The following is a 69142-nucleotide window of genomic DNA, read 5'->3' as shown; positions in this document are numbered from 1 at the left end:
AGATGCAGCCCGCTGCTCTGGAGAAGAGAAGGAGTTGTTGGCCTTATTGTCGGGAAACGGTGTCACGAAGTAGGAGAGCTGGCGCTGTCAGTAAGAGCTGGCCGGTGGCAAGACAAGTGTTCCCTGCTCCCTGTGCAGAGAGACGGAAGCCTGGCTGCTAAGGAGACACGAGGGGACGACTACGGCAAAGGCGCGTGCTCCACTCTGAGGAAGGAGGCTGGGCAGAAGGCAGGCCTGTCCTGAGCCTCTGGGCCCAAGGGGACAGCTGCTCTTTGACCCCCTGTCCATAGGGCAGACGTGGGCTTGCCACGAGGCTCCCGGCCCTGAACTCACAGAAACAGCTCCTAGAGGAATGGGCAGTCAGATGCCCTCTTCCTCCAGGATGTGGCAGTGTTGGCGGAGGCAGGGAGTGTCCCGGGGATGGAGGAACAGTTACCCCTTATTCCCCATCCCAGGGTGCGGGCGGTGAGCAGTGATCCTGTTGCATCTCCTCTCGGCTGGGGAAGGCACGAGCCTACTCCCCTGTCCACCTGAACTCCAGAGCAAAAGGGCAGGCCTTGCCTACGCCGGGAGATGGCATTGTAAGCAGAGTGCCTTCCTAGGCCACGCACGCTGCAGGAGGGTCGAGGCTGTGTCTGCTCATTTCGGCATGGCAGGGTGAACCCAGGACGTGAACATGGAGCCCGGAAAGCAAGGTCCAAGAGGTCCCAGCTCTCCCACAGATCTTCTTCCCTGACGCGACTGAAGCCATGTTGAGGAAGAAGTGGCGTGTGCTGTTCACTCCAAACCCAAAGCCTCTGCAAAAGCACAGCATTTGCTGAGAAATCAGAGTCGGTTCTGCGGGCTACTGCTGCTGCTTGCGTGAGCCGAGGCTCACGGTGGGAGAAACCCAGAAACAGCGAAAGCCTCTTTGCCCGGGCATCCCATCTGGGAAAGCACAGCATTCTTTGGGAAATTAGAGTCCGGTACTTGGGATGCTGCTGCTGCTTGCCTGAGCTAGTCTCCACATCACGGAGTAATAAACCCGCATAGAAGGAAATCCGCTTTAGCCCGGGCATCCCCTCTGGGAAAGCACAGCCTTCTTTGGAAAATCATTGTCGGGTCTGTGGGCTGCTGCTGCTGCTTGCCTGAGCTAGTCTCCACCGCCGGGTGTCATAGACCCGCATGGAGCGAAATCCTTTTTGCCCGGGCATCTCTGCCTGAGAGAGATGCTTGGTTGCGTCTGTGGAAACAGCCTTAAGGAAAGGGACACGTCTGTCTCTGCCCTCCCCAGGAGCATGTCTGGGGAAGGCGCAGCACGCTGCCCAGGGAGAGGAGAAGAAGCATTTAGCCTTGTTGTCGTGAAAGGGTCGCAAAGCAGGAGAAGCGGCCCTGTCAGGAACAGCCGGCCGGTGTCAAGACAAGTGTCACCCACTCCCTGTGCAGAGAGACGGAAGCCTGGCTGCTCAGGAGACAGAAGGGGACCACTAGGGCAGGCGCGCATGCTCCACTCTGAGGAAGGAGTCTGGGCTGAAGGCAGGCCTGTCTTGGGCCCCTGGGCCCAAGGGGACAGCAGCTCCTTGGCCAGCTGTCCCTGGTGCAGACATGTGCTTGCCACCAGGTTCCTAACTTGAGCTCGCAGATGTAAGTCCCTGAAAGAAGGGGCAGTAAGATGCCATCTTCCTCCAGTATGTGGAAGCGTTTGCGGAGGCACGGGGTGTCCGGGGAAGGAGTTGGAACAGTCACTCTCCATCCCAGTGCACGGGCGGTGTGCAGGGAACAGGTCCCCTCTACTCTCCTGTGGAGAAGGCACTGGCCTAGTCTCCGAGTCTGCGGAGTGCCAGAGGAAAAGGCCAAGCGTTGCCTACACCGGGAGATGGTAGTGTGCATAGAGAGCAAACCTAGGCCACGCACTCTGCTGCAGGCTTGTGGCTGTGTCTGCTTAGTTCGGCCTGGCAGGATGAACTCAGGGTGCGAACATGGAACCTGGGAAAGCAAGGCCCAAGAAGCACCAGCTCTCCCGCAGCTCTTCTTCCCTGAAACGACAGAGTGAACACCCAAAGCCTTGCTGAGGAAGCTGCAGCGAAGTGCGGTTCGCGCCAAGCTGAAAACCTCTGCGAAAGCATAGGGATATCAGAGTCGGTTCTGTGGACTGCTTTTGCTGCTTGCCTTAGCCTAGTATTCGCAGCACGGTGGGAGAAACCTGCATAGAGCGAAAGCCTCTTTGCCCGGGCATCCCGTCTCAGAAAGCACACCATTCTTTGGGAAATCAGAGTCGGGTCTGTGGGATGCTGCTGTTGGTTGCCTGCGCTGGTATCCCAGGACGGAGTAATAAACCCGCATGGAGTGAAATCCTCCAGCATCCCCTCTGGGAAAGCACAGCATTTTTGGGAAATCAGAGTCGGGACTGTGGGATGCTGCTGCTGCTTGCCTGAGCTAGTCTCCACAGCATGGAATAATACACCCACATGGAGCAAAATCCTCCGCCATCCCTCTGGGAAAGCACAGCATTTTTGGAAAGTCAGTGTCGGGTCTGTGGTATTATGCTGCTGCTTGCCTGAGCTGGTCTCCACAGCATGGTGTAATAAACCAGCATGGAGCAAAATCCTCTTCGCCCAGGCATCCCCTCTGCCTTAGAGAGAATTGTGGTTGCGCCTGTGAAAATAGCCTTAAGGAAAGGGACACGTCTGTCACTGTGCTCCCCAGGAGCATGTCTGGGGAAGGTGCAGCACTTTGTCCCGGGAGAAGAGAAGGAGCCGTTAGCCTTGTTGTCGTGAAACGGTCGCGAAGCAGGAGAGGCGGCCCTGTCAGCAACCGCGGGCCAGTGGCAGGACAAGTGTCACCCGCTCCCTGTGCGGAGAGATGGACGCCTGGCTGCTAAGGAGACACGAGGGGACGACTAGGGCAGGGGCGCGTTCTCCACTCTGAGGAAGGAGTCTTGGCAGAAGGCATGCCTTTCCTGGGCCCCTGGACCCAGGGGGACAGCAGCTCCAGGGCCACAGTGCACGGGTGGTGTGCCGGGATCCTGTCGCCTCTCCTCTCCTGTGGGGAAGGCACTGGCCTAGTCCCTAGTCCGCCTGAGCCCCAGAGCAAAATGTCAAGCATTGCCTCTGCGGGGAGATGGTAGTGTGCATAGAGTGCCATCCTAGGCCACGCACGCAGCTGCAGGGTTGTGACTTTATCTGCTGAGTTCGGCCTGGCAGGTTGAACCCTGGGCGCGAACATGGAGTCCCGGAAAGCAAGGCCCAAGAGGCACCAGCTTTCCCGCAGCTCTTCTTCCCTGACAATACTGAAGCGTTGCTGAGGAAGCAGCGGCTAAGTGCGGTTCGCTCCAAGCCTAAAACCTCTGCGAAAGCACAGCATTCGCTGAGAAATCGGAGTCGTTCTGCGGGATGCGGTTGCTGCTTGCCGGAGCCCAGTCTCACGGTTGGAGAAACTCGCAAACAGCGAGAGCCTCTTCGCCCGGGCATCTCCTCTGGGAAAGCACAGCATTCTTTGGGAAATCAGGGTCGGGTTTGTGGGATGCTGCTACTGCTTGCCTGAGCTAGTCTCCCCAGCACGGTGGAAGAAACCCGCATGGAGCAAAATTGTCTTTGCCCCAGCATCCCGTCTGCCTGAGCGAGAAGCGTGGTTGCACATCTGCAAAGGGCCTTAAGGAAAGGGACATGTCTGTCACCGTGCTCCCCACGAGCAAGTCTGGGAAAGGTGCAGCACACCGCCACGGGAGGAGAGAAGGAGCCCTTGGTCTTGTTGTTGGGAAACAGTCGCGAAGCAGGAGAGACTGCCCTGGTAGGAACAGCAGGCAGATGGCAAGAAAAGTGTCACCCGCTCCCTGTGAGGAGAGACAGAAGTCTGGCGCTATGGAGACACGAGGGGATGACTAGGGCAGGCGCGCGTGCTCCACTCTTAGGAAGGAGTCTGGGCAGAAGGCAGGCCTATCCTGTACCTCTGGTGCCAAGGGGACAGCATCTCTTTGGCCACCTGTCCCTGGTCTGACTTGGGCTTGCCACGAGGTGCCATACCCAGAACTCGCAGAAACAGCTCCCTGGAAGAACGGGCAGTCAGATGCGTCTTCCTCCAAGATGTGGCAGCATTGTCAATGGCAGGGGGTGTGCCGGGGAAGGAGTGGAGACAGTCCCCCACAGTTCCCCATCCCAGTGCACGGGCCGTGTGCAGGGATCCTGTCGCCTCCTCTCTCCTGTGGTGAAGGCACTGTCCTAGACCCCGAGTCTGCCTGAGCGCCAGAGCAAAAGGCAAAGCCTTACCTACCCCAGGAGATGGTAATAGGCATAGAGTGCCATGCTAAGACACACACGCTGCTGCTGGGTTGTGACTGAGTCTGCTTAGGTCGGCATAGCAAGGTGAACCCCGGGCGTGAACTTGGAGCCCGGGAATTGCAAGTCCCAAGAGACACCAGCTCTCCCGTGGCTCTTCTTCCCTGCCGCGACAGAGTGAACACCCAAAGCCTTTCTCAGGAAGCAGCAGCGACGTGCGGTTCGTGCCAAGCTGAAAACCTCTGCGAAAGCATATCCGTCCCTGGGAAATCAGAGTCGGTTCTGTGGGCTGCTTTTGTTGCTTGCCTTAGCCTCGTATTCGCAGCACTATGGGTGAATCCCGCATAGAGCGAAAGCCTCTTTGCCCTGGCATCCCCTCTGGGAAAGCACAGCATTCTTTGGGAATTTAGATCCGGTCTGAGGGACGCTCCTGTTGCCTGACTGGTCTCCTCAGCACTGTGTAATAAACCCGCTTGGAGCGAAATCCTCGATGCCTGGGCGTCCCCTCTGCCTGAGAGAGAAGCGCGCTTGCGCCTGTGGAAAGAGCCTTAAGGAATGGGACACGTTTTTCACGGCGGTCCCCAGGAGCACGTCTGTGGAAGGGGCAGCACGCTGCCAGGGGAGAAGAGCAGGAGCCGTTGGCCTTCTGGTCTGAAAACGGTTGCGAAGCAGGGGAGCCGGCCCTGACAGGCACAGCGGCCGGTGGTAATACAAGTGTCACCGCTCCCAGTGCAGAGAGACAGAAGCCTGGCTGCTAAGGAGACAGGAGGGGATGAGTATGGCAGGGCGCGTGCTCCCCTCTTAGGAAGGAGTCTGGGTAGAAAGCATGCCTGTCCTGAGCCTCTGGGCCAAAGAGAGAGCAGCTCCTGGGCCACCTGTCCCTGGGGCAGACATGCTCTAGCCACCAGGGGCCAATGCTGAACTCGCAGAAACAGCTCCCTGAAATAACGGGGAGTCAGATGCAGACTTCCTCCAGGATGTGGAGGCCTCGAGGAGGCACGGGGTTTAAGGGGGAAGGATTGGGCACAGTCCCCAAAGCTCCCTATAGAGTGCACGGGCCATGTGCACGGATCCTGTCAACTCTCCTTTCCTGTGGGGAAAGCACTGGCCTAATCCGAGAATCCGCCTGAGCGCCAAAGTAAAAGGCCAAGCAACGCCTACACTGAGATATCGTAGTGTGCATAGAGTGCCATCATAGGCTACGCACGCTACTGCAGTGTTGTGGCTGTGTCTGCTTAGTTCGGTCTGGCCGCGTGAACCAAGGACGCGAACATGGAGCCCGGGAAAGCAAGGCCCAAGAGGCACCAGCTCTCCCGCAGCTCTTCTTCCCTGACGCGACAGAGAGAATGACCAAAGCCTTGCTGAGGAAGCAGCAGTGAAGTGCGGTTCATGCCAAGCTGAAAACCTCTATGAAAGCATAGCAGTCGCTGGGAAATCAGAGTCGGTTCTGTAGGCTGCGTTGCTGCTTGCCTTAGCCTAGTATTCGCAGCAGGATGGACGAAACCCGCATAGAGCCAAAGCCTCTTTGCTCGGGCATCCCCTCTGGTAAAGCACAGCATTCTTTGGGAAATCAGAGTCGTGTCTGTGGGATGCTCCTGTTTGGATGAGCTGGTCTCCGCAGCACTGTGCAATAAACCCGCTTGGAGCGAAATCCTCTATGCCTGGGCATCCCCTCTGCCCGAGAGAGAAGCGCGCTTGCGCCTGTGGAAAGAGCCTTAAGGAATGGGACACGTTTTTTCACTGCGGTCCCCGTGAGCATGTCCGGGGAGAAGAGCAGGAGCCGTTGGCCTTCTGGTCTGGAAACGGTTGCGAAGCAGGAGAGCCAGCCCTGGCAGGCTCAGCGGCCGGTGGCAATACAAGTGTCTCCCGCTCCCTGTGCAGAGAGACGGAAGCCTGGCTGCTAAGGAGACAGGAAGAGATGAGAATGGCAGGGCGCGTGCTCCACTCTTAGGAAAGAGTCTGGGTAGAAAGCCTGCCTGTCCTGAGCCTGTGGGCCAAGGAGACAACAGCTCCTTGGCCACCTGTCCCTGGGGCAGACATGCTCTAGCCACCAGGCGCCTACGCTGAGCTCGGAGAAACAGCTCCCTGAAATAACGGGGAGTCAGATGCCGACTTCCTCCAGGATGTGGAAGCTTGGAGGTGGCACGGGGTTTAAGGGGAAGGAGTGGGGACAGTCCCCCAAAGCTCCCTATTCAGTGTACGGGCGGTATGCAGGGATACTGTCACCTCTTCTTTCCTGTGGGGAAAGCACTGGCCTAGTCCGCGAGTCCGCCTGAGCGCCAGAGTAAAAGGCCAAGCGATGCTTACACTGGGAGATGGTAGTGTGCATAGAGTGCCATCCTAGGCTTCGCACGCTACTGCACCGTTGTGGCTGTGACTGCTTAGGTCGGCCTGGCAGGGTGAACCCAGGACGCGAACATGGAGCCCGGGAAAGCAAGGCCCAAGAGGCACCAGCTCTCCCGCAGCTCTTCTTCCCTGACGCGACTGAAGCCTTGCTGAGGAAGCAGCAGCGAAGTGCTGTTCGCTCCAAGCCAAAGCCTCTGCGAAAGCACAGCATTCGCTGAGAAATGTTCTGCGGGCTGCTGCTGCTGCTTGCCCGAGCCCAGTCTCGCGGTGGGAGAAACCCGCATACAGCGAAAGCATTTTTGCCTGGGCATCTCCCCTGGGAAAGCAAAACGTTCTTTGGGAAATCAGAGTTGGGTTTGGGACTGCTTCTGCTGCTTGCCTGAGGTAGTCTCCGCATCTCGGTGGAAGACACCCGCATGGAGCGAAATAATCTTTGCCCTAGAATCCCCTCTGCCTGACAGAGAAGCCAAGTGTGGGGAAGGCGCAGGACGCCGCACCCGGAGAAGAGAAGGAGCCGTTGGCCTTGGGGTCGGGTAACGCTCGGGAAGCAGGATAGCTTGCCATGGCACGAACAGCAGGCCGGTGGCAAGACAAGGGTCACCTGCTCCCTGTGCAGAGAGATGGAAGCCTGGCTGCTAAGGAGACATGAGGGGACGACTAGGGAAGAGGCGTGTGCTCCACTCTAGGAAGAAGTCTGGGCAGAAGGCAGGCCTGTCCTGTGCCTCTGGTCCCAAGGGGACAGCATCTCCTTGGCCACCTGTCCCAAGGGCAGATTTAGGCTTGCCAGCAGGTGCCATACCGGGAACTCAAAGAAACAACCCCATGGAGAAACGGGCAGTCAGAAGCCCTCTTCCACCAAGATGTGGCAGCGATGAAGGTGGCAGGGGTGTGCCAGGGAAGGAGTGGAGACAGTCCCCCACAGTTCCCCATCCCAGTGCACGGGCCATGTGCAGGGATCCTGTCGCCTCCTCTCTCCTGTGGTGAAGGCACTGTCCTAGACCCCGAGTCTGCCTGAGCGCCAGAGCAAAAGGCAAAGCCTTACCTACCCCAGGAGATGGTAATAGGCATAGAGTGCCATGCTAAGACACACACGCTGCTGCTGGGTTGTGTCTGAGTCTGCTTAGGTCGGCATAGCAAGGTGAACCCCGGGCGTGAACTCACAGTGGGAGAAACCCGCGTACAGCCAATTCCTCTTTGCCTGGGCATCTCCTCTGGGAAAGCAGAGCATTCGTTAGGAAATCAGAGTCCTGTTTGTGGGATGCTGCTGCTGCTTACTTGAGCTAGTCTCCGCAGCACGTTGGATGAATCCCAAATGGAGCGAAATTCTTCTTTCCCTAGCATCCCCCCTCTGCCTGAGCGAGAAGAGTGGTTGCACATCTACAAAGGTCCTTAAGGAAAGGGACACGTCTGTCACCATGCTCCCCAGGAGCAAGTCTGGGGAAGGCGTAGCACGCCGCCCAGGGAGAAGAGAAGGTGCCATTGGCCTTGCTGTCGGGAAACAGTCACGAAGCAGGAGAGTCTGCCCTGGTAGGAAAAGTGGGCCGGTGGCAAGACAAATGTCACCCGCTCTCTGTGTGGAGAATCGGAAACCTGGCTGAGAAGGAGCCACGAGGGGACGACTAAGGAAGGGGTGAGTGCTCCACTCGGAGGAAGGAGTCTGGGCAGAAGGCATGCTGTCCTGGGCCCCTGGGCCCAGGAGGAAAGCAGGTCCTTGGCCACCTGTCCCAGGTGCAGTCATGTGCTTGCCACCAAACGCCTACCCTGAACTCGCAGAAGTAGCTCCCTGAAAGAACGGGCAGTCAGATGTCGTCTTCCTCCAGGATGTGGAAGCATTCGTGGAGGCACGGGGTGTCCGGAGAAGGAGTGGGGACAGTCCCCCACAGCTCCCCATCCCAGTGCACGGGCGGTGTGCAGGGATCCTGTCGCCTCTCCTCTCCTATGGGGAAGGCACTGGCCTAGTCTCCAAGTCCGCTGGGCGCCACAGCAAAAGGCCAAGCGTTGCCTACACCGGGAGATGGTAGTGTGCATAGTGCAAACCTAGGCCACGCACGCTGCTGCAGGCTTGTGGCTGTGTCTGCTTAGTTGGCCTGGCAGGATGAACTCAGGGCGCGAACATGGAACCCGGGAAAGCAAGGCCCAAGAGGCACCAGCTCTCCCGCAGCTCTTCTACCCTGACGCGACAGAACGAACATCCAAAGCCTTGCTGAGGAAGCAGCAGCGAAGTGCGGTTCGCGCCAAGCTGAAAACCTCTGCGAAAGCATAGCAGTTGCTGGGAAATCAGAGTCAGTTCTGTGGGCTGCTGTTGCTGCTTGCCTGAGCTAGTCTCCACCGCCGGGTGTCATAGACCCGCATGGAGCGAAATCCTTTTTGCCCGGGCATCTCTGCCTGAGTGAGACGCTTGGTTGTGCCTGTGGAGCGAGCCCTAAGGAAACGGACACGTCTGTCACTGCCCTCCCCTGGAGCCTGTCTGGGGAAGATGCAGCCCGCTGCTCTGGAGAAGAGAAGGAGTTGTTGGCCTTATTGTCGGGAAACGGTGTCACGAAGTAGGAGAGCTGGCGCTGTCAGTAAGAGCTGGCCGGTGGCAAGACAAGTGTTCCCTGCTCCCTGTGCAGAGAGACGGAAGCCTGGCTGCTAAGGAGACACGAGGGGACGACTACGGCAAAGGCGCGTGCTCCACTCTGAGGAAGGAGGCTGGGCAGAAGGCAGGCCTGTCCTGAGCCTCTGGGCCCAAGGGGACAGCTGCTCTTTGACCCCCTGTCCATAGGGCAGACGTGGGCTTGCCACGAGGCTCCCGGCCCTGAACTCACAGAAACAGCTCCTAGAGGAATGGGCAGTCAGATGCCCTCTTCCTCCAGGATGTGGCAGTGTTGGCGGAGGCAGGGAGTGTCCCGGGGATGGAGGAACAGTTACCCCTTATTCCCCATCCCAGGGTGCGTGCGGTGAGCAGTGATCCTGTTGCATCTCCTCTCGGCTGGGGAAGGCACGAGCCTACTCCCCTGTCCACCTGAACTCCAGAGCAAAAGGGCAGGCCTTGCCTACGCCGGAAGATGGCATTGTAAGCAGAGTGCCTTCCTAGGCCACGCACGCTGCAGGAGGGTCGAGGCTGTGTCTGCTCATTTCGGCATGGCAGGGTGAACCCAGGACGTGAACATGGAGCCCGGAAAGCAAGGTCCAAGAGGTCCCAGCTCTCCCACAGATCTTCTTCCCTGACGCGACTGAAGCCATGTTGAGGAAGAAGTGGCGTGTGCTGTTCACTCCAAACCCAAAGCCTCTGCAAAAGCACAGCATTTGCTGAGAAATCAGAGTCGGTTCTGCGGGCTACTGCTGCTGCTTGCGTGAGCCGAGGCTCACGGTGGGAGAAACCCAGAAACAGCGAAAGCCTCTTTGCCCGGGCATCCCATCTGGGAAAGCACAGCATTCTTTGGGAAATTAGAGTCCGGTACTTGGGATGCTGCTGCTGCTTGCCTGAGCTAGTCTCCACATCACGGAGTAATAAACCCGCATAGAAGGAAATCCGCTTTAGCCCGGGCATCCCCTCTGGGAAAGCACAGCCTTCTTTGGAAAATCATTGTCGGGTCTGTGGGCTGCTGCTGCTGCTTGCCTGAGCTAGTCTCCACCGCCGGGTGTCATAGACCCGCATGGAGCGAAATCCTTTTTGCCCGGGCATCTCTGCCTGAGAGAGATGCTTGGTTGCGTCTGTGGAAACAGCCTTAAGGAAAGGGACACGTCTGTCTCTGCCCTCCCCAGGAGCATGTCTGGGGAAGGCGCAGCACGCTGCCCAGGGAGAAGAGAAGAAGCATTTAGCCTTGTTGTCGTGAAAGGGTCGCAAAGCAGGAGAAGCGGCCCTGTCAGGAACAGCCGGCCGGTGTCAAGACAAGTGTCACCCACTCCCTGTGCAGAGAGACGGAAGCCTGGCTGCTCAGGAGACAGAAGGGGACCACTAGGGCAGGCGCGCATGCTCCACTCTGAGGAAGGAGTCTGGGCTGAAGGCAGGCCTGTCTTGGGCCCCTGGGCCCAAGGGGACAGCAGCTCCTTGGCCAGCTGTCCCTGGTGCAGACATGTGCTTGCCACCAGGTTCCTAACTTGAGCTCGCAGATGTAAGTCCCTGAAAGAAGGGGCAGTAAGATGCCATCTTCCTCCAGTATGTGGAAGCGTTTGCGGAGGCACGGGGTGTCCGGGGAAGGAGTGGGAACAGTCACTCTCCATCCCAGTGCACGGGCGGTGTGCAGGGAACCGGTCCCCTCTACTCTCCTGTGGAGAAGGCACTGGCCTAGTCTCCGAGTCTGCGGAGTGCCAGAGGAAAAGGCCAAGCGTTGCCTACACCGGGAGATGGTAGTGTGCATAGAGAGCAAACCTAGGCCACGCACTCTGCTGCAGGCTTGTGGCTGTGTCTGCTTAGTTCGGCCTGGCAGGATGAACTCAGGGTGCGAACATGGAACCTGGGAAAGCAAGGCCCAAGAAGCACCAGCTCTCCCGCAGCTCTTCTTCCCTGAAATGACAGAGTGAACACCCAAAGCCTTGCTGAGGAAGCTGCAGCGAAGTGCGGTTCGCGCCAAGCTGAAAACCTCTGCGAAAGCATAGGGATATCAGAGTCGGTTCTGTGGACTGCTTTTGCTGCTTGCCTTAGCCTAGTATTCGCAGCACGGTGGGAGAAACCTGCATAGAGCGAAAGCCTCTTTGCCCGGGCATCCCGTCTCAGAAAGCACACCATTCTTTGGGAAATCAGAGTCGGGTCTGTGGGATGCTGCTGTTGGTTGCCTGCGCTGGTATCCCAGGACGGAGTAATAAACCCGCATGGAGTGAAATCCTCCAGCATCCCCTCTGGGAAAGCACAGCATTTTTGGGAAATCAGAGTCGGGACTGTGGGATGCTGCTGCTGCTTGCCTGAGCTAGTCTCCACAGCATGGAATAATACACCCACATGGAGCAAAATCCTCCGCCATCCCTCTGGGAAAGCACAGCATTTTTGGAAAGTCAGTGTCGGGTCTGTGGTATTATGCTGCTGCTTGCCTGAGCTGGTCTCCACAGCATGGTGTAATAAACCAGCATGGAGCAAAATCCTCTTCGCCCAGGCATCCCCTCTGCCTTAGAGAGAATTGTGGTTGCGCCTGTGAAAATAGCCTTAAGGAAAGGGACACGTCTGTCACTGTGCTCCCCAGGAGCATGTCTGGGGAAGGTGCAGCACTTTGTCCCGGGAGAAGAGAAGGAGCCGTTAGCCTTGTTGTCGTGAAACGGTCGCGAAGCAGGAGAGGCGGCCCTGTCAGCAACCGCGGGCCAGTGGCAGGACAAGTGTCACCCGCTCCCTGTGCGGAGAGATGGACGCCTGGCTGCTAAGGAGACACGAGGGGACGACTAGGGCAGGGGCGCGTTCTCCACTCTGAGGAAGGAGTCTTGGCAGAAGGCATGCCTTTCCTGGGCCCCTGGACCCAGGGGGACAGCAGCTCCAGGGCCACAGTGCACGGGTGGTGTGCCGGGATCCTGTCGCCTCTCCTCTCCTGTGGGGAAGGCACTGGCCTAGTCCCTAGTCCGCCTGAGCCCCAGAGCAAAATGTCAAGCATTGCCTCTGCGGGGAGATGGTAGTGTGCATAGAGTGCCATCCTAGGCCACGCACGCAGCTGCAGGGTTGTGACTTTATCTGCTGAGTTCGGCCTGGCAGGTTGAACCCTGGGCGCGAACATGGAGTCCCGGAAAGCAAGGCCCAAGAGGCACCAGCTTTCCCGCAGCTCTTCTTCCCTGACAATACTGAAGCGTTGCTGAGGAAGCAGCGGCTAAGTGCGGTTCGCTCCAAGCCTAAAACCTCTGCGAAAGCACAGCATTCGCTGAGAAATCAGAGTCGTTCTGCGGGATGCGGTTGCTGCTTGCCAGAGCCCAGTCTCACGGTGAGAGAAACTCGCAAACAGCGAGAGCCTCTTCGCCCGGGCATCTCCTCTGGGAAAGCACAGCATTCTTTGGGAAATCAGGGTCGGGTTTGTGGGATGCTGCTACTGCTTGCCTGAGCTAGTCTCCCCAGCACGGTGGAAGAAACCCGCATGGAGCAAAATTGTCTTTGCCCCAGCATCCCGTCTGCCTGAGCGAGAAGCGTGGTTGCACATCTGCAAAGGGCCTTAAGGAAAGGGACATGTCTGTCACCGTGCTCCCCACGAGCAAGTCTGGGAAAGATGCAGCACACCGCCACGGGAGGAGAGAAGGAGCCCTTGGTCTTGTTGTTGGGAAACAGTCGCGAAGCAGGAGAGACTGCCCTGGTAGGAACAGCAGGCAGATGGCAAGAAAAGTGTCACCCCCTCCCTGTGAGGAGAGACAGAAGTCTGGCGCTATGGAGACACGAGGGGATGACTAGGGCAGGCGCGCGTGCTCCACTCTTAGGAAGGAGTCTGGGCAGAAGGCAGGCCTATCCTGTACCTCTGGTGCCAAGGGGACAGCATCTCTTTGGCCACCTGTCCCTGGTCTGACTTGGGCTTGCCACGAGGTGCCATACCCAGAACTCGCAGAAACAGCTCCCTGGAAGAACGGGCAGTCAGATGCGTCTTCCTCCAAGATGTGGCAGCATTGTCAATGGCAGGGGGTGTGCCGGGGAAGGAGTGGAGACAGTCCCCCACAGTTCCCCATCCCAGTGCACGGGCCGTGTGCAGGGATCCTGTCGCCTCCTCTCTCCTGTGGTGAAGGCACTGTCCTAGACCCCGAGTCTGCCTGAGCGCCAGAGCAAAAGGCAAAGCCTTACCTACCCCAGGAGATGGTAATAGGCATAGAGTGCCATGCTAAGACACACACGCTGCTGCTGGGTTGTGACTGAGTCTGCTTAGGTCGGCATAGCAAGGTGAACCCCGGGCGTGAACTTGGAGCCCGGGAATTGCAAGTCCCAAGAGACACCAGCTCTCCCGTGGCTCTTCTTCCCTGCCGCGACAGAGTGAACACCCAAAGCCTTTCTCAGGAAGCAGCAGCGACGTGCGGTTCGTGCCAAGCTGAAAACCTCTGCGAAAGCATATCCGTCCCTGGGAAATCAGAGTCGGTTCTGTGGGCTGCTTTTGTTGCTTGCCTTAGCCTCGTATTCGCAGCACTATGGGTGAATCCCGCATAGAGCGAAAGCCTCTTTGCCCTGGCATCCCCTCTGGGAAAGCACAGCATTCTTTGGGAATTTAGATCCGGTCTGAGGGACGCTCCTGTTGCCTGACTGGTCTCCTCAGCACTGTGTAATAAACCCGCTTGGAGCGAAATCCTCTATGCCTGGGCGTCCCCTCTGCCTGAGAGAGAAGCGCGCTTGCGCCTGTGGAAAGAGCCTTAAGGAATGGGACACGTTTTTCACGGCGGTCCCCAGGAGCACGTCTGTGGAAGGGGCAGCACGCTGCCAGGGGAGAAGAGCAGGAGCCGTTGGCCTTCTGGTCTGAAAACGGTTGCGAAGCAGGGGAGCCGGCCCTGACAGGCACAGCGGCCGGTGGTAATACAAGTGTCACCGCTCCCAGTGCAGAGAGACAGAAGCCTGGCTGCTAAGGAGACAGGAGGGGATGAGTATGGCAGGGCGCGTGCTCCCCTCTTAGGAAGGAGTCTGGGTAGAAAGCATGCCTGTCCTGAGCCTCTGGGCCAAAGAGAGAGCAGCTCCTGGGCCACCTGTCCCTGGGGCAGACATGCTCTAGCCACCAGGGGCCAATGCTGAACTCGCAGAAACAGCTCCCTGAAATAACGGGGAGTCAGATGCAGACTTCCTCCAGGATGTGGAGGCCTCGAGGAGGCACGGGGTTTAAGGGGGAAGGATTGGGCACAGTCCCCAAAGCTCCCTATAGAGTGCACGGGCCATGTGCACGGATCCTGTCAACTCTCCTTTCCTGTGGGGAAAGCACTGGCCTAATCCGAGAATCCGCCTGAGCGCCAAAGTAAAAGGCCAAGCAACGCCTACACTGAGATATCGTAGTGTGCATAGAGTGCCATCATAGGCTACGCACGCTACTGCAGTGTTGTGGCTGTGTCTGCTTAGTTCGGTCTGGCCGCGTGAACCAAGGACGCGAACATGGAGCCCGGGAAAGCAAGGCCCAAGAGGCACCAGCTCTCCCGCAGCTCTTCTTCCCTGACGCGACAGAGAGAATGACCAAAGCCTTGCTGAGGAAGCAGCAGTGAAGTGCGGTTCATGCCAAGCTGAAAACCTCTATGAAAGCATAGCAGTCGCTGGGAAATCAGAGTCGGTTCTGTAGGCTGCGTTGCTGCTTGCCTTAGCCTAGTATTCGCAGCAGGATGGACGAAACCCGCATAGAGCCAAAGCCTCTTTGCTCGGGCATCCCCTCTGGTAAAGCACAGCATTCTTTGGGAAATCAGAGTCGTGTCTGTGGGATGCTCCTGTTTGGATGAGCTGGTCTCCGCAGCACTGTGCAATAAACCCGCTTGGAGCGAAATCCTCTATGCCTGGGCATCCCCTCTGCCCGAGAGAGAAGCGCGCTTGCGCCTGTGGAAAGAGCCTTAAGGAATGGGACACGTTTTTTCACTGCGGTCCCCGTGAGCATGTCCGGGGAGAAGAGCAGGAGCCGTTGGCCTTCTGGTCTGGAAACGGTTGCGAAGCAGGAGAGCCAGCCCTGGCAGGCTCAGCGGCCGGTGGCAATACAAGTGTCTCCCGCTCCCTGTGCAGAGAGACGGAAGCCTGGCTGCTAAGGAGACAGGAAGAGATGAGAATGGCAGGGCGCGTGCTCCACTCTTAGGAAAGAGTCTGGGTAGAAAGCCTGCCTGTCCTGAGCCTGTGGGCCAAGGAGACAACAGCTCCTTGGCCACCTGTCCCTGGGGCAGACATGCTCTAGCCACCAGGCGCCTACGCTGAGCTCGGAGAAACAGCTCCCTGAAATAACGGGGAGTCAGATGCCGACTTCCTCCAGGATGTGGAAGCTTGGAGGTGGCACGGGGTTTAAGGGGAAGGAGTGGGGACAGTCCCCCAAAGCTCCCTATTCAGTGTACGGGCGGTATGCAGGGATACTGTCACCTCTTCTTTCCTGTGGGGAAAGCACTGGCCTAGTCCGCGAGTCCGCCTGAGCGCCAGAGTAAAAGGCCAAGCGATGCTTACACTGGGAGATGGTAGTGTGCATAGAGTGCCATCCTAGGCTTCGCACGCTACTGCACCGTTGTGGCTGTGACTGCTTAGGTCGGCCTGGCAGGGTGAACCCAGGACGCGAACATGGAGCCCGGGAAAGCAAGGCCCAAGAGGCACCAGCTCTCCCGCAGCTCTTCTTCCCTGACGCGACTGAAGCCTTGCTGAGGAAGCAGCAGCGAAGTGCTGTTCGCTCCAAGCCAAAGCCTCTGCGAAAGCACAGCATTCGCTGAGAAATGTTCTGCGGGCTGCTGCTGCTTGCCCGAGCCCAGTCTCGCGGTGGGAGAAACCCGCATACAGCGAAAGCATTTTTGCCTGGGCATCTCCCCTGGGAAAGCAAAACGTTCTTTGGGAAATCAGAGTTGGGTTTGGGACTGCTTCTGCTGCTTGCCTGAGGTAGTCTCCGCATCTCGGTGGAAGACACCCGCATGGAGCGAAATAATCTTTGCCCTAGAATCCCCTCTGCCTGACAGAGAAGCCAAGTGTGGGGAAGGCGCAGGACGCCGCACCCGGAGAAGAGAAGGAGCCGTTGGCCTTGGGGTCGGGAAACGCTCGGGAAGCAGGATAGCTTGCCATGGCACCAACAGCAGGCCGGTGGCAAGACAAGGGTCACCTGCTCCCTGTGCAGAGAGATGGAAGCCTGGCTGCTAAGGAGACATGAGGGGACGACTAGGGAAGAGGCGTGTGCTCCACTCTAGGAAGAAGTCTGGGCAGAAGGCAGGCCTGTCCTGTGCCTCTGGTCCCAAGGGGACAGCATCTCCTTGGCCACCTGTCCCAAGGGCAGATTTAGGCTTGCCAGCAGGTGCCATACCGGGAACTCAAAGAAACAACCCCATGGAGAAACGGGCAGTCAGAAGCCCTCTTCCACCAAGATGTGGCAGCGATGAAGGTGGCAGGGGTGTGCCAGGGAAGGAGTGGAGACAGTCCCCCACAGTTCCCCATCCCAGTGCACGGGCCATGTGCAGGGATCCTGTCGCCTCCTCTCTCCTGTGGTGAAGGCACTGTCCTAGACCCCGAGTCTGCCTGAGCGCCAGAGCAAAAGGCAAAGCCTTACCTACCCCAGGAGATGGTAATAGGCATAGAGTGCCATGCTAAGACACACACGCTGCTGCTGGGTTGTGTCTGAGTCTGCTTAGGTCGGCATAGCAAGGTGAACCCCGGGCGTGAACTCACAGTGGGAGAAACCCGCGTACAGCCAATTCCTCTTTGCCTGGGCATCTCCTCTGGGAAAGCAGAGCATTCGTTAGGAAATCAGAGTCCTGTTTGTGGGATGCTGCTGCTGCTTACTTGAGCTAGTCTCCGCAGCACGTTGGATGAATCCCAAATGGAGCGAAATTCTTCTTTCCCTAGCATCCCCCCTCTGCCTGAGCGAGAAGAGTGGTTGCACATCTACAAAGGTCCTTAAGGAAAGGGACACGTCTGTCACCATGCTCCCCAGGAGCAAGTCTGGGGAAGGCGTAGCACGCCGCCCAGGGAGAAGAGAAGGTGCCATTGGCCTTGCTGTCGGGAAACAGTCACGAAGCAGGAGAGTCTGCCCTGGTAGGAAAAGTGGGCCGGTGGCAAGACAAATGTCACCCGCTCTCTGTGTGGAGAATCGGAAACCTGGCTGAGAAGGAGCCACGAGGGGACGACTAAGGAAGGGGTGAGTGCTCCACTCGGAGGAAGGAGTCTGGGCAGAAGGCATGCTGTCCTGGGCCCCTGGGCCCAGGAGGAAAGCAGGTCCTTGGCCACCTGTCCCAGGTGCAGTCATGTGCTTGCCACCAAACGCCTACCCTGAACTCGCAGAAGTAGCTCCCTGAAAGAACGGGCAGTCAGATGTCGTCTTCCTCCAGGATGTGGAAGCATTCGTGGAGGCACGGGGTGTCCGGAGAAGGAGTGGGGACAGTCCCCCACAGCTCCCCATCCCAGTGCACGGGCGGTGTGCAGGGATCCTGTCGCCTCTCCTCTCCTATGGGGAAGGCACTGGCCTAGTCTCCAAGTCCGCTGGGCGCCACAGCAAAAGGCCAAGCGTTGCCTACACCGGGAGATGGTAGTGTGCATAGTGCAAACCTAGGCCACGCACGCTGCTGCAGGCTTGTGGCTGTGTCTGCTTAGTTGGCCTGGCAGGATGAACTCAGGGCGAGAACATGGAACCCGGGAAAGCAAGGCCCAAGAGGCACCAGCTCTCCCGCAGCTCTTCTACCCTGACGCGACAGAACGAACATCCAAAGCCTTGCTGAGGAAGCAGCAGCGAAGTGCGGTTCGCGCCAAGCTGAAAACCTCTGCGAAAGCATAGCAGTTGCTGGGAAATCAGAGTCAGTTCTGTGGGCTGCTGTTGCTGCTTGCCTGAGCTAGTCTCCACCGCCGGGTGTCATAGACCCGCATGGAGCGAAATCCTTTTTGCCCGGGCATCTCTGCCTGAGTGAGACGCTTGGTTGTGCCTGTGGAGCGAGCCCTAAGGAAACGGACACGTCTGTCACTGCCCTCCCCTGGAGCCTGTCTGGGGAAGATGCAGCCCGCTGCTCTGGAGAAGAGAAGGAGTTGTTGGCCTTATTGTCGGGAAACGGTGTCACGAAGTAGGAGAGCTGGCGCTGTCAGTAAGAGCTGGCCGGTGGCAAGACAAGTGTTCCCTGCTCCCTGTGCAGAGAGACGGAAGCCTGGCTGCTAAGGAGACACGAGGGGACGACTACGGCAAAGGCGCGTGCTCCACTCTGAGGAAGGAGGCTGGGCAGAAGGCAGGCCTGTCCTGAGCCTCTGGGCCCAAGGGGACAGCTGCTCTTTGACCCCCTGTCCATAGGGCAGACGTGGGCTTGCCACGAGGCTCCCGGCCCTGAACTCACAGAAACAGCTCCTAGAGGAATGGGCAGTCAGATGCCCTCTTCCTCCAGGATGTGGCAGTGTTGGCGGAGGCAGGGAGTGTCCCGGGGATGGAGGAACAGTTACCCCTTATTCCCCATCCCAGGGTGCGGGCGGTGAGCAGTGATCCTGTTGCATCTCCTCTCGGCTGGGGAAGGCACGAGCCTACTCCCCTGTCCACCTGAACTCCAGAGCAAAAGGGCAGGCCTTGCCTACGCCGGGAGATGGCATTGTAAGCAGAGTGCCTTCCTAGGCCACGCACGCTGCAGGAGGGTCGAGGCTGTGTCTGCTCATTTCGGCATGGCAGGGTGAACCCAGGACGTGAACATGGAGCCCGGAAAGCAAGGTCCAAGAGGTCCCAGCTCTCCCACAGATCTTCTTCCCTGACGCGACTGAAGCCATGTTGAGGAAGAAGTGGCGTGTGCTGTTCACTCCAAACCCAAAGCCTCTGCAAAAGCACAGCATTTGCTGAGAAATCAGAGTCGGTTCTGCGGGCTACTGCTGCTGCTTGCGTGAGCCGAGGCTCACGGTGGGAGAAACCCAGAAACAGCGAAAGCCTCTTTGCCCGGGCATCCCATCTGGGAAAGCACAGCATTCTTTGGGAAATTAGAGTCCGGTACTTGGGATGCTGCTGCTGCTTGCCTGAGCTAGTCTCCACATCACGGAGTAATAAACCCGCATAGAAGGAAATCCGCTTTAGCCCGGGCATCCCCTCTGGGAAAGCACAGCCTTCTTTGGAAAATCATTGTCGGGTCTGTGGGCTGCTGCTGCTGCTTGCCTGAGCTAGTCTCCACCGCCGGGTGTCATAGACCCGCATGGAGCGAAATCCTTTTTGCCCGGGCATCTCTGCCTGAGAGAGATGCTTGGTTGCGTCTGTGGAAACAGCCTTAAGGAAAGGGACACGTCTGTCTCTGCCCTCCCCAGGAGCATGTCTGGGGAAGGCGCAGCACGCTGCCCAGGGAGAAGAGAAGAAGCATTTAGCCTTGTTGTCGTGAAAGGGTCGCAAAGCAGGAGAAGCGGCCCTGTCAGGAACAGCCGGCCGGTGTCAAGACAAGTGTCACCCACTCCCTGTGCAGAGAGACGGAAGCCTGGCTGCTCAGGAGACAGAAGGGGACCACTAGGGCAGGCGCGCATGCTCCACTCTGAGGAAGGAGTCTGGGCTGAAGGCAGGCCTGTCTTGGGCCCCTGGGCCCAAGGGGACAGCAGCTCCTTGGCCAGCTGTCCCTGGTGCAGACATGTGCTTGCCACCAGGTTCCTAACTTGAGCTCGCAGATGTAAGTCCCTGAAAGAAGGGGCAGTAAGATGCCATCTTCCTCCAGTATGTGGAAGCGTTTGCGGAGGCACGGGGTGTCCGGGGAAGGAGTGGGAACAGTCACTCTCCATCCCAGTGCACGGGCGGTGTGCAGGGAACCGGTCCCCTCTACTCTCCTGTGGAGAAGGCACTGGCCTAGTCTCCGAGTCTGCGGAGTGCCAGAGGAAAAGGCCAAGCGTTGCCTACACCGGGAGATGGTAGTGTGCATAGAGAGCAAACCTAGGCCACGCACTCTGCTGCAGGCTTGTGGCTGTGTCTGCTTAGTTCGGCCTGGCAGGATGAACTCAGGGTGCGAACATGGAACCTGGGAAAGCAAGGCCCAAGAAGCACCAGCTCTCCCGCAGCTCTTCTTCCCTGAAATGACAGAGTGAACACCCAAAGCCTTGCTGAGGAAGCTGCAGCGAAGTGCGGTTCGCGCCAAGCTGAAAACCTCTGCGAAAGCATAGGGATATCAGAGTCGGTTCTGTGGACTGCTTTTGCTGCTTGCCTTAGCCTAGTATTCGCAGCACGGTGGGAGAAACCTGCATAGAGCGAAAGCCTCTTTGCCCGGGCATCCCGTCTCAGAAAGCACACCATTCTTTGGGAAATCAGAGTCGGGTCTGTGGGATGCTGCTGTTGGTTGCCTGCGCTGGTATCCCAGGACGGAGTAATAAACCCGCATGGAGTGAAATCCTCCAGCATCCCCTCTGGGAAAGCACAGCATTTTTGGGAAATCAGAGTCGGGACTGTGGGATGCTGCTGCTGCTTGCCTGAGCTAGTCTCCACAGCATGGAATAATACACCCACATGGAGCAAAATCCTCCGCCATCCCTCTGGGAAAGCACAGCATTTTTGGAAAGTCAGTGTCGGGTCTGTGGTATTATGCTGCTGCTTGCCTGAGCTGGTCTCCACAGCATGGTGTAATAAACCAGCATGGAGCAAAATCCTCTTCGCCCAGGCATCCCCTCTGCCTTAGAGAGAATTGTGGTTGCGCCTGTGAAAATAGCCTTAAGGAAAGGGACACGTCTGTCACTGTGCTCCCCAGGAGCATGTCTGGGGAAGGTGCAGCACTTTGTCCCGGGAGAAGAGAAGGAGCCGTTAGCCTTGTTGTCGTGAAACGGTCGCGAAGCAGGAGAGGCGGCCCTGTCAGCAACCGCGGGCCAGTGGCAGGACAAGTGTCACCCGCTCCCTGTGCGGAGAGATGGACGCCTGGCTGCTAAGGAGACACGAGGGGACGACTAGGGCAGGGGCGCGTTCTCCACTCTGAGGAAGGAGTCTTGGCAGAAGGCATGCCTTTCCTGGGCCCCTGGACCCAGGGGGACAGCAGCTCCAGGGCCACAGTGCACGGGTGGTGTGCCGGGATCCTGTCGCCTCTCCTCTCCTGTGGGGAAGGCACTGGCCTAGTCCCTAGTCCGCCTGAGCCCCAGAGCAAAATGTCAAGCATTGCCTCTGCGGGGAGATGGTAGTGTGCATAGAGTGCCATCCTAGGCCACGCACGCAGCTGCAGGGTTGTGACTTTATCTGCTGAGTTCGGCCTGGCAGGTTGAACCCTGGGCGCGAACATGGAGTCCCGGAAAGCAAGGCCCAAGAGGCACCAGCTTTCCCGCAGCTCTTCTTCCCTGACAATACTGAAGCGTTGCTGAGGAAGCAGCGGCTAAGTGCGGTTCGCTCCAAGCCTAAAACCTCTGCGAAAGCACAGCATTCGCTGAGAAATCAGAGTCGTTCTGCGGGATGCGGTTGCTGCTTGCCGGAGCCCAGTCTCACGGTGAGAGAAACTCGCAAACAGCGAGAGCCTCTTCGCCCGGGCATCTCCTCTGGGAAAGCACAGCATTCTTTGGGAAATCAGGGTCGGGTTTGTGGGATGCTGCTACTGCTTGCCTGAGCTAGTCTCCCCAGCACGGTGGAAGAAACCCGCATGGAGCAAAATTGTCTTTGCCCCAGCATCCCGTCTGCCTGAGCGAGAAGCGTGGTTGCACATCTGCAAAGGGCCTTAAGGAAAGGGACATGTCTGTCACCGTGCTCCCCACGAGCAAGTCTGGGAAAGGTGCAGCACACCGCCACGGGAGGAGAGAAGGAGCCCTTGGTCTTGTTGTTGGGAAACAGTCGCGAAGCAGGAGAGACTGCCCTGGTAGGAACAGCAGGCAGATGGCAAGAAAAGTGTCACCCCCTCCCTGTGAGGAGAGACAGAAGTCTGGCGCTATGGAGACACGAGGGGATGACTAGGGCAGGCGCGCGTGCTCCACTCTTAGGAAGGAGTCTGGGCAGAAGGCAGGCCTATCCTGTACCTCTGGTGCCAAGGGGACAGCATCTCTTTGGCCACCTGTCCCTGGTCTGACTTGGGCTTGCCACGAGGTGCCATACCCAGAACTCGCAGAAACAGCTCCCTGGAAGAACGGGCAGTCAGATGCGTCTTCCTCCAAGATGTGGCAGCATTGTCAATGGCAGGGGGTGTGCCGGGGAAGGAGTGGAGACAGTCCCCCACAGTTCCCCATCCCAGTGCACGGGCCGTGTGCAGGGATCCTGTCGCCTCCTCTCTCCTGTGGTGAAGGCACTGTCCTAGACCCCGAGTCTGCCTGAGCGCCAGAGCAAAAGGCAAAGCCTTACCTACCCCAGGAGATGGTAATAGGCATAGAGTGCCATGCTAAGACACACACGCTGCTGCTGGGTTGTGACTGAGTCTGCTTAGGTCGGCATAGCAAGGTGAACCCCGGGCGTGAACTTGGAGCCCGGGAATTGCAAGTCCCAAGAGACACCAGCTCTCCCGTGGCTCTTCTTCCCTGCCGCGACAGAGTGAACACCCAAAGCCTTTCTCAGGAAGCAGCAGCGACGTGCGGTTCGTGCCAAGCTGAAAACCTCTGCGAAAGCATATCCGTCCCTGGGAAATCAGAGTCGGTTCTGTGGGCTGCTTTTGTTGCTTGCCTTAGCCTCGTATTCGCAGCACTATGGGTGAATCCCGCATAGAGCGAAAGCCTCTTTGCCCTGGCATCCCCTCTGGGAAAGCACAGCATTCTTTGGGAATTTAGATCCGGTCTGAGGGACGCTCCTGTTGCCTGACTGGTCTCCTCAGCACTGTGTAATAAACCCGCTTGGAGCGAAATCCTCTATGCCTGGGCGTCCCCTCTGCCTGAGAGAGAAGCGCGCTTGCGCCTGTGGAAAGAGCCTTAAGGAATGGGACACGTTTTTCACGGCGGTCCCCAGGAGCACGTCTGTGGAAGGGGCAGCACGCTGCCAGGGGAGAAGAGCAGGAGCCGTTGGCCTTCTGGTCTGAAAACGGTTGCGAAGCAGGGGAGCCGGCCCTGACAGGCACAGCGGCCGGTGGTAATACAAGTGTCACCGCTCCCAGTGCAGAGAGACAGAAGCCTGGCTGCTAAGGAGACAGGAGGGGATGAGTATGGCAGGGCGCGTGCTCCCCTCTTAGGAAGGAGTCTGGGTAGAAAGCATGCCTGTCCTGAGCCTCTGGGCCAAAGAGAGAGCAGCTCCTGGGCCACCTGTCCCTGGGGCAGACATGCTCTAGCCACCAGGGGCCAATGCTGAACTCGCAGAAACAGCTCCCTGAAATAACGGGGAGTCAGATGCAGACTTCCTCCAGGATGTGGAGGCCTCGAGGAGGCACGGGGTTTAAGGGGGAAGGATTGGGCACAGTCCCCAAAGCTCCCTATAGAGTGCACGGGCCATGTGCACGGATCCTGTCAACTCTCCTTTCCTGTGGGGAAAGCACTGGCCTAATCCGAGAATCCGCCTGAGCGCCAAAGTAAAAGGCCAAGCAACGCCTACACTGAGATATCGTAGTGTGCATAGAGTGCCATCATAGGCTACGCACGCTACTGCAGTGTTGTGGCTGTGTCTGCTTAGTTCGGTCTGGCCGCGTGAACCAAGGACGCGAACATGGAGCCCGGGAAAGCAAGGCCCAAGAGGCACCAGCTCTCCCGCAGCTCTTCTTCCCTGACGCGACAGAGAGAATGACCAAAGCCTTGCTGAGGAAGCAGCAGTGAAGTGCGGTTCATGCCAAGCTGAAAACCTCTATGAAAGCATAGCAGTCGCTGGGAAATCAGAGTCGGTTCTGTAGGCTGCGTTGCTGCTTGCCTTAGCCTAGTATTCGCAGCAGGATGGACGAAACCCGCATAGAGCCAAAGCCTCTTTGCTCGGGCATCCCCTCTGGTAAAGCACAGCATTCTTTGGGAAATCAGAGTCGTGTCTGTGGGATGCTCCTGTTTGGATGAGCTGGTCTCCGCAGCACTGTGCAATAAACCCGCTTGGAGCGAAATCCTCTATGCCTGGGCATCCCCTCTGCCCGAGAGAGAAGCGCGCTTGCGCCTGTGGAAAGAGCCTTAAGGAATGGGACACGTTTTTTCACTGCGGTCCCCGTGAGCATGTCCGGGGAGAAGAGCAGGAGCCGTTGGCCTTCTGGTCTGGAAACGGTTGCGAAGCAGGAGAGCCAGCCCTGGCAGGCTCAGCGGCCGGTGGCAATACAAGTGTCTCCCGCTCCCTGTGCAGAGAGACGGAAGCCTGGCTGCTAAGGAGACAGGAAGAGATGAGAATGGCAGGGCGCGTGCTCCACTCTTAGGAAAGAGTCTGGGTAGAAAGCCTGCCTGTCCTGAGCCTGTGGGCCAAGGAGACAACAGCTCCTTGGCCACCTGTCCCTGGGGCAGACATGCTCTAGCCACCAGGCGCCTACGCTGAGCTCGGAGAAACAGCTCCCTGAAATAACGGGGAGTCAGATGCCGACTTCCTCCAGGATGTGGAAGCTTGGAGGTGGCACGGGGTTTAAGGGGAAGGAGTGGGGACAGTCCCCCAAAGCTCCCTATTCAGTGTACGGGCGGTATGCAGGGATACTGTCACCTCTTCTTTCCTGTGGGGAAAGCACTGGCCTAGTCCGCGAGTCCGCCTGAGCGCCAGAGTAAAAGGCCAAGCGATGCTTACACTGGGAGATGGTAGTGTGCATAGAGTGCCATCCTAGGCTTCGCACGCTACTGCACCGTTGTGGCTGTGACTGCTTAGGTCGGCCTGGCAGGGTGAACCCAGGACGCGAACATGGAGCCCGGGAAAGCAAGGCCCAAGAGGCACCAGCTCTCCCGCAGCTCTTCTTCCCTGACGCGACTGAAGCCTTGCTGAGGAAGCAGCAGCGAAGTGCTGTTCGCTCCAAGCCAAAGCCTCTGCGAAAGCACAGCATTCGCTGAGAAATGTTCTGCGGGCTGCTGCTGCTTGCCCGAGCCCAGTCTCGCGGTGGGAGAAACCCGCATACAGCGAAAGCATTTTTGCCTGGGCATCTCCCCTGGGAAAGCAAAACGTTCTTTGGGAAATCAGAGTTGGGTTTGGGACTGCTTCTGCTGCTTGCCTGAGGTAGTCTCCGCATCTCGGTGGAAGACACCCGCATGGAGCGAAATAATCTTTGCCCTAGAATCCCCTCTGCCTGACAGAGAAGCCAAGTGTGGGGAAGGCGCAGGACGCCGCACCCGGAGAAGAGAAGGAGCCGTTGGCCTTGGGGTCGGGAAACGCTCGGGAAGCAGGATAGCTTGCCATGGCACCAACAGCAGGCCGGTGGCAAGACAAGGGTCACCTGCTCCCTGTGCAGAGAGATGGAAGCCTGGCTGCTAAGGAGACATGAGGGGACGACTAGGGAAGAGGCGTGTGCTCCACTCTAGGAAGAAGTCTGGGCAGAAGGCAGGCCTGTCCTGTGCCTCTGGTCCCAAGGGGACAGCATCTCCTTGGCCACCTGTCCCAAGGGCAGATTTAGGCTTGCCAGCAGGTGCCATACCGGGAACTCAAAGAAACAACCCCATGGAGAAACGGGCAGTCAGAAGCCCTCTTCCACCAAGATGTGGCAGCGATGAAGGTGGCAGGGGTGTGCCAGGGAAGGAGTGGAGACAGTCCCCCACAGTTCCCCATCCCAGTGCACGGGCCATGTGCAGGGATCCTGTCGCCTCCTCTCTCCTGTGGTGAAGGCACTGTCCTAGACCCCGAGTCTGCCTGAGCGCCAGAGCAAAAGGCAAAGCCTTACCTACCCCAGGAGATGGTAATAGGCATAGAGTGCCATGCTAAGACACACACGCTGCTGCTGGGTTGTGTCTGAGTCTGCTTAGGTCGGCATAGCAAGGTGAACCCCGGGCGTGAACTCACAGTGGGAGAAACCCGCGTACAGCCAATTCCTCTTTGCCTGGGCATCTCCTCTGGGAAAGCAGAGCATTCGTTAGGAAATCAGAGTCCTGTTTGTGGGATGCTGCTGCTGCTTACTTGAGCTAGTCTCCGCAGCACGTTGGATGAATCCCAAATGGAGCGAAATTCTTCTTTCCCTAGCATCCCCCCTCTGCCTGAGCGAGAAGAGTGGTTGCACATCTACAAAGGTCCTTAAGGAAAGGGACACGTCTGTCACCATGCTCCCCAGGAGCAAGTCTGGGGAAGGCGTAGCACGCCGCCCAGGGAGAAGAGAAGGTGCCATTGGCCTTGCTGTCGGGAAACAGTCACGAAGCAGGAGAGTCTGCCCTGGTAGGAAAAGTGGGCCGGTGGCAAGACAAATGTCACCCGCTCTCTGTGTGGAGAATCGGAAACCTGGCTGAGAAGGAGCCACGAGGGGACGACTAAGGAAGGGGTGAGTGCTCCACTCGGAGGAAGGAGTCTGGGCAGAAGGCATGCTGTCCTGGGCCCCTGGGCCCAGGAGGAAAGCAGGTCCTTGGCCACCTGTCCCAGGTGCAGTCATGTGCTTGCCACCAAACGCCTACCCTGAACTCGCAGAAGTAGCTCCCTGAAAGAACGGGCAGTCAGATGTCGTCTTCCTCCAGGATGTGGAAGCATTCGTGGAGGCACGGGGTGTCCGGAGAAGGAGTGGGGACAGTCCCCCACAGCTCCCCATCCCAGTGCACGGGCGGTGTGCAGGGATCCTGTCGCCTCTCCTCTCCTATGGGGAAGGCACTGGCCTAGTCTCCAAGTCCGCTGGGCGCCACAGCAAAAGGCCAAGCGTTGCCTACACCGGGAGATGGTAGTGTGCATAGTGCAAACCTAGGCCACGCACGCTGCTGCAGGCTTGTGGCTGTGTCTGCTTAGTTGGCCTGGCAGGATGAACTCAGGGCGAGAACATGGAACCCGGGAAAGCAAGGCCCAAGAGGCACCAGCTCTCCCGCAGCTCTTCTACCCTGACGCGACAGAACGAACATCCAAACCCTTGCTGAGGAAGCAGCAGCGAAGTGCGGTTCGCGCCAAGCTGAAAACCTCTGCGAAAGCATAGCAGTTGCTGGGAAATCAGAGTCAGTTCTGTGGGCTGCTGTTGCTGCTTGCCTGAGCTAGTCTCCACCGCCGGGTGTCATAGACCCGCATGGAGCGAAATCCTTTTTGCCCGGGCATCTCTGCCTGAGAGAGACGCTTGGTTGTGCCTGTGGAGCGAGCCCTAAGGAAACGGACACGTCTGTCACTGCCCTCCCCTGGAGCCTGTCTGGGGAAGATGCAGCCCGCTGCTCTGGAGAAGAGAAGGAGTTGTTGGCCTTATTGTCGGGAAACGGTGTCACGAAGTAGGAGAGCTGGCGCTGTCAGTAAGAGCTGGCCGGTGGCAAGACAAGTGTTCCCTGCTCCCTGTGCAGAGAGACGGAAGCCTGGCTGCTAAGGAGACACGAGGGGACGACTACGGCAAAGGCGCGTGCTCCACTCTGAGGAAGGAGGCTGGGCAGAAGGCAGGCCTGTCCTGAGCCTCTGGGCCCAAGGGGACAGCTGCTCTTTGACCCCCTGTCCATAGGGCAGACGTGGGCTTGCCACGAGGCTCCCGGCCCTGAACTCACAGAAACAGCTCCTAGAGGAATGGGCAGTCAGATGCCCTCTTCCTCCAGGATGTGGCAGTGTTGGCGGAGGCAGGGAGTGTCCCGGGGATGGAGGAACAGTTACCCCTTATTCCCCATCCCAGGGTGCGGGCGGTGAGCAGTGATCCTGTTGCATCTCCTCTCGGCTGGGGAAGGCACGAGCCTACTCCCCTGTCCACCTGAACTCCAGAGCAAAAGGGCAGGCCTTGCCTACGCCGGGAGATGGCATTGTAAGCAGAGTGCCTTCCTAGGCCACGCACGCTGCAGGAGGGTCGAGGCTGTGTCTGCTCATTTCGGCATGGCAGGGTGAACCCAGGACGTGAACATGGAGCCCGGAAAGCAAGGTCCAAGAGGTCCCAGCTCTCCCACAGATCTTCTTCCCTGACGCGACTGAAGCCATGTTGAGGAAGAAGTGGCGTGTGCTGTTCACTCCAAACCCAAAGCCTCTGCAAAAGCACAGCATTTGCTGAGAAATCAGAGTCGGTTCTGCGGGCTACTGCTGCTGCTTGCGTGAGCCGAGGCTCACGGTGGGAGAAACCCAGAAACAGCGAAAGCCTCTTTGCCCGGGCATCCCATCTGGGAAAGCACAGCATTCTTTGGGAAATTAGAGTCCGGTACTTGGGATGCTGCTGCTGCTTGCCTGAGCTAGTCTCCACATCACGGAGTAATAAACCCGCATAGAAGGAAATCCGCTTTAGCCCGGGCATCCCCTCTGGGAAAGCACAGCCTTCTTTGGAAAATCATTGTCGGGTCTGTGGGCTGCTGCTGCTGCTTGCCTGAGCTAGTCTCCACCGCCGGGTGTCATAGACCCGCATGGAGCGAAATCCTTTTTGCCCGGGCATCTCTGCCTGAGAGAGATGCTTGGTTGCGTCTGTGGAAACAGCCTTAAGGAAAGGGACACGTCTGTCTCTGCCCTCCCCAGGAGCATGTCTGGGGAAGGCGCAGCACGCTGCCCAGGGAGAAGAGAAGAAGCATTTAGCCTTGTTGTCGTGAAAGGGTCGCAAAGCAGGAGAAGCGGCCCTGTCAGGAACAGCCGGCCGGTGTCAAGACAAGTGTCACCCACTCCCTGTGCAGAGAGACGGAAGCCTGGCTGCTCAGGAGACAGAAGGGGACCACTAGGGCAGGCGCGCATGCTCCACTCTGAGGAAGGAGTCTGGGCTGAAGGCAGGCCTGTCTTGGGCCCCTGGGCCCAAGGGGACAGCAGCTCCTTGGCCAGCTGTCCCTGGTGCAGACATGTGCTTGCCACCAGGTTCCTAACTTGAGCTCGCAGATGTAAGTCCCTGAAAGAAGGGGCAGTAAGATGCCATCTTCCTCCAGTATGTGGAAGCGTTTGCGGAGGCACGGGGTGTCCGGGGAAGGAGTGGGAACAGTCACTCTCCATCCCAGTGCACGGGCGGTGTGCAGGGAACCGGTCCCCTCTACTCTCCTGTGGAGAAGGCACTGGCCTAGTCTCCGAGTCTGCGGAGTGCCAGAGGAAAAGGCCAAGCGTTGCCTACACCGGGAGATGGTAGTGTGCATAGAGAGCAAACCTAGGCCACGCACTCTGCTGCAGGCTTGTGGCTGTGTCTGCTTAGTTCGGCCTGGCAGGATGAACTCAGGGTGCGAACATGGAACCTGGGAAAGCAAGGCCCAAGAAGCACCAGCTCTCCCGCAGCTCTTCTTCCCTGAAACGACAGAGTGAACACCCAAAGCCTTGCTGAGGAAGCTGCAGCGAAGTGCGGTTCGCGCCAAGCTGAAAACCTCTGCGAAAGCATAGGGATATCAGAGTCGGTTCTGTGGACTGCTTTTGCTGCTTGCCTTAGCCTAGTATTCGCAGCACGGTGGGAGAAACCTGCATAGAGCGAAAGCCTCTTTGCCCGGGCATCCCGTCTCAGAAAGCACACCATTCTTTGGGAAATCAGAGTCGGGTCTGTGGGATGCTGCTGTTGGTTGCCTGCGCTGGTATCCCAGGACGGAGTAATAAACCCGCATGGAGTGAAATCCTCCAGCATCCCCTCTGGGAAAGCACAGCATTTTTGGGAAATCAGAGTCGGGACTGTGGGATGCTGCTGCTGCTTGCCTGAGCTAGTCTCCACAGCATGGAATAATACACCCACATGGAGCAAAATCCTCCGCCATCCCTCTGGGAAAGCACAGCATTTTTGGAAAGTCAGTGTCGGGTCTGTGGTATTATGCTGCTGCTTGCCTGAGCTGGTCTCCACAGCATGGTGTAATAAACCAGCATGGAGCAAAATCCTCTTCGCCCAGGCATCCCCTCTGCCTTAGAGAGAATTGTGGTTGCGCCTGTGAAAATAGCCTTAAGGAAAGGGACACGTCTGTCACTGTGCTCCCCAGGAGCATGTCTGGGGAAGGTGCAGCACTTTGTCCCGGGAGAAGAGAAGGAGCCGTTAGCCTTGTTGTCGTGAAACGGTCGCGAAGCAGGAGAGGCGGCCCTGTCAGCAACCGCGGGCCAGTGGCAGGACAAGTGTCACCCGCTCCCTGTGCGGAGAGATGGACGCCTGGCTGCTAAGGAGACACGAGGGGACGACTAGGGCAGGGGCGCGTTCTCCACTCTGAGGAAGGAGTCTTGGCAGAAGGCATGCCTTTCCTGGGCCCCTGGACCCAGGGGGACAGCAGCTCCAGGGCCACAGTGCACGGGTGGTGTGCCGGGATCCTGTCGCCTCTCCTCTCCTGTGGGGAAGGCACTGGCCTAGTCCCTAGTCCGCCTGAGCCCCAGAGCAAAATGTCAAGCATTGCCTCTGCGGGGAGATGGTAGTGTGCATAGAGTGCCATCCTAGGCCACGCACGCAGCTGCAGGGTTGTGACTTTATCTGCTGAGTTCGGCCTGGCAGGTTGAACCCTGGGCGCGAACATGGAGTCCCGGAAAGCAAGGCCCAAGAGGCACCAGCTTTCCCGCAGCTCTTCTTCCCTGACAATACTGAAGCGTTGCTGAGGAAGCAGCGGCTAAGTGCGGTTCGCTCCAAGCCTAAAACCTCTGCGAAAGCACAGCATTCGCTGAGAAATCAGAGTCGTTCTGCGGGATGCGGTTGCTGCTTGCCGGAGCCCAGTCTCACGGTGAGAGAAACTCGCAAACAGCGAGAGCCTCTTCGCCCGGGCATCTCCTCTGGGAAAGCACAGCATTCTTTGGGAAATCAGGGTCGGGTTTGTGGGATGCTGCTACTGCTTGCCTGAGCTAGTCTCCCCAGCACGGTGGAAGAAACCCGCATGGAGCAAAATTGTCTTTGCCCCAGCATCCCGTCTGCCTGAGCGAGAAGCGTGGTTGCACATCTGCAAAGGGCCTTAAGGAAAGGGACATGTCTGTCACCGTGCTCCCCACGAGCAAGTCTGGGAAAGGTGCAGCACACCGCCACGGGAGGAGAGAAGGAGCCCTTGGTCTTGTTGTTGGGAAACAGTCGCGAAGCAGGAGAGACTGCCCTGGTAGGAACAGCAGGCAGATGGCAAGAAAAGTGTCACCCGCTCCCTGTGAGGAGAGACAGAAGTCTGGCGCTATGGAGACACGAGGGGATGACTAGGGCAGGCGCGCGTGCTCCACTCTTAGGAAGGAGTCTGGGCAGAAGGCAGGCCTATCCTGTACCTCTGGTGCCAAGGGGACAGCATCTCTTTGGCCACCTGTCCCTGGTCTGACTTGGGCTTGCCACGAGGTGCCATACCCAGAACTCGCAGAAACAGCTCCCTGGAAGAACGGGCAGTCAGATGCGTCTTCCTCCAAGATGTGGCAGCATTGTCAATGGCAGGGGGTGTGCCGGGGAAGGAGTGGAGACAGTCCCCCACAGTTCCCCATCCCAGTGCACGGGCCGTGTGCAGGGATCCTGTCGCCTCCTCTCTCCTGTGGTGAAGGCACTGTCCTAGACCCCGAGTCTGCCTGAGCGCCAGAGCAAAAGGCAAAGCCTTACCTACCCCAGGAGATGGTAATAGGCATAGAGTGCCATGCTAAGACACACACGCTGCTGCTGGGTTGTGACTGAGTCTGCTTAGGTCGGCATAGCAAGGTGAACCCCGGGCGTGAACTTGGAGCCCGGGAATTGCAAGTCCCAAGAGACACCAGCTCTCCCGTGGCTCTTCTTCCCTGCCGCGACAGAGTGAACACCCAAAGCCTTTCTCAGGAAGCAGCAGCGACGTGCGGTTCGTGCCAAGCTGAAAACCTCTGCGAAAGCATATCCGTCCCTGGGAAATCAGAGTCGGTTCTGTGGGCTGCTTTTGTTGCTTGCCTTAGCCTCGTATTCGCAGCACTATGGGTGAATCCCGCATAGAGCGAAAGCCTCTTTGCCCTGGCATCCCCTCTGGGAAAGCACAGCATTCTTTGGGAATTTAGATCCGGTCTGAGGGACGCTCCTGTTGCCTGACTGGTCTCCTCAGCACTGTGTAATAAACCCGCTTGGAGCGAAATCCTCTATGCCTGGGCGTCCCCTCTGCCTGAGAGAGAAGCGCGCTTGCGCCTGTGGAAAGAGCCTTAAGGAATGGGACACGTTTTTCACGGCGGTCCCCAGGAGCACGTCTGTGGAAGGGGCAGCACGCTGCCAGGGGAGAAGAGCAGGAGCCGTTGGCCTTCTGGTCTGAAAACGGTTGCGAAGCAGGGGAGCCGGCCCTGACAGGCACAGCGGCCGGTGGTAATACAAGTGTCACCGCTCCCAGTGCAGAGAGACAGAAGCCTGGCTGCTAAGGAGACAGGAGGGGATGAGTATGGCAGGGCGCGTGCTCCCCTCTTAGGAAGGAGTCTGGGTAGAAAGCATGCCTGTCCTGAGCCTCTGGGCCAAAGAGAGAGCAGCTCCTGGGCCACCTGTCCCTGGGGCAGACATGCTCTAGCCACCAGGGGCCAATGCTGAACTCGCAGAAACAGCTCCCTGAAATAACGGGGAGTCAGATGCAGACTTCCTCCAGGATGTGGAGGCCTCGAGGAGGCACGGGGTTTAAGGGGGAAGGATTGGGCACAGTCCCCAAAGCTCCCTATAGAGTGCACGGGCCATGTGCACGGATCCTGTCAACTCTCCTTTCCTGTGGGGAAAGCACTGGCCTAATCCGAGAATCCGCCTGAGCGCCAAAGTAAAAGGCCAAGCAACGCCTACACTGAGATATCGTAGTGTGCATAGAGTGCCATCATAGGCTACGCACGCTACTGCAGTGTTGTGGCTGTGTCTGCTTAGTTCGGTCTGGCCGCGTGAACCAAGGACGCGAACATGGAGCCCGGGAAAGCAAGGCCCAAGAGGCACCAGCTCTCCCGCAGCTCTTCTTCCCTGACGCGACAGAGAGAATGACCAAAGCCTTGCTGAGGAAGCAGCAGTGAAGTGCGGTTCATGCCAAGCTGAAAACCTCTATGAAAGCATAGCAGTCGCTGGGAAATCAGAGTCGGTTCTGTAGGCTGCGTTGCTGCTTGCCTTAGCCTAGTATTCGCAGCAGGATGGACGAAACCCGCATAGAGCCAAAGCCTCTTTGCTCGGGCATCCCCTCTGGTAAAGCACAGCATTCTTTGGGAAATCAGAGTCGTGTCTGTGGGATGCTCCTGTTTGGATGAGCTGGTCTCCGCAGCACTGTGCAATAAACCCGCTTGGAGCGAAATCCTCTATGCCTGGGCATCCCCTCTGCCCGAGAGAGAAGCGCGCTTGCGCCTGTGGAAAGAGCCTTAAGGAATGGGACACGTTTTTTCACTGCGGTCCCCGTGAGCATGTCCGGGGAGAAGAGCAGGAGCCGTTGGCCTTCTGGTCTGGAAACGGTTGCGAAGCAGGAGAGCCAGCCCTGGCAGGCTCAGCGGCCGGTGGCAATACAAGTGTCTCCCGCTCCCTGTGCAGAGAGACGGAAGCCTGGCTGCTAAGGAGACAGGAAGAGATGAGAATGGCAGGGCGCGTGCTCCACTCTTAGGAAAGAGTCTGGGTAGAAAGCCTGCCTGTCCTGAGCCTGTGGGCCAAGGAGACAACAGCTCCTTGGCCACCTGTCCCTGGGGCAGACATGCTCTAGCCACCAGGCGCCTACGCTGAGCTCGGAGAAACAGCTCCCTGAAATAACGGGGAGTCAGATGCCGACTTCCTCCAGGATGTGGAAGCTTGGAGGTGGCACGGGGTTTAAGGGGAAGGAGTGGGGACAGTCCCCCAAAGCTCCCTATTCAGTGTACGGGCGGTATGCAGGGATACTGTCACCTCTTCTTTCCTGTGGGGAAAGCACTGGCCTAGTCCGCGAGTCCGCCTGAGCGCCAGAGTAAAAGGCCAAGCGATGCTTACACTGGGAGATGGTAGTGTGCATAGAGTGCCATCCTAGGCTTCGCACGCTACTGCACCGTTGTGGCTGTGACTGCTTAGGTCGGCCTGGCAGGGTGAACCCAGGACGCGAACATGGAGCCCGGGAAAGCAAGGCCCAAGAGGCACCAGCTCTCCCGCAGCTCTTCTTCCCTGACGCGACTGAAGCCTTGCTGAGGAAGCAGCAGCGAAGTGCTGTTCGCTCCAAGCCAAAGCCTCTGCGAAAGCACAGCATTCGCTGAGAAATGTTCTGCGGGCTGCTGCTGCTTGCCCGAGCCCAGTCTCGCGGTGGGAGAAACCCGCATACAGCGAAAGCATTTTTGCCTGGGCATCTCCCCTGGGAAAGCAAAACGTTCTTTGGGAAATCAGAGTTGGGTTTGGGACTGCTTCTGCTGCTTGCCTGAGGTAGTCTCCGCATCTCGGTGGAAGACACCCGCATGGAGCGAAATAATCTTTGCCCTAGAATCCCCTCTGCCTGACAGAGAAGCCAAGTGTGGGGAAGGCGCAGGACGCCGCACCCGGAGAAGAGAAGGAGCCGTTGGCCTTGGGGTCGGGAAACGCTCGGGAAGCAGGATAGCTTGCCATGGCACGAACAGCAGGCCGGTGGCAAGACAAGGGTCACCTGCTCCCTGTGCAGAGAGATGGAAGCCTGGCTGCTAAGGAGACATGAGGGGACGACTAGGGAAGAGGCGTGTGCTCCACTCTAGGAAGAAGTCTGGGCAGAAGGCAGGCCTGTCCTGTGCCTCTGGTCCCAAGGGGACAGCATCTCCTTGGCCACCTGTCCCAAGGGCAGATTTAGGCTTGCCAACAGGTGCCATACCGGGAACTCAAAGAAACAACCCCATGGAGAAACGGGCAGTCAGAAGCCCTCTTCCACCAAGATGTGGCAGCGATGAAGGTGGCAGGGGTGTGCCAGGGAAGGAGTGGAGACAGTCCCCCACAGTTCCCCATCCCAGTGCACGGGCCATGTGCAGGGATCCTGTCGCCTCCTCTCTCCTGTGGTGAAGGCACTGTCCTAGACCCCGAGTCTGCCTGAGCGCCAGAGCAAAAGGCAAAGCCTTACCTACCCCAGGAGATGGTAATAGGCATAGAGTGCCATGCTAAGACACACACGCTGCTGCTGGGTTGTGTCTGAGTCTGCTTAGGTCGGCATAGCAAGGTGAACCCCGGGCGTGAACTCACAGTGGGAGAAACCCGCGTACAGCCAATTCCTCTTTGCCTGGGCATCTCCTCTGGGAAAGCAGAGCATTCGTTAGGAAATCAGAGTCCTGTTTGTGGGATGCTGCTGCTGCTTACTTGAGCTAGTCTCCGCAGCACGTTGGATGAATCCCAAATGGAGCGAAATTCTTCTTTCCCTAGCATCCCCCCTCTGCCTGAGCGAGAAGAGTGGTTGCACATCTACAAAGGTCCTTAAGGAAAGGGACACGTCTGTCACCATGCTCCCCAGGAGCAAGTCTGGGGAAGGCGTAGCACGCCGCCCAGGGAGAAGAGAAGGTGCCATTGGCCTTGCTGTCGGGAAACAGTCACGAAGCAGGAGAGTCTGCCCTGGTAGGAAAAGTGGGCCGGTGGCAAGACAAATGTCACCCGCTCTCTGTGTGGAGAATCGGAAACCTGGCTGAGAAGGAGCCACGAGGGGACGACTAAGGAAGGGGTGAGTGCTCCACTCGGAGGAAGGAGTCTGGGCAGAAGGCATGCTGTCCTGGGCCCCTGGGCCCAGGAGGAAAGCAGGTCCTTGGCCACCTGTCCCAGGTGCAGTCATGTGCTTGCCACCAAACGCCTACCCTGAACTCGCAGAAGTAGCTCCCTGAAAGAACGGGCAGTCAGATGTCGTCTTCCTCCAGGATGTGGAAGCATTCGTGGAGGCACGGGGTGTCCGGAGAAGGAGTGGGGACAGTCCCCCACAGCTCCCCATCCCAGTGCACGGGCGGTGTGCAGGGATCCTGTCGCCTCTCCTCTCCTATGGGGAAGGCACTGGCCTAGTCTCCAAGTCCGCTGGGCGCCACAGCAAAAGGCCAAGCGTTGCCTACACCGGGAGATGGTAGTGTGCATAGTGCAAACCTAGGCCACGCACGCTGCTGCAGGCTTGTGGCTGTGTCTGCTTAGTTGGCCTGGCAGGATGAACTCAGGGCGCGAACATGGAACCCGGGAAAGCAAGGCCCAAGAGGCACCAGCTCTCCCGCAGCTCTTCTACCCTGACGCGACAGAACGAACATCCAAAGCCTTGCTGAGGAAGCAGCAGCGAAGTGCGGTTCGCGCCAAGCTGAAAACCTCTGCGAAAGCATAGCAGTTGCTGGGAAATCAGAGTCAGTTCTGTGGGCTGCTGTTGCTGCTTGCCTGAGCTAGTCTCCACCGCCGGGTGTCATAGACCCGCATGGAGCGAAATCCTTTTTGCCCGGGCATCTCTGCCTGAGTGAGACGCTTGGTTGTGCCTGTGGAGCGAGCCCTAAGGAAACGGACACGTCTGTCACTGCCCTCCCCTGGAGCCTGTCTGGGGAAGATGCAGCCCGCTGCTCTGGAGAAGAGAAGGAGTTGTTGGCCTTATTGTCGGGAAACGGTGTCACGAAGTAGGAGAGCTGGCGCTGTCAGTAAGAGCTGGCCGGTGGCAAGACAAGTGTTCCCTGCTCCCTGTGCAGAGAGACGGAAGCCTGGCTGCTAAGGAGACACGAGGGGACGACTACGGCAAAGGCGCGTGCTCCACTCTGAGGAAGGAGGCTGGGCAGAAGGCAGGCCTGTCCTGAGCCTCTGGGCCCAAGGGGACAGCTGCTCTTTGACCCCCTGTCCATAGGGCAGACGTGGGCTTGCCACGAGGCTCCCGGCCCTGAACTCACAGAAACAGCTCCTAGAGGAATGGGCAGTCAGATGCCCTCTTCCTCCAGGATGTGGCAGTGTTGGCGGAGGCAGGGAGTGTCCCGGGGATGGAGGAACAGTTACCCCTTATTCCCCATCCCAGGGTGCGGGCGGTGAGCAGTGATCCTGTTGCATCTCCTCTCGGCTGGGGAAGGCACGAGCCTACTCCCCTGTCCACCTGAACTCCAGAGCAAAAGGGCAGGCCTTGCCTACGCCGGGAGATGGCATTGTAAGCAGAGTGCCTTCCTAGGCCACGCACGCTGCAGGAGGGTCGAGGCTGTGTCTGCTCATTTCGGCATGGCAGGGTGAACCCAGGACGTGAACATGGAGCCCGGAAAGCAAGGTCCAAGAGGTCCCAGCTCTCCCACAGATCTTCTTCCCTGACGCGACTGAAGCCATGTTGAGGAAGAAGTGGCGTGTGCTGTTCACTCCAAACCCAAAGCCTCTGCAAAAGCACAGCATTTGCTGAGAAATCAGAGTCGGTTCTGCGGGCTACTGCTGCTGCTTGCGTGAGCCGAGGCTCACGGTGGGAGAAACCCAGAAACAGCGAAAGCCTCTTTGCCCGGGCATCCCATCTGGGAAAGCACAGCATTCTTTGGGAAATTAGAGTCCGGTACTTGGGATGCTGCTGCTGCTTGCCTGAGCTAGTCTCCACATCACGGAGTAATAAACCCGCATAGAAGGAAATCCGCTTTAGCCCGGGCATCCCCTCTGGGAAAGCACAGCCTTCTTTGGAAAATCATTGTCGGGTCTGTGGGCTGCTGCTGCTGCTTGCCTGAGCTAGTCTCCACCGCCGGGTGTCATAGACCCGCATGGAGCGAAATCCTTTTTGCCCGGGCATCTCTGCCTGAGAGAGATGCTTGGTTGCGTCTGTGGAAACAGCCTTAAGGAAAGGGACACGTCTGTCTCTGCCCTCCCCAGGAGCATGTCTGGGGAAGGCGCAGCACGCTGCCCAGGGAGAAGAGAAGAAGCATTTAGCCTTGTTGTCGTGAAAGGGTCGCAAAGCAGGAGAAGCGGCCCTGTCAGGAACAGCCGGCCGGTGTCAAGACAAGTGTCACCCACTCCCTGTGCAGAGAGACGGAAGCCTGGCTGCTCAGGAGACAGAAGGGGACCACTAGGGCAGGCGCGCATGCTCCACTCTGAGGAAGGAGTCTGGGCTGAAGGCAGGCCTGTCTTGGGCCCCTGGGCCCAAGGGGACAGCAGCTCCTTGGCCAGCTGTCCCTGGTGCAGACATGTGCTTGCCACCAGGTTCCTAACTTGAGCTCGCAGATGTAAGTCCCTGAAAGAAGGGGCAGTAAGATGCCATCTTCCTCCAGTATGTGGAAGCGTTTGCGGAGGCACGGGGTGTCCGGGGAAGGAGTGGGAACAGTCACTCTCCATCCCAGTGCACGGGCGGTGTGCAGGGAACCGGTCCCCTCTACTCTCCTGTGGAGAAGGCACTGGCCTAGTCTCCGAGTCTGCGGAGTGCCAGAGGAAAAGGCCAAGCGTTGCCTACACCGGGAGATGGTAGTGTGCATAGAGAGCAAACCTAGGCCACGCACTCTGCTGCAGGCTTGTGGCTGTGTCTGCTTAGTTCGGCCTGGCAGGATGAACTCAGGGTGCGAACATGGAACCTGGGAAAGCAAGGCCCAAGAAGCACCAGCTCTCCCGCAGCTCTTCTTCCCTGAAACGACAGAGTGAACACCCAAAGCCTTGCTGAGGAAGCTGCAGCGAAGTGCGGTTCGCGCCAAGCTGAAAACCTCTGCGAAAGCATAGGGATATCAGAGTCGGTTCTGTGGACTGCTTTTGCTGCTTGCCTTAGCCTAGTATTCGCAGCACGGTGGGAGAAACCTGCATAGAGCGAAAGCCTCTTTGCCCGGGCATCCCGTCTCAGAAAGCACACCATTCTTTGGGAAATCAGAGTCGGGTCTGTGGGATGCTGCTGTTGGTTGCCTGCGCTGGTATCCCAGGACGGAGTAATAAACCCGCATGGAGTGAAATCCTCCAGCATCCCCTCTGGGAAAGCACAGCATTTTTGGGAAATCAGAGTCGGGACTGTGGGATGCTGCTGCTGCTTGCCTGAGCTAGTCTCCACAGCATGGAATAATACACCCACATGGAGCAAAATCCTCCGCCATCCCTCTGGGAAAGCACAGCATTTTTGGAAAGTCAGTGTCGGGTCTGTGGTATTATGCTGCTGCTTGCCTGAGCTGGTCTCCACAGCATGGTGTAATAAACCAGCATGGAGCAAAATCCTCTTCGCCCAGGCATCCCCTCTGCCTTAGAGAGAATTGTGGTTGCGCCTGTGAAAATAGCCTTAAGGAAAGGGACACGTCTGTCACTGTGCTCCCCAGGAGCATGTCTGGGGAAGGTGCAGCACTTTGTCCCGGGAGAAGAGAAGGAGCCGTTAGCCTTGTTGTCGTGAAACGGTCGCGAAGCAGGAGAGGCGGCCCTGTCAGCAACCGCGGGCCAGTGGCAGGACAAGTGTCACCCGCTCCCTGTGCGGAGAGATGGACGCCTGGCTGCTAAGGAGACACGAGGGGACGACTAGGGCAGGGGCGCGTTCTCCACTCTGAGGAAGGAGTCTTGGCAGAAGGCATGCCTTTCCTGGGCCCCTGGACCCAGGGGGACAGCAGCTCCAGGGCCACAGTGCACGGGTGGTGTGCCGGGATCCTGTCGCCTCTCCTCTCCTGTGGGGAAGGCACTGGCCTAGTCCCTAGTCCGCCTGAGCCCCAGAGCAAAATGTCAAGCATTGCCTCTGCGGGGAGATGGTAGTGTGCATAGAGTGCCATCCTAGGCCACGCACGCAGCTGCAGGGTTGTGACTTTATCTGCTGAGTTCGGCCTGGCAGGTTGAACCCTGGGCGCGAACATGGAGTCCCGGAAAGCAAGGCCCAAGAGGCACCAGCTTTCCCGCAGCTCTTCTTCCCTGACAATACTGAAGCGTTGCTGAGGAAGCAGCGGCTAAGTGCGGTTCGCTCCAAGCCTAAAACCTCTGCGAAAGCACAGCATTCGCTGAGAAATCAGAGTCGTTCTGCGGGATGCGGTTGCTGCTTGCCGGAGCCCAGTCTCACGGTGAGAGAAACTCGCAAACAGCGAGAGCCTCTTCGCCCGGGCATCTCCTCTGGGAAAGCACAGCATTCTTTGGGAAATCAGGGTCGGGTTTGTGGGATGCTGCTACTGCTTGCCTGAGCTAGTCTCCCCAGCACGGTGGAAGAAACCCGCATGGAGCAAAATTGTCTTTGCCCCAGCATCCCGTCTGCCTGAGCGAGAAGCGTGGTTGCACATCTGCAAAGGGCCTTAAGGAAAGGGACATGTCTGTCACCGTGCTCCCCACGAGCAAGTCTGGGAAAGGTGCAGCACACCGCCACGGGAGGAGAGAAGGAGCCCTTGGTCTTGTTGTTGGGAAACAGTCGCGAAGCAGGAGAGACTGCCCTGGTAGGAACAGCAGGCAGATGGCAAGAAAAGTGTCACCCGCTCCCTGTGAGGAGAGACAGAAGTCTGGCGCTATGGAGACACGAGGGGATGACTAGGGCAGGCGCGCGTGCTCCACTCTTAGGAAGGAGTCTGGGCAGAAGGCAGGCCTATCCTGTACCTCTGGTGCCAAGGGGACAGCATCTCTTTGGCCACCTGTCCCTGGTCTGACTTGGGCTTGCCACGAGGTGCCATACCCAGAACTCGCAGAAACAGCTCCCTGGAAGAACGGGCAGTCAGATGCGTCTTCCTCCAAGATGTGGCAGCATTGTCAATGGCAGGGGGTGTGCCGGGGAAGGAGTGGAGACAGTCCCCCACAGTTCCCCATCCCAGTGCACGGGCCGTGTGCAGGGATCCTGTCGCCTCCTCTCTCCTGTGGTGAAGGCACTGTCCTAGACCCCGAGTCTGCCTGAGCGCCAGAGCAAAAGGCAAAGCCTTACCTACCCCAGGAGATGGTAATAGGCATAGAGTGCCATGCTAAGACACACACGCTGCTGCTGGGTTGTGACTGAGTCTGCTTAGGTCGGCATAGCAAGGTGAACCCCGGGCGTGAACTTGGAGCCCGGGAATTGCAAGTCCCAAGAGACACCAGCTCTCCCGTGGCTCTTCTTCCCTGCCGCGACAGAGTGAACACCCAAAGCCTTTCTCAGGAAGCAGCAGCGACGTGCGGTTCGTGCCAAGCTGAAAACCTCTGCGAAAGCATATCCGTCCCTGGGAAATCAGAGTCGGTTCTGTGGGCTGCTTTTGTTGCTTGCCTTAGCCTCGTATTCGCAGCACTATGGGTGAATCCCGCATAGAGCGAAAGCCTCTTTGCCCTGGCATCCCCTCTGGGAAAGCACAGCATTCTTTGGGAATTTAGATCCGGTCTGAGGGACGCTCCTGTTGCCTGACTGGTCTCCTCAGCACTGTGTAATAAACCCGCTTGGAGCGAAATCCTCTATGCCTGGGCGTCCCCTCTGCCTGAGAGAGAAGCGCGCTTGCGCCTGTGGAAAGAGCCTTAAGGAATGGGACACGTTTTTCACGGCGGTCCCCAGGAGCACGTCTGTGGAAGGGGCAGCACGCTGCCAGGGGAGAAGAGCAGGAGCCGTTGGCCTTCTGGTCTGAAAACGGTTGCGAAGCAGGGGAGCCGGCCCTGACAGGCACAGCGGCCGGTGGTAATACAAGTGTCACCGCTCCCAGTGCAGAGAGACAGAAGCCTGGCTGCTAAGGAGACAGGAGGGGATGAGTATGGCAGGGCGCGTGCTCCCCTCTTAGGAAGGAGTCTGGGTAGAAAGCATGCCTGTCCTGAGCCTCTGGGCCAAAGAGAGAGCAGCTCCTGGGCCACCTGTCCCTGGGGCAGACATGCTCTAGCCACCAGGGGCCAATGCTGAACTCGCAGAAACAGCTCCCTGAAATAACGGGGAGTCAGATGCAGACTTCCTCCAGGATGTGGAGGCCTCGAGGAGGCACGGGGTTTAAGGGGGAAGGATTGGGCACAGTCCCCAAAGCTCCCTATAGAGTGCACGGGCCATGTGCACGGATCCTGTCAACTCTCCTTTCCTGTGGGGAAAGCACTGGCCTAATCCGAGAATCCGCCTGAGCGCCAAAGTAAAAGGCCAAGCAACGCCTACACTGAGATATCGTAGTGTGCATAGAGTGCCATCATAGGCTACGCACGCTACTGCAGTGTTGTGGCTGTGTCTGCTTAGTTCGGTCTGGCCGCGTGAACCAAGGACGCGAACATGGAGCCCGGGAAAGCAAGGCCCAAGAGGCACCAGCTCTCCCGCAGCTCTTCTTCCCTGACGCGACAGAGAGAATGACCAAAGCCTTGCTGAGGAAGCAGCAGTGAAGTGCGGTTCATGCCAAGCTGAAAACCTCTATGAAAGCATAGCAGTCGCTGGGAAATCAGAGTCGGTTCTGTAGGCTGCGTTGCTGCTTGCCTTAGCCTAGTATTCGCAGCAGGATGGACGAAACCCGCATAGAGCCAAAGCCTCTTTGCTCGGGCATCCCCTCTGGTAAAGCACAGCATTCTTTGGGAAATCAGAGTCGTGTCTGTGGGATGCTCCTGTTTGGATGAGCTGGTCTCCGCAGCACTGTGCAATAAACCCGCTTGGAGCGAAATCCTCTATGCCTGGGCATCCCCTCTGCCCGAGAGAGAAGCGCGCTTGCGCCTGTGGAAAGAGCCTTAAGGAATGGGACACGTTTTTTCACTGCGGTCCCCGTGAGCATGTCCGGGGAGAAGAGCAGGAGCCGTTGGCCTTCTGGTCTGGAAACGGTTGCGAAGCAGGAGAGCCAGCCCTGGCAGGCTCAGCGGCCGGTGGCAATACAAGTGTCTCCCGCTCCCTGTGCAGAGAGACGGAAGCCTGGCTGCTAAGGAGACAGGAAGAGATGAGAATGGCAGGGCGCGTGCTCCACTCTTAGGAAAGAGTCTGGGTAGAAAGCCTGCCTGTCCTGAGCCTGTGGGCCAAGGAGACAACAGCTCCTTGGCCACCTGTCCCTGGGGCAGACATGCTCTAGCCACCAGGCGCCTACGCTGAGCTCGGAGAAACAGCTCCCTGAAATAACGGGGAGTCAGATGCCGACTTCCTCCAGGATGTGGAAGCTTGGAGGTGGCACGGGGTTTAAGGGGAAGGAGTGGGGACAGTCCCCCAAAGCTCCCTATTCAGTGTACGGGCGGTATGCAGGGATACTGTCACCTCTTCTTTCCTGTGGGGAAAGCACTGGCCTAGTCCGCGAGTCCGCCTGAGCGCCAGAGTAAAAGGCCAAGCGATGCTTACACTGGGAGATGGTAGTGTGCATAGAGTGCCATCCTAGGCTTCGCACGCTACTGCACCGTTGTGGCTGTGACTGCTTAGGTCGGCCTGGCAGGGTGAACCCAGGACGCGAACATGGAGCCCGGGAAAGCAAGGCCCAAGAGGCACCAGCTCTCCCGCAGCTCTTCTTCCCTGACGCGACTGAAGCCTTGCTGAGGAAGCAGCAGCGAAGTGCTGTTCGCTCCAAGCCAAAGCCTCTGCGAAAGCACAGCATTCGCTGAGAAATGTTCTGCGGGCTGCTGCTGCTTGCCCGAGCCCAGTCTCGCGGTGGGAGAAACCCGCATACAGCGAAAGCATTTTTGCCTGGGCATCTCCCCTGGGAAAGCAAAACGTTCTTTGGGAAATCAGAGTTGGGTTTGGGACTGCTTCTGCTGCTTGCCTGAGGTAGTCTCCGCATCTCGGTGGAAGACACCCGCATGGAGCGAAATAATCTTTGCCCTAGAATCCCCTCTGCCTGACAGAGAAGCCAAGTGTGGGGAAGGCGCAGGACGCCGCACCCGGAGAAGAGAAGGAGCCGTTGGCCTTGGGGTCGGGAAACGCTCGGGAAGCAGGATAGCTTGCCATGGCACGAACAGCAGGCCGGTGGCAAGACAAGGGTCACCTGCTCCCTGTGCAGAGAGATGGAAGCCTGGCTGCTAAGGAGACATGAGGGGACGACTAGGGAAGAGGCGTGTGCTCCACTCTAGGAAGAAGTCTGGGCAGAAGGCAGGCCTGTCCTGTGCCTCTGGTCCCAAGGGGACAGCATCTCCTTGGCCACCTGTCCCAAGGGCAGATTTAGGCTTGCCAGCAGGTGCCATACCGGGAACTCAAAGAAACAACCCCATGGAGAAACGGGCAGTCAGAAGCCCTCTTCCACCAAGATGTGGCAGCGATGAAGGTGGCAGGGGTGTGCCAGGGAAGGAGTGGAGACAGTCCCCCACAGTTCCCCATCCCAGTGCACGGGCCATGTGCAGGGATCCTGTCGCCTCCTCTCTCCTGTGGTGAAGGCACTGTCCTAGACCCCGAGTCTGCCTGAGCGCCAGAGCAAAAGGCAAAGCCTTACCTACCCCAGGAGATGGTAATAGGCATAGAGTGCCATGCTAAGACACACACGCTGCTGCTGGGTTGTGTCTGAGTCTGCTTAGGTCGGCATAGCAAGGTGAACCCCGGGCGTGAACTCACAGTGGGAGAAACCCGCGTACAGCCAATTCCTCTTTGCCTGGGCATCTCCTCTGGGAAAGCAGAGCATTCGTTAGGAAATCAGAGTCCTGTTTGTGGGATGCTGCTGCTGCTTACTTGAGCTAGTCTCCGCAGCACGTTGGATGAATCCCAAATGGAGCGAAATTCTTCTTTCCCTAGCATCCCCCCTCTGCCTGAGCGAGAAGAGTGGTTGCACATCTACAAAGGTCCTTAAGGAAAGGGACACGTCTGTCACCATGCTCCCCAGGAGCAAGTCTGGGGAAGGCGTAGCACGCTGCCCAGGGAGAAGAGAAGGTGCCATTGGCCTTGCTGTCGGGAAACAGTCACGAAGCAGGAGAGTCTGCCCTGGTAGGAAAAGTGGGCCGGTGGCAAGACAAATGTCACCCGCTCTCTGTGTGGAGAATCGGAAACCTGGCTGAGAAGGAGCCACGAGGGGACGACTAAGGAAGGGGTGAGTGCTCCACTCGGAGGAAGGAGTCTGGGCAGAAGGCATGCTGTCCTGGGCCCCTGGGCCCAGGAGGAAAGCAGGTCCTTGGCCACCTGTCCCAGGTGCAGTCATGTGCTTGCCACCAAACGCCTACCCTGAACTCGCAGAAGTAGCTCCCTGAAAGAACGGGCAGTCAGATGTCGTCTTCCTCCAGGATGTGGAAGCATTCGTGGAGGCACGGGGTGTCCGGAGAAGGAGTGGGGACAGTCCCCCACAGCTCCCCATCCCAGTGCACGGGCGGTGTGCAGGGATCCTGTCGCCTCTCCTCTCCTATGGGGAAGGCACTGGCCTAGTCTCCAAGTCCGCTGGGCGCCACAGCAAAAGGCCAAGCGTTGCCTACACCGGGAGATGGTAGTGTGCATAGTGCAAACCTAGGCCACGCACGCTGCTGCAGGCTTGTGGCTGTGTCTGCTTAGTTGGCCTGGCAGGATGAACTCAGGGCGCGAACATGGAACCCGGGAAAGCAAGGCCCAAGAGGCACCAGCTCTCCCGCAGCTCTTCTACCCTGACGCGACAGAACGAACATCCAAAGCCTTGCTGAGGAAGCAGCAGCGAAGTGCGGTTCGCGCCAAGCTGAAAACCTCTGCGAAAGCATAGCAGTTGCTGGGAAATCAGAGTCAGTTCTGTGGGCTGCTGTTGCTGCTTGCCTGAGCTAGTCTCCACCGCCGGGTGTCATAGACCCGCATGGAGCGAAATCCTTTTTGCCCGGGCATCTCTGCCTGAGAGAGACGCTTGGTTGTGCCTGTGGAGCGAGCCCTAAGGAAACGGACACGTCTGTCACTGCCCTCCCCTGGAGCCTGTCTGGGGAAGATGCAGCCCGCTGCTCTGGAGAAGAGAAGGAGTTGTTGGCCTTATTGTCGGGAAACGGTGTCACGAAGTAGGAGAGCTGGCGCTGTCAGTAAGAGCTGGCCGGTGGCAAGACAAGTGTTCCCTGCTCCCTGTGCAGAGAGACGGAAGCCTGGCTGCTAAGGAGACACGAGGGGACGACTACGGCAAAGGCGCGTGCTCCACTCTGAGGAAGGAGGCTGGGCAGAAGGCAGGCCTGTCCTGAGCCTCTGGGCCCAAGGGGACAGCTGCTCTTTGACCCCCTGTCCATAGGGCAGACGTGGGCTTGCCACGAGGCTCCCGGCCCTGAACTCACAGAAACAGCTCCTAGAGGAATGGGCAGTCAGATGCCCTCTTCCTCCAGGATGTGGCAGTGTTGGCGGAGGCAGGGAGTGTCCCGGGGATGGAGGAACAGTTACCCCTTATTCCCCATCCCAGGGTGCGGGCGGTGAGCAGTGATCCTGTTGCATCTCCTCTCGGCTGGGGAAGGCACGAGCCTACTCCCCTGTCCACCTGAACTCCAGAGCAAAAGGGCAGGCCATGCCTACGCCGGGAGATGGCATTGTAAGCAGAGTGCCTTCCTAGGCCACGCACGCTGCAGGAGGGTCGAGGCTGTGTCTGCTCATTTCGGCATGGCAGGGTGAACCCAGGACGTGAACATGGAGCCCGGAAAGCAAGGTCCAAGAGGTCCCAGCTCTCCCACAGATCTTCTTCCCTGACGCGACTGAAGCCATGTTGAGGAAGAAGTGGCGTGTGCTGTTCACTCCAAACCCAAAGCCTCTGCAAAAGCACAGCATTTGCTGAGAAATCAGAGTCGGTTCTGCGGGCTACTGCTGCTGCTTGCGTGAGCCGAGGCTCTCGGTGGGAGAAACCCAGAAACAGCGAAAGCCTCTTTGCCCGGGCATCCCATCTGGGAAAGCACAGCATTCTTTGGGAAATTAGAGTCCGGTACTTGGGATGCTGCTGCTGCTTGCCTGAGCTAGTCTCCACATCACGGAGTAATAAACCCGCATAGAAGGAAATCCGCTTTAGCCCGGGCATCCCCTCTGGGAAAGCACAGCCTTCTTTGGAAAATCATTGTCGGGTCTGTGGGCTGCTGCTGCTGCTTGCCTGAGCTAGTCTCCACCGCCGGGTGTCATAGACCCGCATGGAGCGAAATCCTTTTTGCCCGGGCATCTCTGCCTGAGAGAGGTGCTTGGTTGCGTCTGTGGAAACAGCCTTAAGGAAAGGGACACGTCTGTCTCTGCCCTCCCCAGGAGCATGTCTGGGGAAGGCGCAGCACGCTGCCCAGGGAGAAGAGAAGAAGCATTTAGCCTTGTTGTCGTGAAAGGGTCGCAAAGCAGGAGAAGCGGCCCTGTCAGGAACAGCCGGCCGGTGTCAAGACAAGTGTCACCCACTCCCTGTGCAGAGAGACGGAAGCCTGGCTGCTCAGGAGACAGAAGGGGACCACTAGGGCAGGCGCGCATGCTCCACTCTGAGGAAGGAGTCTGGGCTGAAGGCAGGCCTGTCTTGGGCCCCTGGGCCCAAGGGGACAGCAGCTCCTTGGCCAGCTGTCCCTGGTGCAGACATGTGCTTGCCACCAGGTTCCTAACTTGAGCTCGCAGATGTAAGTCCCTGAAAGAAGGGGCAGTAAGATGCCATCTTCCTCCAGTATGTGGAAGCGTTTGCGGAGGCACGGGGTGTCCGGGGAAGGAGTGGGAACAGTCACTCTCCATCCCAGTGCACGGGCGGTGTGCAGGGAACCGGTCCCCTCTACTCTCCTGTGGAGAAGGCACTGGCCTAGTCTCCGAGTCTGCGGAGTGCCAGAGGAAAAGGCCAAGCGTTGCCTACACCGGGAGATGGTAGTGTGCATAGAGAGCAAACCTAGGCCACGCACTCTGCTGCAGGCTTGTGGCTGTGTCTGCTTAGTTCGGCCTGGCAGGATGAACTCAGGGTGCGAACATGGAACCTGGGAAAGCAAGGCCCAAGAAGCACCAGCTCTCCCGCAGCTCTTCTTCCCTGAAACGACAGAGTGAACACCCAAAGCCTTGCTGAGGAAGCTGCAGCGAAGTGCGGTTCGCGCCAAGCTGAAAACCTCTGCGAAAGCATAGGGATATCAGAGTCGGTTCTGTGGACTGCTTTTGCTGCTTGCCTTAGCCTAGTATTCGCAGCACGGTGGGAGAAACCTGCATAGAGCGAAAGCCTCTTTGCCCGGGCATCCCGTCTCAGAAAGCACACCATTCTTTGGGAAATCAGAGTCGGGTCTGTGGGATGCTGCTGTTGGTTGCCTGCGCTGGTATCCCAGGACGGAGTAATAAACCCGCATGGAGTGAAATCCTCCAGCATCCCCTCTGGGAAAGCACAGCATTTTTGGGAAATCAGAGTCGGGACTGTGGGATGCTGCTGCTGCTTGCCTGAGCTAGTCTCCACAGCATGGAATAATACACCCACATGGAGCAAAATCCTCCGCCATCCCTCTGGGAAAGCACAGCATTTTTGGAAAGTCAGTGTCGGGTCTGTGGTATTATGCTGCTGCTTGCCTGAGCTGGTCTCCACAGCATGGTGTAATAAACCAGCATGGAGCAAAATCCTCTTCGCCCAGGCATCCCCTCTGCCTTAGAGAGAATTGTGGTTGCGCCTGTGAAAATAGCCTTAAGGAAAGGGACACGTCTGTCACTGTGCTCCCCAGGAGCATGTCTGGGGAAGGTGCAGCACTTTGTCCCGGGAGAAGAGAAGGAGCCGTTAGCCTTGTTGTCGTGAAACGGTCGCGAAGCAGGAGAGGCGGCCCTGTCAGCAACCGCGGGCCAGTGGCAGGACAAGTGTCACCCGCTCCCTGTGCGGAGAGATGGACGCCTGGCTGCTAAGGAGACACGAGGGGACGACTAGGGCAGGGGCGCGTTCTCCACTCTGAGGAAGGAGTCTTGGCAGAAGGCATGCCTTTCCTGGGCCCCTGGACCCAGGGGGACAGCAGCTCCAGGGCCACAGTGCACGGGTGGTGTGCCGGGATCCTGTCGCCTCTCCTCTCCTGTGGGGAAGGCACTGGCCTAGTCCCTAGTCCGCCTGAGCCCCAGAGCAAAATGTCAAGCATTGCCTCTGCGGGGAGATGGTAGTGTGCATAGAGTGCCATCCTAGGCCACGCACGCAGCTGCAGGGTTGTGACTTTATCTGCTGAGTTCGGCCTGGCAGGTTGAACCCTGGGCGCGAACATGGAGTCCCGGAAAGCAAGGCCCAAGAGGCACCAGCTTTCCCGCAGCTCTTCTTCCCTGACAATACTGAAGCGTTGCTGAGGAAGCAGCGGCTAAGTGCGGTTCGCTCCAAGCCTAAAACCTCTGCGAAAGCACAGCATTCGCTGAGAAATCAGAGTCGTTCTGCGGGATGCGGTTGCTGCTTGCCGGAGCCCAGTCTCACGGTGAGAGAAACTCGCAAACAGCGAGAGCCTCTTCGCCCGGGCATCTCCTCTGGGAAAGCACAGCATTCTTTGGGAAATCAGGGTCGGGTTTGTGGGATGCTGCTACTGCTTGCCTGAGCTAGTCTCCCCAGCACGGTGGAAGAAACCCGCATGGAGCAAAATTGTCTTTGCCCCAGCATCCCGTCTGCCTGAGCGAGAAGCGTGGTTGCACATCTGCAAAGGGCCTTAAGGAAAGGGACATGTCTGTCACCGTGCTCCCCACGAGCAAGTCTGGGAAAGGTGCAGCACACCGCCACGGGAGGAGAGAAGGAGCCCTTGGTCTTGTTGTTGGGAAACAGTCGCGAAGCAGGAGAGACTGCCCTGGTAGGAACAGCAGGCAGATGGCAAGAAAAGTGTCACCCGCTCCCTGTGAGGAGAGACAGAAGTCTGGCGCTATGGAGACACGAGGGGATGACTAGGGCAGGCGCGCGTGCTCCACTCTTAGGAAGGAGTCTGGGCAGAAGGCAGGCCTATCCTGTACCTCTGGTGCCAAGGGGACAGCATCTCTTTGGCCACCTGTCCCTGGTCTGACTTGGGCTTGCCACGAGGTGCCATACCCAGAACTCGCAGAAACAGCTCCCTGGAAGAACGGGCAGTCAGATGCGTCTTCCTCCAAGATGTGGCAGCATTGTCAATGGCAGGGGGTGTGCCGGGGAAGGAGTGGAGACAGTCCCCCACAGTTCCCCATCCCAGTGCACGGGCCGTGTGCAGGGATCCTGTCGCCTCCTCTCTCCTGTGGTGAAGGCACTGTCCTAGACCCCGAGTCTGCCTGAGCGCCAGAGCAAAAGGCAAAGCCTTACCTACCCCAGGAGATGGTAATAGGCATAGAGTGCCATGCTAAGACACACACGCTGCTGCTGGGTTGTGACTGAGTCTGCTTAGGTCGGCATAGCAAGGTGAACCCCGGGCGTGAACTTGGAGCCCGGGAATTGCAAGTCCCAAGAGACACCAGCTCTCCCGTGGCTCTTCTTCCCTGCCGCGACAGAGTGAACACCCAAAGCCTTTCTCAGGAAGCAGCAGCGACGTGCGGTTCGTGCCAAGCTGAAAACCTCTGCGAAAGCATATCCGTCCCTGGGAAATCAGAGTCGGTTCTGTGGGCTGCTTTTGTTGCTTGCCTTAGCCTCGTATTCGCAGCACTATGGGTGAATCCCGCATAGAGCGAAAGCCTCTTTGCCCTGGCATCCCCTCTGGGAAAGCACAGCATTCTTTGGGAATTTAGATCCGGTCTGAGGGACGCTCCTGTTGCCTGACTGGTCTCCTCAGCACTGTGTAATAAACCCGCTTGGAGCGAAATCCTCTATGCCTGGGCGTCCCCTCTGCCTGAGAGAGAAGCGCGCTTGCGCCTGTGGAAAGAGCCTTAAGGAAAGGGACACGTTTTTCACGGCGGTCCCCAGGAGCACGTCTGTGGAAGGGGCAGCACGCTGCCAGGGGAGAAGAGCAGGAGCCGTTGGCCTTCTGGTCTGAAAACGGTTGCGAAGCAGGGGAGCCGGCCCTGACAGGCACAGCGGCCAGTGGTAATACAAGTGTCACCGCTCCCAGTGCAGAGAGACAGAAGCCTGGCTGCTAAGGAGACAGGAGGGGATGAGTATGGCAGGGCGCGTGCTCCCCTCTTAGGAAGGAGTCTGGGTAGAAAGCATGCCTGTCCTGAGCCTCTGGGCCAAAGAGAGAGCAGCTCCTGGGCCACCTGTCCCTGGGGCAGACATGCTCTAGCCACCAGGGGCCAATGCTGAACTCGCAGAAACAGCTCCCTGAAATAACGGGGAGTCAGATGCAGACTTCCTCCAGGATGTGGAGGCCTCGAGGAGGCACGGGGTTTAAGGGGGAAGGATTGGGCACAGTCCCCAAAGCTCCCTATAGAGTGCACGGGCCATGTGCACGGATCCTGTCAACTCTCCTTTCCTGTGGGGAAAGCACTGGCCTAATCCGAGAATCCGCCTGAGCGCCAAAGTAAAAGGCCAAGCAACGCCTACACTGAGATATCGTAGTGTGCATAGAGTGCCATCATAGGCTACGCACGCTACTGCAGTGTTGTGGCTGTGTCTGCTTAGTTCGGTCTGGCCGCGTGAACCAAGGACGCGAACATGGAGCCCGGGAAAGCAAGGCCCAAGAGGCACCAGCTCTCCCGCAGCTCTTCTTCCCTGACGCGACAGAGAGAATGACCAAAGCCTTGCTGAGGAAGCAGCAGTGAAGTGCGGTTCATGCCAAGCTGAAAACCTCTATGAAAGCATAGCAGTCGCTGGGAAATCAGAGTCGGTTCTGTAGGCTGCGTTGCTGCTTGCCTTAGCCTAGTATTCGCAGCAGGATGGACGAAACCCGCATAGAGCCAAAGCCTCTTTGCTCGGGCATCCCCTCTGGTAAAGCACAGCATTCTTTGGGAAATCAGAGTCGTGTCTGTGGGATGCTCCTGTTTGGATGAGCTGGTCTCCGCAGCACTGTGCAATAAACCCGCTTGGAGCGAAATCCTCTATGCCTGGGCATCCCCTCTGCCCGAGAGAGAAGCGCGCTTGCGCCTGTGGAAAGAGCCTTAAGGAATGGGACACGTTTTTTCACTGCGGTCCCCGTGAGCATGTCCGGGGAGAAGAGCAGGAGCCGTTGGCCTTCTGGTCTGGAAACGGTTGCGAAGCAGGAGAGCCAGCCCTGGCAGGCTCAGCGGCCGGTGGCAATACAAGTGTCTCCCGCTCCCTGTGCAGAGAGACGGAAGCCTGGCTGCTAAGGAGACAGGAAGAGATGAGAATGGCAGGGCGCGTGCTCCACTCTTAGGAAAGAGTCTGGGTAGAAAGCCTGCCTGTCCTGAGCCTGTGGGCCAAGGAGACAACAGCTCCTTGGCCACCTGTCCCTGGGGCAGACATGCTCTAGCCACCAGGCGCCTACGCTGAGCTCGGAGAAACAGCTCCCTGAAATAACGGGGAGTCAGATGCCGACTTCCTCCAGGATGTGGAAGCTTGGAGGTGGCACGGGGTTTAAGGGGAAGGAGTGGGGACAGTCCCCCAAAGCTCCCTATTCAGTGTACGGGCGGTATGCAGGGATACTGTCACCTCTTCTTTCCTGTGGGGAAAGCACTGGCCTAGTCCGCGAGTCCGCCTGAGCGCCAGAGTAAAAGGCCAAGCGATGCTTACACTGGGAGATGGTAGTGTGCATAGAGTGCCATCCTAGGCTTCGCACGCTACTGCACCGTTGTGGCTGTGACTGCTTAGGTCGGCCTGGCAGGGTGAACCCAGGACGCGAACATGGAGCCCGGGAAAGCAAGGCCCAAGAGGCACCAGCTCTCCCGCAGCTCTTCTTCCCTGACGCGACTGAAGCCTTGCTGAGGAAGCAGCAGCGAAGTGCTGTTCGCTCCAAGCCAAAGCCTCTGCGAAAGCACAGCATTCGCTGAGAAATGTTCTGCGGGCTGCTGCTGCTTGCCCGAGCCCAGTCTCGCGGTGGGAGAAACCCGCATACAGCGAAAGCATTTTTGCCTGGGCATCTCCCCTGGGAAAGCAAAACGTTCTTTGGGAAATCAGAGTTGGGTTTGGGACTGCTTCTGCTGCTTGCCTGAGGTAGTCTCCGCATCTCGGTGGAAGACACCCGCATGGAGCGAAATAATCTTTGCCCTAGAATCCCCTCTGCCTGACAGAGAAGCCAAGTGTGGGGAAGGCGCAGGACGCCGCACCCGGAGAAGAGAAGGAGCCGTTGGCCTTGGGGTCGGGAAACGCTCGGGAAGCAGGATAGCTTGCCATGGCACGAACAGCAGGCCGGTGGCAAGACAAGGGTCACCTGCTCCCTGTGCAGAGAGATGGAAGCCTGGCTGCTAAGGAGACATGAGGGGACGACTAGGGAAGAGGCGTGTGCTCCACTCTAGGAAGAAGTCTGGGCAGAAGGCAGGCCTGTCCTGTGCCTCTGGTCCCAAGGGGACAGCATCTCCTTGGCCACCTGTCCCAAGGGCAGATTTAGGCTTGCCAGCAGGTGCCATACCGGGAACTCAAAGAAACAACCCCATGGAGAAACGGGCAGTCAGAAGCCCTCTTCCACCAAGATGTGGCAGCGATGAAGGTGGCAGGGGTGTGCCAGGGAAGGAGTGGAGACAGTCCCCCACAGTTCCCCATCCCAGTGCACGGGCCATGTGCAGGGATCCTGTCGCCTCCTCTCTCCTGTGGTGAAGGCACTGTCCTAGACCCCGAGTCTGCCTGAGCGCCAGAGCAAAAGGCAAAGCCTTACCTACCCCAGGAGATGGTAATAGGCATAGAGTGCCATGCTAAGACACACACGCTGCTGCTGGGTTGTGTCTGAGTCTGCTTAGGTCGGCATAGCAAGGTGAACCCCGGGCGTGAACTCACAGTGGGAGAAACCCGCGTACAGCCAATTCCTCTTTGCCTGGGCATCTCCTCTGGGAAAGCAGAGCATTCGTTAGGAAATCAGAGTCCTGTTTGTGGGATGCTGCTGCTGCTTACTTGAGCTAGTCTCCGCAGCACGTTGGATGAATCCCAAATGGAGCGAAATTCTTCTTTCCCTAGCATCCCCCCTCTGCCTGAGCGAGAAGAGTGGTTGCACATCTACAAAGGTCCTTAAGGAAAGGGACACGTCTGTCACCATGCTCCCCAGGAGCAAGTCTGGGGAAGGCGTAGCACGCCGCCCAGGGAGAAGAGAAGGTGCCATTGGCCTTGCTGTCGGGAAACAGTCACGAAGCAGGAGAGTCTGCCCTGGTAGGAAAAGCGGGCCGGTGGCAAGACAAATGTCACCCGCTCTCTGTGTGGAGAATCGGAAACCTGGCTGAGAAGGAGCCACGAGGGGACGACTAAGGAAGGGGTGAGTGCTCCACTCGGAGGAAGGAGTCTGGGCAGAAGGCATGCTGTCCTGGGCCCCTGGGCCCAGGAGGAAAGCAGGTCCTTGGCCACCTGTCCCAGGTGCAGTCATGTGCTTGCCACCAAACGCCTACCCTGAACTCGCAGAAGTAGCTCCCTGAAAGAACGGGCAGTCAGATGTCGTCTTCCTCCAGGATGTGGAAGCATTCGTGGAGGCACGGGGTGTCCGGAGAAGGAGTGGGGACAGTCCCCCACAGCTCCCCATCCCAGTGCACGGGCGGTGTGCAGGGATCCTGTCGCCTCTCCTCTCCTATGGGGAAGGCACTGGCCTAGTCTCCAAGTCCGCTGGGCGCCACAGCAAAAGGCCAAGCGTTGCCTACACCGGGAGATGGTAGTGTGCATAGTGCAAACCTAGGCCACGCACGCTGCTGCAGGCTTGTGGCTGTGTCTGCTTAGTTGGCCTGGCAGGATGAACTCAGGGCGCGAACATGGAACCCGGGAAAGCAAGGCCCAAGAGGCACCAGCTCTCCCGCAGCTCTTCTACCCTGACGCGACAGAACGAACATCCAAAGCCTTGCTGAGGAAGCAGCAGCGAAGTGCGGTTCGCGCCAAGCTGAAAACCTCTGCGAAAGCATAGCAGTTGCTGGGAAATCAGAGTCAGTTCTGTGGGCTGCTGTTGCTGCTTGCCTGAGCTAGTCTCCACCGCCGGGTGTCATAGACCCGCATGGAGCGAAATCCTTTTTGCCCGGGCATCTCTGCCTGAGAGAGACGCTTGGTTGTGCCTGTGGAGCGAGCCCTAAGGAAACGGACACGTCTGTCACTGCCCTCCCCTGGAGCCTGTCTGGGGAAGATGCAGCCCGCTGCTCTGGAGAAGAGAAGGAGTTGTTGGCCTTATTGTCGGGAAACGGTGTCACGAAGTAGGAGAGCTGGCGCTGTCAGTAAGAGCTGGCCGGTGGCAAGACAAGTGTTCCCTGCTCCCTGTGCAGAGAGACGGAAGCCTGGCTGCTAAGGAGACACGAGGGGACGACTACGGCAAAGGCGCGTGCTCCACTCTGAGGAAGGAGGCTGGGCAGAAGGCAGGCCTGTCCTGAGCCTCTGGGCCCAAGGGGACAGCTGCTCTTTGACCCCCTGTCCATAGGGCAGACGTGGGCTTGCCACGAGGCTCCCGGCCCTGAACTCACAGAAACAGCTCCTAGAGGAATGGGCAGTCAGATGCCCTCTTCCTCCAGGATGTGGCAGTGTTGGCGGAGGCAGGGAGTGTCCCGGGGATGGAGGAACAGTTACCCCTTATTCCCCATCCCAGGGTGCGGGCGGTGAGCAGTGATCCTGTTGCATCTCCTCTCGGCTGGGGAAGGCACGAGCCTACTCCCCTGTCCACCTGAACTCCAGAGCAAAAGGGCAGGCCTTGCCTACGCCGGGAGATGGCATTGTAAGCAGAGTGCCTTCCTAGGCCACGCACGCTGCAGGAGGGTCGAGGCTGTGTCTGCTCATTTCGGCATGGCAGGGTGAACCCAGGACGTGAACATGGAGCCCGGAAAGCAAGGTCCAAGAGGTCCCAGCTCTCCCACAGATCTTCTTCCCTGACGCGACTGAAGCCATGTTGAGGAAGAAGTGGCGTGTGCTGTTCACTCCAAACCCAAAGCCTCTGCAAAAGCACAGCATTTGCTGAGAAATCAGAGTCGGTTCTGCGGGCTACTGCTGCTGCTTGCGTGAGCCGAGGCTCACGGTGGGAGAAACCCAGAAACAGCGAAAGCCTCTTTGCCCGGGCATCCCATCTGGGAAAGCACAGCATTCTTTGGGAAATTAGAGTCCGGTACTTGGGATGCTGCTGCTGCTTGCCTGAGCTAGTCTCCACATCACGGAGTAATAAACCCGCATAGAAGGAAATCCGCTTTAGCCCGGGCATCCCCTCTGGGAAAGCACAGCCTTCTTTGGAAAATCATTGTCGGGTCTGTGGGCTGCTGCTGCTGCTTGCCTGAGCTAGTCTCCACCGCCGGGTGTCATAGACCCGCATGGAGCGAAATCCTTTTTGCCCGGGCATCTCTGCCTGAGAGAGATGCTTGGTTGCGTCTGTGGAAACAGCCTTAAGGAAAGGGACACGTCTGTCTCTGCCCTCCCCAGGAGCATGTCTGGGGAAGGCGCAGCACGCTGCCCAGGGAGAAGAGAAGAAGCATTTAGCCTTGTTGTCGTGAAAGGGTCGCAAAGCAGGAGAAGCGGCCCTGTCAGGAACAGCCGGCCGGTGTCAAGACAAGTGTCACCCACTCCCTGTGCAGAGAGACGGAAGCCTGGCTGCTCAGGAGACAGAAGGGGACCACTAGGGCAGGCGCGCATGCTCCACTCTGAGGAAGGAGTCTGGGCTGAAGGCAGGCCTGTCTTGGGCCCCTGGGCCCAAGGGGACAGCAGCTCCTTGGCCAGCTGTCCCTGGTGCAGACATGTGCTTGCCACCAGGTTCCTAACTTGAGCTCGCAGATGTAAGTCCCTGAAAGAAGGGGCAGTAAGATGCCATCTTCCTCCAGTATGTGGAAGCGTTTGCGGAGGCACGGGGTGTCCGGGGAAGGAGTGGGAACAGTCACTCTCCATCCCAGTGCACGGGCGGTGTGCAGGGAACCGGTCCCCTCTACTCTCCTGTGGAGAAGGCACTGGCCTAGTCTCCGAGTCTGCGGAGTGCCAGAGGAAAAGGCCAAGCGTTGCCTACACCGGGAGATGGTAGTGTGCATAGAGAGCAAACCTAGGCCACGCACTCTGCTGCAGGCTTGTGGCTGTGTCTGCTTAGTTCGGCCTGGCAGGATGAACTCAGGGTGCGAACATGGAACCTGGGAAAGCAAGGCCCAAGAAGCACCAGCTCTCCCGCAGCTCTTCTTCCCTGAAACGACAGAGTGAACACCCAAAGCCTTGCTGAGGAAGCTGCAGCGAAGTGCGGTTCGCGCCAAGCTGAAAACCTCTGCGAAAGCATAGGGATATCAGAGTCGGTTCTGTGGACTGCTTTTGCTGCTTGCCTTAGCCTAGTATTCGCAGCACGGTGGGAGAAACCTGCATAGAGCGAAAGCCTCTTTGCCCGGGCATCCCGTCTCAGAAAGCACACCATTCTTTGGGAAATCAGAGTCGGGTCTGTGGGATGCTGCTGTTGGTTGCCTGCGCTGGTATCCCAGGACGGAGTAATAAACCCGCATGGAGTGAAATCCTCCAGCATCCCCTCTGGGAAAGCACAGCATTTTTGGGAAATCAGAGTCGGGACTGTGGGATGCTGCTGCTGCTTGCCTGAGCTAGTCTCCACAGCATGGAATAATACACCCACATGGAGCAAAATCCTCCGCCATCCCTCTGGGAAAGCACAGCATTTTTGGAAAGTCAGTGTCGGGTCTGTGGTATTATGCTGCTGCTTGCCTGAGCTGGTCTCCACAGCATGGTGTAATAAACCAGCATGGAGCAAAATCCTCTTCGCCCAGGCATCCCCTCTGCCTTAGAGAGAATTGTGGTTGCGCCTGTGAAAATAGCCTTAAGGAAAGGGACACGTCTGTCACTGTGCTCCCCAGGAGCATGTCTGGGGAAGGTGCAGCACTTTGTCCCGGGAGAAGAGAAGGAGCCGTTAGCCTTGTTGTCGTGAAACGGTCGCGAAGCAGGAGAGGCGGCCCTGTCAGCAACCGCGGGCCAGTGGCAGGACAAGTGTCACCCGCTCCCTGTGCGGAGAGATGGACGCCTGGCTGCTAAGGAGACACGAGGGGACGACTAGGGCAGGGGCGCGTTCTCCACTCTGAGGAAGGAGTCTTGGCAGAAGGCATGCCTTTCCTGGGCCCCTGGACCCAGGGGGACAGCAGCTCCAGGGCCACAGTGCACGGGTGGTGTGCCGGGATCCTGTCGCCTCTCCTCTCCTGTGGGGAAGGCACTGGCCTAGTCCCTAGTCCGCCTGAGCCCCAGAGCAAAATGTCAAGCATTGCCTCTGCGGGGAGATGGTAGTGTGCATAGAGTGCCATCCTAGGCCACGCACGCAGCTGCAGGGTTGTGACTTTATCTGCTGAGTTCGGCCTGGCAGGTTGAACCCTGGGCGCGAACATGGAGTCCCGGAAAGCAAGGCCCAAGAGGCACCAGCTTTCCCGCAGCTCTTCTTCCCTGACAATACTGAAGCGTTGCTGAGGAAGCAGCGGCTAAGTGCGGTTCGCTCCAAGCCTAAAACCTCTGCGAAAGCACAGCATTCGCTGAGAAATCAGAGTCGTTCTGCGGGATGCGGTTGCTGCTTGCCGGAGCCCAGTCTCACGGTGAGAGAAACTCGCAAACAGCGAGAGCCTCTTCGCCCGGGCATCTCCTCTGGGAAAGCACAGCATTCTTTGGGAAATCAGGGTCGGGTTTGTGGGATGCTGCTACTGCTTGCCTGAGCTAGTCTCCCCAGCACGGTGGAAGAAACCCGCATGGAGCAAAATTGTCTTTGCCCCAGCATCCCGTCTGCCTGAGCGAGAAGCGTGGTTGCACATCTGCAAAGGGCCTTAAGGAAAGGGACATGTCTGTCACCGTGCTCCCCACGAGCAAGTCTGGGAAAGGTGCAGCACACCGCCACGGGAGGAGAGAAGGAGCCCTTGGTCTTGTTGTTGGGAAACAGTCGCGAAGCAGGAGAGACTGCCCTGGTAGGAACAGCAGGCAGATGGCAAGAAAAGTGTCACCCGCTCCCTGTGAGGAGAGACAGAAGTCTGGCGCTATGGAGACACGAGGGGATGACTAGGGCAGGCGCGCGTGCTCCACTCTTAGGAAGGAGTCTGGGCAGAAGGCAGGCCTATCCTGTACCTCTGGTGCCAAGGGGACAGCATCTCTTTGGCCACCTGTCCCTGGTCTGACTTGGGCTTGCCACGAGGTGCCATACCCAGAACTCGCAGAAACAGCTCCCTGGAAGAACGGGCAGTCAGATGCGTCTTCCTCCAAGATGTGGCAGCATTGTCAATGGCAGGGGGTGTGCCGGGGAAGGAGTGGAGACAGTCCCCCACAGTTCCCCATCCCAGTGCACGGGCCGTGTGCAGGGATCCTGTCGCCTCCTCTCTCCTGTGGTGAAGGCACTGTCCTAGACCCCGAGTCTGCCTGAGCGCCAGAGCAAAAGGCAAAGCCTTACCTACCCCAGGAGATGGTAATAGGCATAGAGTGCCATGCTAAGACACACACGCTGCTGCTGGGTTGTGACTGAGTCTGCTTAGGTCGGCATAGCAAGGTGAACCCCGGGCGTGAACTTGGAGCCCGGGAATTGCAAGTCCCAAGAGACACCAGCTCTCCCGTGGCTCTTCTTCCCTGCCGCGACAGAGTGAACACCCAAAGCCTTTCTCAGGAAGCAGCAGCGACGTGCGGTTCGTGCCAAGCTGAAAACCTCTGCGAAAGCATATCCGTCCCTGGGAAATCAGAGTCGGTTCTGTGGGCTGCTTTTGTTGCTTGCCTTAGCCTCGTATTCGCAGCACTATGGGTGAATCCCGCATAGAGCGAAAGCCTCTTTGCCCTGGCATCCCCTCTGGGAAAGCACAGCATTCTTTGGGAATTTAGATCCGGTCTGAGGGACGCTCCTGTTGCCTGACTGGTCTCCTCAGCACTGTGTAATAAACCCGCTTGGAGCGAAATCCTCGATGCCTGGGCGTCCCCTCTGCCTGAGAGAGAAGCGCGCTTGCGCCTGTGGAAAGAGCCTTAAGGAATGGGACACGTTTTTCACGGCGGTCCCCAGGAGCACGTCTGTGGAAGGGGCAGCACGCTGCCAGGGGAGAAGAGCAGGAGCCGTTGGCCTTCTGGTCTGAAAACGGTTGCGAAGCAGGGGAGCCGGCCCTGACAGGCACAGCGGCCGGTGGTAATACAAGTGTCACCGCTCCCAGTGCAGAGAGACAGAAGCCTGGCTGCTAAGGAGACAGGAGGGGATGAGTATGGCAGGGCGCGTGCTCCCCTCTTAGGAAGGAGTCTGGGTAGAAAGCATGCCTGTCCTGAGCCTCTGGGCCAAAGAGAGAGCAGCTCCTGGGCCACCTGTCCCTGGGGCAGACATGCTCTAGCCACCAGGGGCCAATGCTGAACTCGCAGAAACAGCTCCCTGAAATAACGGGGAGTCAGATGCAGACTTCCTCCAGGATGTGGAGGCCTCGAGGAGGCACGGGGTTTAAGGGGGAAGGATTGGGCACAGTCCCCAAAGCTCCCTATAGAGTGCACGGGCCATGTGCACGGATCCTGTCAACTCTCCTTTCCTGTGGGGAAAGCACTGGCCTAATCCGAGAATCCGCCTGAGCGCCAAAGTAAAAGGCCAAGCAACGCCTACACTGAGATATCGTAGTGTGCATAGAGTGCCATCATAGGCTACGCACGCTACTGCAGTGTTGTGGCTGTGTCTGCTTAGTTCGGTCTGGCCGCGTGAACCAAGGACGCGAACATGGAGCCCGGGAAAGCAAGGCCCAAGAGGCACCAGCTCTCCCGCAGCTCTTCTTCCCTGACGCGACAGAGAGAATGACCAAAGCCTTGCTGAGGAAGCAGCAGTGAAGTGCGGTTCATGCCAAGCTGAAAACCTCTATGAAAGCATAGCAGTCGCTGGGAAATCAGAGTCGGTTCTGTAGGCTGCGTTGCTGCTTGCCTTAGCCTAGTATTCGCAGCAGGATGGACGAAACCCGCATAGAGCCAAAGCCTCTTTGCTCGGGCATCCCCACTGGTAAAGCACAGCATTCTTTGGGAAATCAGAGTCGTGTCTGTGGGATGCTCCTGTTTGGATGAGCTGGTCTCCGCAGCACTGTGCAATAAACCCGCTTGGAGCGAAATCCTCTATGCCTGGGCATCCCCTCTGCCCGAGAGAGAAGCGCGCTTGCGCCTGTGGAAAGAGCCTTAAGGAATGGGACACGTTTTTTCACTGCGGTCCCCGTGAGCATGTCCGGGGAGAAGAGCAGGAGCCGTTGGCCTTCTGGTCTGGAAACGGTTGCGAAGCAGGAGAGCCAGCCCTGGCAGGCTCAGCGGCCGGTGGCAATACAAGTGTCTCCCGCTCCCTGTGCAGAGAGACGGAAGCCTGGCTGCTAAGGAGACAGGAAGAGATGAGAATGGCAGGGCGCGTGCTCCACTCTTAGGAAAGAGTCTGGGTAGAAAGCCTGCCTGTCCTGAGCCTGTGGGCCAAGGAGACAACAGCTCCTTGGCCACCTGTCCCTGGGGCAGACATGCTCTAGCCACCAGGCGCCTACGCTGAGCTCGGAGAAACAGCTCCCTGAAATAACGGGGAGTCAGATGCCGACTTCCTCCAGGATGTGGAAGCTTGGAGGTGGCACGGGGTTTAAGGGGAAGGAGTGGGGACAGTCCCCCAAAGCTCCCTATTCAGTGTACGGGCGGTATGCAGGGATACTGTCACCTCTTCTTTCCTGTGGGGAAAGCACTGGCCTAGTCCGCGAGTCCGCCTGAGCGCCAGAGTAAAAGGCCAAGCGATGCTTACACTGGGAGATGGTAGTGTGCATAGAGTGCCATCCTAGGCTTCGCACGCTACTGCACCGTTGTGGCTGTGACTGCTTAGGTCGGCCTGGCAGGGTGAACCCAGGACGCGAACATGGAGCCCGGGAAAGCAAGGCCCAAGAGGCACCAGCTCTCCCGCAGCTCTTCTTCCCTGACGCGACTGAAGCCTTGCTGAGGAAGCAGCAGCGAAGTGCTGTTCGCTCCAAGCCAAAGCCTCTGCGAAAGCACAGCATTCGCTGAGAAATGTTCTGCGGGCTGCTGCTGCTTGCCCGAGCCCAGTCTCGCGGTGGGAGAAACCCGCATACAGCGAAAGCATTTTTGCCTGGGCATCTCCCCTGGGAAAGCAAAACGTTCTTTGGGAAATCAGAGTTGGGTTTGGGACTGCTTCTGCTGCTTGCCTGAGGTAGTCTCCGCATCTCGGTGGAAGACACCCGCATGGAGCGAAATAATCTTTGCCCTAGAATCCCCTCTGCCTGACAGAGAAGCCAAGTGTGGGGAAGGCGCAGGACGCCGCACCCGGAGAAGAGAAGGAGCCGTTGGCCTTGGGGTCGGGAAACGCTCGGGAAGCAGGATAGCTTGCCATGGCACGAACAGCAGGCCGGTGGCAAGACAAGGGTCACCTGCTCCCTGTGCAGAGAGATGGAAGCCTGGCTGCTAAGGAGACATGAGGGGACGACTAGGGAAGAGGCGTGTGCTCCACTCTAGGAAGAAGTCTGGGCAGAAGGCAGGCCTGTCCTGTGCCTCTGGTCCCAAGGGGACAGCATCTCCTTGGCCACCTGTCCCAAGGGCAGATTTAGGCTTGCCAGCAGGTGCCATACCGGGAACTCAAAGAAACAACCCCATGGAGAAACGGGCAGTCAGAAGCCCTCTTCCACCAAGATGTGGCAGCGATGAAGGTGGCAGGGGTGTGCCAGGGAAGGAGTGGAGACAGTCCCCCACAGTTCCCCATCCCAGTGCACGGGCCATGTGCAGGGATCCTGTCGCCTCCTCTCTCCTGTGGTGAAGGCACTGTCCTAGACCCCGAGTCTGCCTGAGCGCCAGAGCAAAAGGCAAAGCCTTACCTACCCCAGGAGATGGTAATAGGCATAGAGTGCCATGCTAAGACACACACGCTGCTGCTGGGTTGTGTCTGAGTCTGCTTAGGTCGGCATAGCAAGGTGAACCCCGGGCGTGAACTCACAGTGGGAGAAACCCGCGTACAGCCAATTCCTCTTTGCCTGGGCATCTCCTCTGGGAAAGCAGAGCATTCGTTAGGAAATCAGAGTCCTGTTTGTGGGATGCTGCTGCTGCTTACTTGAGCTAGTCTCCGCAGCACGTTGGATGAATCCCAAATGGAGCGAAATTCTTCTTTCCCTAGCATCCCCCCTCTGCCTGAGCGAGAAGAGTGGTTGCACATCTACAAAGGTCCTTAAGGAAAGGGACACGTCTGTCACCATGCTCCCCAGGAGCAAGTCTGGGGAAGGCGTAGCACGCCGCCCAGGGAGAAGAGAAGGTGCCATTGGCCTTGCTGTCGGGAAAGAGTCACGAAGCAGGAGAGTCTGCCCTGGTAGGAAAAGCGGGCCGGTGGCAAGACAAATGTCACCCGCTCTCTGTGTGGAGAATCGGAAACCTGGCTGAGAAGGAGCCACGAGGGGACGACTAAGGAAGGGGTGAGTGCTCCACTCGGAGGAAGGAGTCTGGGCAGAAGGCATGCTGTCCTGGGCCCCTGGGCCCAGGAGGAAAGCAGGTCCTTGGCCACCTGTCCCAGGTGCAGTCATGTGCTTGCCACCAAACGCCTACCCTGAACTCGCAGAAGTAGCTCCCTGAAAGAACGGGCAGTCAGATGTCGTCTTCCTCCAGGATGTGGAAGCATTCGTGGAGGCACGGGGTGTCCGGAGAAGGAGTGGGGACAGTCCCCCACAGCTCCCCATCCCAGTGCACGGGCGGTGTGCAGGGATCCTGTCGCCTCTCCTCTCCTATGGGGAAGGCACTGGCCTAGTCTCCAAGTCCGCTGGGCGCCACAGCAAAAGGCCAAGCGTTGCCTACACCGGGAGATGGTAGTGTGCATAGTGCAAACCTAGGCCACGCACGCTGCTGCAGGCTTGTGGCTGTGTCTGCTTAGTTGGCCTGGCAGGATGAACTCAGGGCGCGAACATGGAACCCGGGAAAGCAAGGCCCAAGAGGCACCAGCTCTCCCGCAGCTCTTCTACCCTGACGCGACAGAACGAACATCCAAAGCCTTGCTGAGGAAGCAGCAGCGAAGTGCGGTTCGCGCCAAGCTGAAAACCTCTGCGAAAGCATAGCAGTTGCTGGGAAATCAGAGTCAGTTCTGTGGGCTGCTGTTGCTGCTTGCCTGAGCTAGTCTCCACCGCCGGGTGTCATAGACCCGCATGGAGCGAAATCCTTTTTGCCCGGGCATCTCTGCCTGAGAGAGACGCTTGGTTGTGCCTGTGGAGCGAGCCCTAAGGAAACGGACACGTCTGTCACTGCCCTCCCCTGGAGCCTGTCTGGGGAAGATGCAGCCCGCTGCTCTGGAGAAGAGAAGGAGTTGTTGGCCTTATTGTCGGGAAACGGTGTCACGAAGTAGGAGAGCTGGCGCTGTCAGTAAGAGCTGGCCGGTGGCAAGACAAGTGTTCCCTGCTCCCTGTGCAGAGAGACGGAAGCCTGGCTGCTAAGGAGACACGAGGGGACGACTACGGCAAAGGCGCGTGCTCCACTCTGAGGAAGGAGGCTGGGCAGAAGGCAGGCCTGTCCTGAGCCTCTGGGCCCAAGGGGACAGCTGCTCTTTGACCCCCTGTCCATAGGGCAGACGTGGGCTTGCCACGAGGCTCCCGGCCCTGAACTCACAGAAACAGCTCCTAGAGGAATGGGCAGTCAGATGCCCTCTTCCTCCAGGATGTGGCAGTGTTGGCGGAGGCAGGGAGTGTCCCGGGGATGGAGGAACAGTTACCCCTTATTCCCCATCCCAGGGTGCGGGCGGTGAGCAGTGATCCTGTTGCATCTCCTCTCGGCTGGGGAAGGCACGAGCCTACTCCCCTGTCCACCTGAACTCCAGAGCAAAAGGGCAGGCCTTGCCTACGCCGGGAGATGGCATTGTAAGCAGAGTGCCTTCCTAGGCCACGCACGCTGCAGGAGGGTCGAGGCTGTGTCTGCTCATTTCGGCATGGCAGGGTGAACCCAGGACGTGAACATGGAGCCCGGAAAGCAAGGTCCAAGAGGTCCCAGCTCTCCCACAGATCTTCTTCCCTGACGCGACTGAAGCCATGTTGAGGAAGAAGTGGCGTGTGCTGTTCACTCCAAACCCAAAGCCTCTGCAAAAGCACAGCATTTGCTGAGAAATCAGAGTCGGTTCTGCGGGCTACTGCTGCTGCTTGCGTGAGCCGAGGCTCACGGTGGGAGAAACCCAGAAACAGCGAAAGCCTCTTTGCCCGGGCATCCCATCTGGGAAAGCACAGCATTCTTTGGGAAATTAGAGTCCGGTACTTGGGATGCTGCTGCTGCTTGCCTGAGCTAGTCTCCACATCACGGAGTAATAAACCCGCATAGAAGGAAATCCGCTTTAGCCCGGGCATCCCCTCTGGGAAAGCACAGCCTTCTTTGGAAAATCATTGTCGGGTCTGTGGGCTGCTGCTGCTGCTTGCCTGAGCTAGTCTCCACCGCCGGGTGTCATAGACCCGCATGGAGCGAAATCCTTTTTGCCCGGGCATCTCTGCCTGAGAGAGATGCTTGGTTGCGTCTGTGGAAACAGCCTTAAGGAAAGGGACACGTCTGTCTCTGCCCTCCCCAGGAGCATGTCTGGGGAAGGCGCAGCACGCTGCCCAGGGAGAAGAGAAGAAGCATTTAGCCTTGTTGTCGTGAAAGGGTCGCAAAGCAGGAGAAGCGGCCCTGTCAGGAACAGCCGGCCGGTGTCAAGACAAGTGTCACCCACTCCCTGTGCAGAGAGACGGAAGCCTGGCTGCTCAGGAGACAGAAGGGGACCACTAGGGCAGGCGCGCATGCTCCACTCTGAGGAAGGAGTCTGGGCTGAAGGCAGGCCTGTCTTGGGCCCCTGGGCCCAAGGGGACAGCAGCTCCTTGGCCAGCTGTCCCTGGTGCAGACATGTGCTTGCCACCAGGTTCCTAACTTGAGCTCGCAGATGTAAGTCCCTGAAAGAAGGGGCAGTAAGATGCCATCTTCCTCCAGTATGTGGAAGCGTTTGCGGAGGCACGGGGTGTCCGGGGAAGGAGTGGGAACAGTCACTCTCCATCCCAGTGCACGGGCGGTGTGCAGGGAACCGGTCCCCTCTACTCTCCTGTGGAGAAGGCACTGGCCTAGTCTCCGAGTCTGCGGAGTGCCAGAGGAAAAGGCCAAGCGTTGCCTACACCGGGAGATGGTAGTGTGCATAGAGAGCAAACCTAGGCCACGCACTCTGCTGCAGGCTTGTGGCTGTGTCTGCTTAGTTCGGCCTGGCAGGATGAACTCAGGGTGCGAACATGGAACCTGGGAAAGCAAGGCCCAAGAAGCACCAGCTCTCCCGCAGCTCTTCTTCCCTGAAACGACAGAGTGAACACCCAAAGCCTTGCTGAGGAAGCTGCAGCGAAGTGCGGTTCGCGCCAAGCTGAAAACCTCTGCGAAAGCATAGGGATATCAGAGTCGGTTCTGTGGACTGCTTTTGCTGCTTGCCTTAGCCTAGTATTCGCAGCACGGTGGGAGAAACCTGCATAGAGCGAAAGCCTCTTTGCCCGGGCATCCCGTCTCAGAAAGCACACCATTCTTTGGGAAATCAGAGTCGGGTCTGTGGGATGCTGCTGTTGGTTGCCTGCGCTGGTATCCCAGGACGGAGTAATAAACCCGCATGGAGTGAAATCCTCCAGCATCCCCTCTGGGAAAGCACAGCATTTTTGGGAAATCAGAGTCGGGACTGTGGGATGCTGCTGCTGCTTGCCTGAGCTAGTCTCCACAGCATGGAATAATACACCCACATGGAGCAAAATCCTCCGCCATCCCTCTGGGAAAGCACAGCATTTTTGGAAAGTCAGTGTCGGGTCTGTGGTATTATGCTGCTGCTTGCCTGAGCTGGTCTCCACAGCATGGTGTAATAAACCAGCATGGAGCAAAATCCTCTTCGCCCAGGCATCCCCTCTGCCTTAGAGAGAATTGTGGTTGCGCCTGTGAAAATAGCCTTAAGGAAAGGGACACGTCTGTCACTGTGCTCCCCAGGAGCATGTCTGGGGAAGGTGCAGCACTTTGTCCCGGGAGAAGAGAAGGAGCCGTTAGCCTTGTTGTCGTGAAACGGTCGCGAAGCAGGAGAGGCGGCCCTGTCAGCAACCGCGGGCCAGTGGCAGGACAAGTGTCACCCGCTCCCTGTGCGGAGAGATGGACGCCTGGCTGCTAAGGAGACACGAGGGGACGACTAGGGCAGGGGCGCGTTCTCCACTCTGAGGAAGGAGTCTTGGCAGAAGGCATGCCTTTCCTGGGCCCCTGGACCCAGGGGGACAGCAGCTCCAGGGCCACAGTGCACGGGTGGTGTGCCGGGATCCTGTCGCCTCTCCTCTCCTGTGGGGAAGGCACTGGCCTAGTCCCTAGTCCGCCTGAGCCCCAGAGCAAAATGTCAAGCATTGCCTCTGCGGGGAGATGGTAGTGTGCATAGAGTGCCATCCTAGGCCACGCACGCAGCTGCAGGGTTGTGACTTTATCTGCTGAGTTCGGCCTGGCAGGTTGAACCCTGGGCGCGAACATGGAGTCCCGGAAAGCAAGGCCCAAGAGGCACCAGCTTTCCCGCAGCTCTTCTTCCCTGACAATACTGAAGCGTTGCTGAGGAAGCAGCGGCTAAGTGCGGTTCGCTCCAAGCCTAAAACCTCTGCGAAAGCACAGCATTCGCTGAGAAATCAGAGTCGTTCTGCGGGATGCGGTTGCTGCTTGCCGGAGCCCAGTCTCACGGTGAGAGAAACTCGCAAACAGCGAGAGCCTCTTCGCCCGGGCATCTCCTCTGGGAAAGCACAGCATTCTTTGGGAAATCAGGGTCGGGTTTGTGGGATGCTGCTACTGCTTGCCTGAGCTAGTCTCCCCAGCACGGTGGAAGAAACCCGCATGGAGCAAAATTGTCTTTGCCCCAGCATCCCGTCTGCCTGAGCGAGAAGCGTGGTTGCACATCTGCAAAGGGCCTTAAGGAAAGGGACATGTCTGTCACCGTGCTCCCCACGAGCAAGTCTGGGAAAGGTGCAGCACACCGCCACGGGAGGAGAGAAGGAGCCCTTGGTCTTGTTGTTGGGAAACAGTCGCGAAGCAGGAGAGACTGCCCTGGTAGGAACAGCAGGCAGATGGCAAGAAAAGTGTCACCCGCTCCCTGTGAGGAGAGACAGAAGTCTGGCGCTATGGAGACACGAGGGGATGACTAGGGCAGGCGCGCGTGCTCCACTCTTAGGAAGGAGTCTGGGCAGAAGGCAGGCCTATCCTGTACCTCTGGTGCCAAGGGGACAGCATCTCTTTGGCCACCTGTCCCTGGTCTGACTTGGGCTTGCCACGAGGTGCCATACCCAGAACTCGCAGAAACAGCTCCCTGGAAGAACGGGCAGTCAGATGCGTCTTCCTCCAAGATGTGGCAGCATTGTCAATGGCAGGGGGTGTGCCGGGGAAGGAGTGGAGACAGTCCCCCACAGTTCCCCATCCCAGTGCACGGGCCGTGTGCAGGGATCCTGTCGCCTCCTCTCTCCTGTGGTGAAGGCACTGTCCTAGACCCCGAGTCTGCCTGAGCGCCAGAGCAAAAGGCAAAGCCTTACCTACCCCAGGAGATGGTAATAGGCATAGAGTGCCATGCTAAGACACACACGCTGCTGCTGGGTTGTGACTGAGTCTGCTTAGGTCGGCATAGCAAGGTGAACCCCGGGCGTGAACTTGGAGCCCGGGAATTGCAAGTCCCAAGAGACACCAGCTCTCCCGTGGCTCTTCTTCCCTGCCGCGACAGAGTGAACACCCAAAGCCTTTCTCAGGAAGCAGCAGCGACGTGCGGTTCGTGCCAAGCTGAAAACCTCTGCGAAAGCATATCCGTCCCTGGGAAATCAGAGTCGGTTCTGTGGGCTGCTTTTGTTGCTTGCCTTAGCCTCGTATTCGCAGCACTATGGGTGAATCCCGCATAGAGCGAAAGCCTCTTTGCCCTGGCATCCCCTCTGGGAAAGCACAGCATTCTTTGGGAATTTAGATCCGGTCTGAGGGACGCTCCTGTTGCCTGACTGGTCTCCTCAGCACTGTGTAATAAACCCGCTTGGAGCGAAATCCTCTATGCCTGGGCGTCCCCTCTGCCTGAGAGAGAAGCGCGCTTGCGCCTGTGGAAAGAGCCTTAAGGAAAGGGACACGTTTTTCACGGCGGTCCCCAGGAGCACGTCTGTGGAAGGGGCAGCACGCTGCCAGGGGAGAAGAGCAGGAGCCGTTGGCCTTCTGGTCTGAAAACGGTTGCGAAGCAGGGGAGCCGGCCCTGACAGGCACAGCGGCCAGTGGTAATACAAGTGTCACCGCTCCCAGTGCAGAGAGACAGAAGCCTGGCTGCTAAGGAGACAGGAGGGGATGAGTATGGCAGGGCGCGTGCTCCCCTCTTAGGAAGGAGTCTGGGTAGAAAGCATGCCTGTCCTGAGCCTCTGGGCCAAAGAGAGAGCAGCTCCTGGGCCACCTGTCCCTGGGGCAGACATGCTCTAGCCACCAGGGGCCAATGCTGAACTCGCAGAAACAGCTCCCTGAAATAACGGGGAGTCAGATGCAGACTTCCTCCAGGATGTGGAGGCCTCGAGGAGGCACGGGGTTTAAGGGGGAAGGATTGGGCACAGTCCCCAAAGCTCCCTATAGAGTGCACGGGCCATGTGCACGGATCCTGTCAACTCTCCTTTCCTGTGGGGAAAGCACTGGCCTAATCCGAGAATCCGCCTGAGCGCCAAAGTAAAAGGCCAAGCAACGCCTACACTGAGATATCGTAGTGTGCATAGAGTGCCATCATAGGCTACGCACGCTACTGCAGTGTTGTGGCTGTGTCTGCTTAGTTCGGTCTGGCCGCGTGAACCAAGGACGCGAACATGGAGCCCGGGAAAGCAAGGCCCAAGAGGCACCAGCTCTCCCGCAGCTCTTCTTCCCTGACGCGACAGAGAGAATGACCAAAGCCTTGCTGAGGAAGCAGCAGTGAAGTGCGGTTCATGCCAA

This window comes from Mustela lutreola, chromosome 10 (assembly GCF_030435805.1).
Source record: "Mustela lutreola isolate mMusLut2 chromosome 10, mMusLut2.pri, whole genome shotgun sequence".
Classification (NCBI taxonomy): domain Eukaryota; kingdom Metazoa; phylum Chordata; class Mammalia; order Carnivora; family Mustelidae; genus Mustela; species Mustela lutreola.
The sequence above is the reverse complement of the archived record's forward strand: the minus strand, read 5'-3'. Positions refer to the sequence as shown.